We start from the raw sequence: 72,089 nt of genomic DNA on the forward strand, positions 1-72,089 counted from the left end.
GGTTAAGTGTAGTCCTCGGACCACAAACCTTGTGGAAATTGATGTCTTATCATTTGTTAAACAGAACCTTAGTTATGCCGGGTCTTCGGACCTCCTACTTTGGGAAAATTAACATTTGAAGTTACTGTTCTAAAGAATCAAACAGAACATTGGTTAAGTGTAGTCCTCGGACCACAAACCTTGTGGAAATTGATGTCTTATCATTTGTTAAACAGAACCTTAGTTATGCCGGGTCTTCGGACCTCCTACTTTGGGAAAATTAACATTTGAAGTTACTGTTCTAAAGCATCTAACCATCACTTGGTTAAGTGTAGTCCTCGGACCACAAACCTTGTGGAAATTGATGTCTTATCATTTGTTAAACAGAACCTTAGTTATGCCGGGTCTTCGGACCTCCTACTTTGGGAAAATTAACATTTGAAGTTACTGTTCTAAAAAAATCAAACAGAAACTTGGTTAAGTGTAGTCCTCGGACCACAAACCTTGTGGAAATTGATGTTTTATCATTTGTTAAACAGAACCTTAGTTATGCCGGGTCTTCGGACCTCCTACTTTGGGAAAATTAACATTTGAAGTTACTGTTCTAAACAATCAAACAGAAACTTGGTTAAGTGTAGTCCTCGGACCACAAACCTTGTGGAAATTGATGTCTTATCATTTGTTAAACAGAACCTTAGTTATGCTGGGTCTTCGGACCTCCTACTTTGGGAAAATTAACATTTGAAGTTACTGTTCTAAAAAAAATCAAACAGAAACTTGGTTAAGTGTAGTCCTCGGACCACAAACCTTGTGGAAATTGATGTCTTATCATTTGTTAAACAGAACCTTAGTTATGCCGGGTCTTCGGACCTCCTACTTAGGGAAAATTAACATTTGAAGTTATTGTTTTAAAGAATCAAACATAACCTTAGTTATGCCGGGTCTTCGGACCTCCTACTTAGGGAAAATTAACATTTGAAGTTATTGTTTTAAAGAATCAAACATAACCTTAGTTATGCCGGGTCCTCGGACCTCCTACTTTGGGGAAAACTAACATTTGCAGTTAAACGAAAGATTGCTTAAGATTTGTCTTCGGACTATGACTTTGCTTAAAGTTAACTTCTGATTGTGTCTGGATGTTAATACCTTACTGTTTATTAACTCGGATCTTAAGTTTTATATCTTTAAGTATTGAGTGAATTTGTGTAAGGAATGGTCCTCGGATCTTACATCCTACTAGAAACAGTGTTATGCATTATAAGGGCTTAATCGTTATATGAAGTCCTCTTTCCTTTTTTATCAAGGCATTGTTCAAACGTGTTAACTATGTCACCTCGTATTAAATCTTTAGTAATATACGCATGATTATGTGGAAGTTACGATTGTGCAATCCTTGGAGTTAGATTTTTATACTCTGAGAAACTTTTGATATGACTTAATGGGAAAACTTTTGTAATAAGTACATAAAGAATAAAGAAAAAGCAGACACAATCCAAGTGAAAAGCAAACGAAATTGTTCTTCATTAATCAAGTTGAATATACATTACAATATATAATTCAAAAACAAAAAAAAAAAAAAGGAAAAAGAGAAGCCCTAAGCTAAGTCCTAAGCTGTTGGAGGAGGATCTTGCTAAGAGGTACTAGTGCCCTCGGTCTTTCTCAACTCCAGCTCAAAAGGAGTCATAACCTGCTTTCCTTTATCCGCTGTCTTTGTTGGAAGGACGTTGGGTTCCACTATCTGGTTCAAGTCCATCTCTGCATCTACTCCTCCTTCCTTTTCTTTATTGGAACCAAAAGGTTCTGTAGGATCAGGAATCTGCTGTGGGACCATCGGAGGTAGAACAGGAAGAGTTGTCTCAGGGGTAGGAGTAGCAGCAGGAGCCTCTTCAATCTCCTCGTATTTCTAGGGGAAGCCAAACGTACTCGGACTTCCTCAAAGCCGAAGGTGGGAACTCCTGCTACGTTTAAAGCTTCCCCCCATACTTTTTGACGTATTCGCGGCATAAAGCCGCGAATTCCTCTGTCATTGTTCCTCGGTGGTCGCTACCCCTTCGTCAAAACTTGCACCTTGGCGGCTTGAAGAGAGAGTTGGAAGGAGCTGGCTTCTTCCTTCATCGAGCCAGTTGTTTCTTCGGATCCGAGCACTCCCTTTGAGCTTGGGAGAGCTCTTCATTTCTTTCCTTAAGGAGTTTGCGCTGTCCTTCTATCCGGGTCTCCATGGTCTTCAAGTTTGATTCGACCCCATTCTTCTCTCTCCTCGCTCTCGCTACCTCCAAGGTCGGCTTCTCGTTCTCGGCAAGGGCTATACCTAAGGTCTTCTCGGTCTCCACCCTAACTTCGAGCTCAGCCACCGGCTACTTTCCGAGCGTCTTCAATAAACTTTTCAGCTACAAAGACCTCCCGAATAGCCCGTAAAAAAGCATGATGGAGTTAGGAATAACAAAAACTAATTTACTTATAAATATTGTTGAAGGGAGAAACACTTACCGGCGCTAAGTCTCTTTTTAGAGAGAGGAATAGTTGTGGTTGGCCCATCTTTTCCAAGGTCTCCATGTCCTTGGGCGGCGGAAGAGGGCGTTCTAGGACCTCGGCCGGGTGGTGGGCGTGGCCTTGTTGAACCGCCCTTATACCGGACCGGCGGGAGATAGGAGCGCCGTCCGGCCTTAGATCGGGGGACCGGGTGGCCGGTGCTCGGCGCACTACGGCCTCATCCCCGATTTCCCGAGTTCAACCGAACGGGATCTACCCTTGCCCTTATCCGGCTTCCGCGATGGGCCGGGGGAGTTGTTGGCGTGGTATCTTGGGCTATTTATTAGTAGTCCCCTCATCATCCCCCTACCTCTTCCTCTTGGGATCCTCGGCTAGCGGTTGGGCTCGAGTGGAGGAGGAGGAGGAGGTAAAACTGGGAGAACTTGGGACGGCCCCTTTTTCTTCTTCTCTGCAACTTTGGCAGCCCTATTAGTGAGAAGACCCTCCATTCGTCCCATGTCTTCTACGGATTCGTCCTCGGGAAGGGCAACTACAAACCCTGCAATTCCAGAGGCCTCGGTTGCTTCTTCTTCCTCGTCGGAAAGCACTACAAACTGGTTCCCGTGAGGTCTCTCGGTGTCTTCGAGATGGAATTGATCTATCTCGTCGTCAAGGGTGTGTGAAGAAGACACCTGCTCTTCTGGAATGACAGCTGTTTGTGCATGCACGGCAAGGGGGACTGCTGGTATCGCCCGGTTGTACAGAACGGTGTTAGGAGCGTCCGGGAGGTCACGGTCGTCCAAAAAATGGCGCCGGGCTACGTTGATCCTCTTCCGTCTTCGGTCGCCTGCAATAATGGCGTCCTCTATCTCTTGGAAGTCTTTGGAAAGGGGAGTGTATCCGAGAATGAGGTGAGCCGCCCGGAGTTGTAAGTCTTCGCTAACGAATACCTCGGAGCGAAGTACCCGGTTTAAATCGGCAACGTTACAGTGACTCAGGCGAGGACGCACGTGCTGCTTATCTGCAAAAAAGACGTCAAAACAAACAAACCTGATTAGATTCACACAAATATTTAACAAGTTTAAGTAAATACAAATACGCATTTCTGTGTGTGTGTTAGGAGAAGTTGTGTTGTGGGGAGATTAATCCTACGGCGTCGCACCTGGATCCCCCCCGAACCGGGCGGGCGGTGAAAGCCATCGTGCCAGTTCCCGGACACGATCAAGTAGTCGTCCTTCATGCCTTTGTTTGATTTGGGCAGACAGGAGATTAGCCTAACGGTGCTAGACCGAGATTTCATATAATAACCTACTTTAGAAAGTTTGTGGGACTCATATAGAAACACGACATCGTGCCATGTGAGGTTTAAACCCATCTGCTCGTTTAGAGCATCTACACTACCTAGAACTCTAAAAACGTTTGGAAGGCATTGGTCGGGACACAACCTGTGGTTGTGAAGATACTCCCTCATTACGGGTTTCATTGGAAGGGTCATCCCACCCTCTATGAAGGCTATCATAGGGATGATAACCTCTCCCTCTTTCCTAGAACCGGCCACGGCTGTTGCCGGGCAGTATTCTAACCCTACGTCGCTGGGAATATGGTATTTGGCTTTAAAGCCTTCCATCCCAGCGGCGGTATCAACTAGACACTTGAATTTTCCCATTACAGAGAGACGATAGACTAAACTTTAAAAGGGAGAGTGTTTGTATTGGTAGCCGAGGACAAATATGGAGGAGAAAAGGTTTAGAATAGGAGCAAGAACTTACAAGGTTCAAGATGTGCAAATCTCCACGGTTTTCTGCAGAGTAAGGTATGATGGCTGATGTCTTGATGGGATTACCCCCTGAGGAATTAAATGAAGGCGCGGGTTCCCGAAGCGTCACGACGTGCGAAAAGGCGGCCTCGAAATTATGTCTGTCCCGCCTAAAATTTCGTGGAGTAATGAGAACCGTTGGATGCCCATCTCACCGTTGAACGTGGGAGACAAAGAGTAACTTACAGTAATAAATGCGCGCGTTTTCGAAAATAAAACCGCCAAGTGTCATCTTCTGGGACGTAAAACGATTTCCACACGTGCCATCACTTATAAAGTGTGTAGAGCAAGTTCTCGTCGGATCAAAACCCTATTTTTCTCCTCGGACGTTGAAAATTAGAGTTTTGAGGGGCTATTGTGGGGGGTAAAAAGATCCTGATGGGAACATGGGCCTTTTGGGCCGTGTTAAGGAGGGCCGACCTGACCCTGGGTTTGGAAATTGTTAATACTATGGGTCGGCCCCATGCGCCGAGGGTCCGAGGACCCAGCCGAGGGTGAACTTACCCTCGGACTGACACCAGAGAACCCGGGACTTCATGGTACAGGTCAGGGAATGACACGGTCAAGACCAACGGTTAAAAGGGGTGAACCCTTGAATGCCCCAGAAGCACCAGTGTTGAAGAAATGTCAAAGACAAAGGCTGCTACCTCCACATTAAAGACCCTGCACCTACCACCCTGGCCGCATTAATGGGGAGGTGACACTTAAACAGTGGAAGGGAAACTTCTAGTTACTGTTCAAAGGCACTAAGAAAAGAAATATCTATACTAAGGGAGGAGTTGGGGGCAACACGTGTATAAAGTATGAAGAAGAAGAGTATTTAAGAAAAGACCTAGAACAGAAATGGGGACGGAACTTTTTGTAACCTAAAAAGAAAAAAAGACAAAGAGAGAGAGATAATATAAGAACAGCTCTCGGCTTACGTCCGAGGAGTCCTATTTACATTACTCTTTGCTGTTTCCTAATACTGGCAATCTTTAGTTTGTCATTTAATCTTCACTCACTTCTAACCTGGGTTTCAAGCCCACTCTCTACAAATTTTCATTGTTTAAGGCTCATTGGGCCTGAGCCCATAACTGTTCTTGGGTCCAGGTGCAATTGTGCACTTACAGCAGCCGTAGACATTAAAATATTATTAAAAATGCCACATTAGCATCTATTTTAAAAAAAAAAATTTGTAAATTTTAATTAAATAAAAAACAGAAATAAAACCAAAAATCACTAAAATTAAGATAAAAAAGTATTGTGGGGAGTAAAAAGACCTTGATGGGAATATGGGCCGTTGGGTCATGCTAAGGAAGGCCGACCTACTCTTGGGTTTAAGACTTCTTGGTATTACGGGTCGGCCCATACGCCGAGGGTCCGAGGATGATTTTTTCCTTCGGACTGACGCCGAAGAACCCGGGACTTCATGGTAAAGGTTAGGGAAGGACACGGACAAAACCAATGGTTAAAGGGGGTGAACCCTTAAATGTCCTAGAAGCACCGATGTTGGAAAAATGTCAAAGATAAAGGCTGCTACCTCCACATTAAAGACCCTGCACCTACCACCCTGGCCGCATTAATGGGGAAGTGACACTTAAACAGTGGAAAGGAAACTTCTGGTTACTATTCAAAGGCACTAAGAAAAGAAATATCTAGGCTAAGGGGGAGTTGGGGCAACACGTGTACAAAGTATTAAAAAGAGGAGTATTTAAGGAGGAACCTAAAAGAGAAAAGGGGACGGACTTTTTGTAACCTAAAAGGAAAAAGAAACAAAGAGAAAGATATAATATAAGAACAACTCTCGGCTTACATCCGAGGAAGCTGATTTACAATATTCCTTGTTGTTTCCAAGTACTTGCAATCTTTAGTTTGTCATTTAATCCTCACACACTTCTAACCTGGGTCTCAAGCCCACACTCTACAAATTCATATTGTTTAAGGCTCATTGGGCCTGAGCCCATAACTGTTCTTGGGGCCAGGTGCAATTGTGCACTTACAATTGGCGCCGTCTGTGGGAATCTAGTCTAGAAGAGGTAGGGTTATTATGGCAGGCTTAGGCTCTCACCATGCAGAGTCACAAGGATCATAACCGGAAGATCATTTCGAACGTCTCGAACATCGTAGGGATCGTGAGGGAAGCGTCTATACAGAATACCCAGGGGCTAGCCATACTCATGGTGGGGGTAGCACTACCCACGATGAGGGTTCTAAATCCATGCAGAAGGAAATCAATCGTTTGAAGAGGAAGTTACGCCGTGCTAAACGTAAGGTTTCCCCGTCCTCGTCTAGTTCTTCTTCGGAGAAGGATAGGGGAGTTGGCTACAGTTCAAGGTCGTGTTCCCCCACTAGCGCAACATCCTCCGGTGAGGAGGACGACCAGCCAACCCGCAGACGTAAGAAGCTTCGTTCTAGGGGCTTAGGCAACGATACCATGAGTAGGGCGTTGCACCAACTCTCTAAATCTCCGTTTTCACGGAGGATTGAGAGGGGGAGGCTTCCCAGGAGGTTCACCCAGCCCACCTTTACCATCTATAATGGCCGGACTGATCCGGTGGAGCACGTGAGTCACTTCAACCAGAGGATGGCAGTGCACTCTCACAACGAGACTCTGATGTGTAAAGTCTTCCCCTCCAGCTTGGGACCTGTGGCTATGAGATGGTTTAACGGTCTCAAATCGGGGTCTGTAGGCTCATTTGGGGAGCTAACTAGGGCATTTGCTTCGCGGTTCATTACGTGTAGCAGAGTCCCTCGGCCATTGGACTCGTTGCTATCCATGGCCATGAAGGAAGGGGAGACACTGAAAGCATACTCCGACCGATACTGGGAGATGTTTAATGAAATAGATGGCGACTTTGATGAGGTGGCGCTTAATACCTTTAAGGTGGGTCTCCCTACTGATCACGACCTAAGAAAGTCTTTGACGAAAAAGCCCGTCCGCAGCGTACGCCGTCTTATGGATCGTATTGATGAGTACAAAAGGGTAGAGGAAGACCAGCAGCAGGGGAAAGGAAAGGAGAAGGTTATCCCGCAGGAGAGAAGGGATTTCAGGTCGGACAGATATCACAACAACAAGCCGAGGAGGGATTACTTCGGACAATCCGGCTCGGCAGCACCTCGGGCTGTAAGTACTGTGTTCCGAGAACCAGTGCATCAGTTATTAGAAAAAGTTCGTAAAGAGCCTTTCTTCAGATGGCCCGGCAAGATGGCAGGGGACCCTGCGAGAAGAAATCAAAACCTCTTTTGTCAGTACCATCAGGATGTGGGCCACACTACCGAGAACTGTCGGACCCTATGGAACCATCTAGAGCAGCTCGTCGGTGAGGGAAAGTTAAAGCAGCACTTGTGTCAGCCCACGGCGGGTCGATCAAGTTGGTTCAAACAACCAGAGGAACAATTCATCTCGGCCAGCATTGGGAACGATTAATGTTATCTTCGCTGCGCCTGGTAGGACCGGCTCAGGTCCCACTAGGGTGATGACGGTTTCCCATCCTCAGGCCGAGGATGTGGGTAGCAGGTCGAAGAGATTAAAGGGCACTTTACCCGTCTTGGGTTTCTCCGAGGAGGATAAAGTGGGGACTATCCAGCCCCATAACGATGCTCTTGTGGTTACCCTCAGGATAGGGAATTATGATGTGAGAAGGGTGATGATAGATCAGGGCAGCGGTGCAGATATTATGTACCCTGATCTATTTAAAGGGCTAAGGTTGGAGTTGGAAGATCTAACTCCTTACGACTCCCCACTTATAAGCTTTGAAGGGAGAGCCGTTGTGCCGAAGGGACAGATCCGTTTACCCGTACAATCCGGCGCCGAAACGGTTGAGGTGGATTTCATTGTGGTTGACACGTACTCTCCATATACAGCCATCCTCGCCAGGCCATGGCTGCACGCTCTGGGAGCCGTCTCCTCTACCTTGCACGTTAAGGTTAAATTCCCCTCGGGGGAACATGTTGAGGAAATCCTCGGCAGTCAGGTAGTGGCCAGGCAATGCATATCGGCTGCAGTACTTCGTCAGTCAGAAATTGAGTTATCAACTTTGCCTGTCCAGGAGTCATAGCAATTAACAGCTCCGGAGGCACCTGGAGTGATGACAGGAGATGAGGCTGTTTGTGAGGAGTTAGAGAAGTTTGTAATAACAGATGATCCAGAGAGGTTCTTCCAAGTTGGCATACGTTTGCCACACCAAGAGAAGATGGAGTTGTTGAAATTTCTGAAGGATAATTTAGATGTCTTTGCGTGGGACCCCTATGAGGCTCCAGGCGTAGATCCGAACTTCATTTGTCATCGTTTAAACGTGAATCCTGCCATCGTTCCGAGGAGGCAGCCACCTCGGCGATCTTCTCGGGAACATTCTGAGGCTGTGAAGGAAGAGGTTCTTAAACTCAAAAGGGCGGGGGCTATCAAAGAAGTTTTCTACCCTGAATGGTTGGCTCATACTGTTGTTGTTAAAAAGAAGAACGGCAAGTGGAGAGTATGTGTGGACTTTACTGATCTGAACAAGGCCTGCCCTAAAGATTCGTTCCCAATGCCACGGATTGATCAACTGGTAGATGCTACTGTCGGACATCCTTGGATGAGTTTCTTGGACGCCTTCCAGGGTTACCACCAAATTCCCTTGGCGTTAGAGGATCAGGAGAAGACTGCTTTCATTACTCCAACCGGGAACTATCATTATAAGGTCATGCCCTTTGGGTTAAAAAATGCTGGGGCTACTTATCAAAGAATGATAACCCGAATGTTTGAACAGCAACTGGGGAAAACCATAGAAGTATACGTGGATGATATGGTGGTGAAGAGTAAGACAGTACCTTCACACATGACAGATTTGGCCGACACCTTCCAGATACTAAGGAAGTATAAGTTGCGCCTTAACGCCTCCAAATGCTCTTTTGGCGTAGGGTCTGGAAAGTTCTTGGGATATATGATTACTCATAGGGGCATAGAGGTAAACCCAGTGCAGGTTAAGGCTATTCAGAATTTGCAGCCGCCTCGGAACCCAAAAGAGATTCAGAAATTGACCGGAATGATTGCTGCGTTGAATAGATTTATCTCTCGGTCAGCTGACCGATGCCGTCCTTTCTTTCAGTTTTTGAACAAGTGGAAAGGGTTTCAATGGACCGAGGACTGCAAGTTAGCTTTCCAACAGCTTAAGCATTATCTTTCTCGCCCACCCATTTTATCTCGCCCTGAGGTGGACGAGGTTTTGTTCGCTTATCTGGCCGTGGCTGTCCACGCGGTGAGCTTAGTCCTTATAAGGAGTGAAAGCGGAGTGCAAAGACCGATCTATTACGTTAGTAAGTCCTTGAATGAGGCCGAGGTGCGCTATCTGCCCTTGGAAAAAGCGCTTCTGGCTGTAGTCCACGCCACGCGCAAACTTCCTCATTATTTTCAATCTCATACTGTGGTTGTTTTGACCCAGTTGCCTCTCAAGGCTGTGTTGCGTAGTGCTGATTATTCTGGCAGGGTGGCAAAATGGGGAACCATTATTCTGGCTAGGGTGGGTAGGGGTTGGGTTGGGTTTAGGTCAGGCTGGGGTGGGTGGGTTGAGACCGGCTAGGGTGGCTTGAGTCGGGGTGGCTGGGGTTGAGGTTGGGTTGGGGTGGGTGGGTTATTAGTCAGCTGGGGTGGGTAGAGATTAGGGTGGCTGGGGTTGAGACCGAGTTGGGTTTGGTTGTGGCGGCTATGATGGTTTCTCGAATTTTTGGGTTAGTTTCTCGAATTTTTCTGGGTTTGAAATTTATGGGTTTGTTTCTGGGTTTGATGTTTGTATGGAGGGTTTGATTTTTCATGTGACGTTCTAGATTTGCTAGAGATTGAGGGTTGGGTTTGGGTTTGTATTCTTTGTGTTTTGAATCGTTGAAGGTCTTTGTATTTTGTAGATCTGTGCCCTTTGATTTTACATGTTCCATGTTGGCATGTTCTTGATTTTTTTTAATTTCCTCGGCATTTGATTCATGTTCTTGGGTTTGATTTTCTGGGTTTGTGTTCTTGTGTTCATAGGCATTTGATTTTATTGTTTTTTAATTTTTTTTATTTAGTTAAAATTGACAATTAAAAAAAAAAAGATGTTGATATGGCATTTTTAATAATATTTTCATGTCTTCGACTGCCACCTCAACTATTTCCGTCAGTTGACTGACGAAAATGACGAAAATAACACGCGTTAATTGGTTTAGGGACTAAAAGTGGTAAAAATAAAATGTAAGGAATAAAATGAAAAAACATAAAAATGTAAAGACTAAAAGTGCATTTACGCCTAATAATAATAATAATAAATAAAAAAGAAAAAAGAAAGAAATAAGATATGTTTGCTGCAAATCTATTACCATCTCCATCAACATTTTGAAAAAAAAATTAATATTAAATATCTTGATTAAAAAAGAAGAAGAAGAAGCAGCAACAGTGTGAGGGGGCACTCGCAGACACACAAAAGAGAAAAAACTACGATAAAACGAAAATATAAGAGTAACATTGCTTGAAAGACCTTAATATTTTACTTCTTTTTTTACTTTAGTTTTCTATTAATTTGGATTTATTATTATTATAAAATACTTTATGTATTAAAAAAAAAAAAAAAAAAACTGTTCCGGAGGTCCGGAGGGCCTGGATTTATTAGATGGTTATTTCTGGCTATTTCCTTTTTTCTTTCAAAGCCTCTTTGGATTAATTGAATTTTTAGAGGATAAACTTTAAATTGTTAGTATATAAGTATATTTATTAAATTAATTAATTAATTTGGAGGACACGATTAGGGCTAAGGTGGGCCATATCCCTCTTGTCCCAAAGGGAGTTTGTCTTTGCTTATGTTCAAGTTCCACCTAGTTCTTCTCCAAAAAAAAGAAAAAGAAAAGAAAGTTCCACGTAGTTATGTAAATAATGTTAGAGACACAACATTTTTTTATAACTACTTGCATGACCTTGTATTAAAAAAAAAAATTAGCCAAGTATATAATGCCATGTCAAAATTTAGTGAAAAATTTCAAATTTATGTGTCTTTGAATTCATTAAATCAAATGATGACATGTGTCATCTAAGATAATATCACATTGACAAATTAATTAAAATTTAAAATTTGTCATATGTCGTTTGGCCAACAAAATAAAGATAAATTAATGGATAATTACCTTTATTAATGGATAAATATAAAATTTGTCACATGTCGTTTGTACAATTAATGGATAATTACCTTTATTAAAATAAATAAAATAGAAATAATTATTTAATAGCAACAAGTCTTAGTGGGACTCTATGACTTTGGGCAAATCAAAATCCAGTGTACTTATCTTCCAGGAAATCAATTCAAAGTGAAATTAAGCTTAAAAGCCTTCAAAAGCCCGAAATCATTGAAGTTCTATGAATAAAAAATCTAAAGTAAAGCCCTGAAGATTACATCCAAAAGCCTTCAAATTCAAAGGATCTTTGAAGAACTCGACGAATTAACACTCGAAGAATTACAAATTTCTACCAAGCTCAGAGCCAATGATTTGTTGTAAAAACCATTTAATACATCTTCCACCAAAATGAAGAAGACCTTGTGTTCGCACCAAAATTACAAGAAAATAGAATCAAGAGATTACTCTTTTGTAAAAGAATAAAAAACAAAGAATTGTACTCACTTATTTTATAAATACAAATGTATATTTGTGAAACACTTTCAATTGTTTGATTTTCAAACTTGAGAATTTTGTGTTTACAGACCTATTTTGATTGTAGCAAAATCACTATCATTTAGGTTCTTACTAATAACATTTTTATTATACTCCAATCATAATACCAAATCAACAAGTGTGGAAAATATTTTGCACCTATGCTTAATAAATGCTCATAGTCACCACCAACAATTGGTAGAAGGTAGCCGTAACTGCATGATAATCACTGAACAGTGGGTCAATCAAAAACCACATAATTTGTAAGACCTTGATGTGCATTAAAGATAGGACTTGACATTATTTGTTGATTTTTTTGAACAATCCTGAACTTTTTAAGGCAGATTTTGAAAAATATGCAGAGACATTTTAACCTCAAAAAAAGTCAAAACTATATCCACCTACCGTAAGGATTTGTCTCTCAAATTTGTCAATCTCATTAGGATTTCGTTAAATATCATTTTTTTTAAGAAGGAAAATTCTTTTTTTACTAGAAATCTTAATAGAAGGGCATAGACTGCTTATTAACAATAAATTATGAGTCATAAAGAGAAATCATTTTTAATGTTTAAGATTTGGAAATCATTTTTAATGTTTAATATTTATTTCTCATTAGAAATGTTATGTCTACAACATTTTTACAATAAATTTTAAGCGACAGGTTGTTAATTACTAGTTGTTATTGATAGACAAAAAAAAAAAAAAAAAATTTCAAATGGTAGATTCAAATTATAAATAATAATAACTTATTTCTTAAAATTTATTGTGAAAATGTCGTAAATGTAATACTACTCTTAAAAAAAATGTTTAAGATTTAAAAGGACATTGCAATTGTATCATATTTAAGGATTTGGATTAGGTGCCATGCAGTTGTGGGAAGAAAGGTTTGAGAGAAGGTAAAATGGTAAAAAAGTTAAGTTTTGATCTGAGGATTGAGATTAAAAGTAAGTTTGTGAACTTTCATAATCTTAGTCATCACAAGTGCTATTACATGGTGCAGTAGCTCTCAATCCCATATTCATTTAATGGAGGATTAAGGGAAATCTGTCCTAACGGTTGATTTATTGTTTTATTTCAAGCAAAATTTATCTTAAATCTTCATCTCTTTACATGAGCAATGATAAGTTGATAACTGAACGTCTTAACCTTTTGTTAAAATCAAATGTTATACTTGATCACATAAAACTTTTTTGTGGAAGACCGCGTAAATCTTTTTACTTTAAAATTGTCCATCAACAACAAAGTAGAAACTCGAATCCTGATCACAAAGTTAGCTTAACAAATCAAATTCAAAACATATAATTTGTATGAATTTCAATTTAATAATATTTGTTATAACGAGTCTCTGTAGACTGTAGCTTTTCCAAATAAAAGAAAAACATGTTGAAGTTTCTTTCAAAGAAGAATATAATCTTCTCTAATCCATTATATGATTGCTCGCAAAACTATCCATATGTATTTAATCACATGACTCATTAAATCATTTAAATAAGTAAAGTACACGTGGATACTCAATTGAATTAACATTTTAAATCATTTAAATAAATCCCATAATTATTAAATAAGTAATATGATTAACAATACACAAACACTCATTTGAGTTGACACTTAATGAGTTCAAGAATTGGATAAAGGTTTCCTCTATTATTATATATATAAAAAGAGTTTTCCTCTATCCCATTTTCCTAACGCATAAAACCATTAACGTTTATTATTAAAACAAGTCATATAACTCATTTAATATATCATGCGAATAAAAGTACACATTGATGGTTTTATTAATAGCCATGTAGTTGACACAAATCGAAAAGCATGATAGAGTTTAGATCTTGTCCTAACTTAGCAAAACCCTTAAATCCATAAAGGGCCCCTTGAATTCACAAGGAAAACTAAAATCTATCCATAAAAACTAAGAAGAGAAAAGTTCTCTTGAAAATATTATTGATATTTTGAACTTCTTAGAATTTTGTTTTACATATAGCAATATTTATAGGCTTCAAAAGACTTATTTTGCAAGTCAAAATATAATCCTAATTGATGGGCTACTATAATAGGACTTTAATTGGACTTAAAAAAAAAGCCTTAAAAACACCTAAAATCAAGGAAATAAAAACCCTAAAGACTATATATATATATAATGAAAAAGAAGAAGAAGTCCAATTAGGAACAAAGACATGAGTTATTTATATTGCGTTGTCAAAATTTCTAAAAAGGGGATTTGGAATTGTAAAGTTGTGATTTACAACTATGTTTTATGTTAGCCTTATTCCATGACAAAAAGTGTTGTATTTGCTTTAATTTGTTCCTTGTATTTTTGTGGGATTTTATTGTATTGAGTTTAATATTAAGTTGGTGAAGATTCAAGCTAAATTGAAGATCAGTGGTTTTCACGACTATCTCGCTAGTAGCTAACCCATGAAAGAGCCACATGAGAAGCACATGCTGGAAGCTGAAGCGTTGTGCCAGCTTGGAGGATTTCGCTAGTGTCTCGCGAGTAAGGCCTCCCGCGAGACACCCGCGAAACTCTCTGCCTGGAGGTTTTTTAAGTATGACTTTCTTACCCTTTACCCATACTATATATACTTTCATTACCCACAAATGTGTAAGGAGACCCTTCAGAGAGAAAAACCCTAGATAAATTTTCTACAATACACACACCCATCTTTTAGAGAGAGAGCTACTAATCCTTAGTGAGAAATTATTGTAGCCTTTTCTCATTCCCTCTCCCATTGTCTTACCTTGAGAGAAGATTTGTACCCAAACACAACCCATACGTTTTCAGAGTGTAGAGAGTGTTTTGGAGATTGGGAAGGTTTGGAGATTTGCCAAAAGAAGCCAATAAGGCTTGGTGGATGCAATCGGGCATATTGCGGGATCCAGAAAGCTAGAGAAGACATGACTCTGAGAAGTACGTTGGTAGCAGGAGCTTGGAGAGCTCAAGAACATTGGGTAGACTAGGCTTGGAGGGTCTTTTGTTATTCATGTACTCCAACTTCATTTTTTATGGATCGATTTACCGCTTGGAGGGCGGCGGAGAGGTTTTTCGCCGAGTTTTTCGGTTTCCTCTTTGATAACACATCGGTGTGTTATCTTGTGTTTGCATCCTTCTTCCCTTATTCTTGTGCTCTACTTTTATTGTTTGTTGTTTATGTTTATGCACTAGAGTAGTATCGGTTGTTTGCGCTTCTTTTACTCTTGTTCCGCACTTAAATAAGTTAGAGTAAAAGCAATCTAACCGTAATTTTTTTTTTAGTTTGGGGTCTAAACAAACTCTTGTGTTTTAACACAAATCCGAGCTCTTAGGAATGATCTACTCATAGGGTTTTATGTTTGGGAATAGTTGTAAAATGTTTTCCTATTAAATCTACAGTTTATGTTGTGGGTTTTGGGCAAAACGGCTCCGTTTAACGGCTGATATGGCCAAAAAGGAATATATGTGTGTGTGTTAGCATAATGACATGTTACTTAACAGCCAAAACTAACTGAGGGTGTGCTTTTGCTAATGGAACCAAACTTTGGGATGTAAGATCAAATTTGTCAATGTCATTAGAATTTTCATTAAATTTATTGTAAGAAAAGAAAAAAAAAATCATTTTTTAGCGTGAAAGAAATTTGAATCTTCCATAATATTTACTAGAAATCTTAGTAGTAGGGGATAGATTGTTTATTAACAATAAATTATGCAAACATTGTTTAATTTTTAAGATTTTTTTTCTCATAAAAATAAAAAAATAGAAATAAAAAGTTTAAGATATACACAGACATTGCAAGTGTATAATATTTAAGATCCGGATAAGGTGCCAGGGAATTATGAGAGGAAAAAGTTGGGAGAGGGTAAAATGGTAAAAAAGTTAAAAAAAATTTTATTCGAGGATTAAGATTAAAAGTAAATCTTTCAACTTTCAATCATAGCCATCAAAAGTACTCTTGCACTATGCAATAGCTCTCAAACCCATATTTAATGGTGGATTAATAGAAATTTGTCCTAACAACTGACTTATTGTTTTATTTCAAGAAAAAATTTATCTTCATCTCTTTACATGCATGAGCAATGATAAGTTGATAACCTTTCGTTAAAATCAAATGTTATACTTCATATCTCACATAAAATTTTTTGGTGGAAGACCACGTAAATATTTTTACCTTAAAATTGTCCATAAACAACTAAGAATAAACTCAAATCCTAATCACAAAGTTAGCTTAACAAGTCTATAGATTGTAGCTTTTTGTTTCCAAATAAAAGAAAAACATATATGGTTGAAGTTTTCTTCCAAAGAAGAATCTTCTCTATTCCATTATATGATTGTTCTCAAAACCAACAACATGTATTTAATTATATGACTCATTAAACAAGTAAAGTACATGTGAATATTCAATTGAAAATTAACACGTTAAATCATTTTAATAAGTCCCATAATTATTAAATAAGTAATATGATTATATGATTAGGAGTACACATAAATACTCATTTGAGTTGACACTTAATGAGTTCGAGAAATGGATAAAGTTTTTCTCTATCTCATTTTCCTCCAAAGGTCCAATTAATTTTCCTCCAACACATAAAACCATTCAAGTGTATTATTAAAACAAGTTATATAACTCATTAATTATATTATATGAGTAAAAGTACATGACGACAGTTTCATTAATCACCAAGTAGTTGTTACAAAATAAAAAGAGTGATAAGGATTGGTGTAAACTGTAAACCCAAAATTTCTCAAGTTTTAGAGGATAAATCCTACTTTGGATTGATCTCTTTGAAGATAAGTTGTAGATTCTAATTGGCTCAAAGTTAAAGAATCCCACTAGAACTTGTTATTACTTGTAGATAATTATCTCCATTTTTATTTATTTTAATAGAAATAATTATTAACTATTATCATTCCAATTTAATTAGGATATTTATCTCTATTTAATTAGGATAATTATCATCTTAAATGACACATGTCAACATTTGATTTATTTAATTTAATGACATATAAATTTAGAATTTATACTAAATTTTGACATGACACTTTATAATTGGCTTAAAATTTTACCACCTACAATTAGATCTCTTCATAGCTTAACGAAACCCGTAAATTCATAAGGAGATCCTTGACTCCACAAGGAAGACTTGAAATCTATCTGTAAAAACTAAAAACAAAAAGCCTCTTTTGAAATCATTATTGATAGTTTGATCTATCTAATTTTGTTTTACATATTTCAAGCCTATTTATAGGCTTCAAAAGACTTATTTTACAAACCAAAATTTGCCTCTTACAATTAGATCTTGTCATAGCTTAACGAAACCCTTATATTCATAAGGAGATCCTTGACTCCACAAGGAAGACTTGAAATCTATCTGTAAAAACTAAAAACAAAAAGCTTCTTTTGAAATCATTATTGATATTTTGACTTATCTAATTTTCTTTTACATATTGCAAGCCTATTTATAGGCTTCAAAAGACTTATTTTACAAATCAAAATATTATGATCCTAATTGATGTTCCACCATATCTACAGAACGTACTTTAAGCCGATTTTGGCTAATTTGATTCAATGAAAGTTTATGGTCTTTCTTCTATAAAAAAAAGGATATTTAAGATTTTATTTCTTTGAATTTGACTAAAATACCTAAAGTCAAGGAAATAAAATCTTAAATACAAAATTATGAAAATTGACATGAAAATTCAAAAATTAATGAACGATACAAATTATCCCCTATATTATGTCCTTTGGATTGGGAAAATTTTTCTACAAACCAATTAGAAGTTAAACTTTTTTCAAGAAATTTTATTTCCATCTAAAAAGTTTTATCAATTTAAAAAAAAATCAAAATCAAAATAAAAGAAGAATAAGAAGAACTGAAGAAGTAGTCCAATTAGGAACAAGACATGACTTGTTTATCCCATTAAGCCCTCATGCATGGAAAAGAGGCGGCATGCACCCTTGACCCTCCCTAAAAGAGTACTTAGCTTAGCTGGGTTCCGAGAAAACAGAAATCAATGCTGAGTTTACCAAAAAAAAAAAAATGCAATGCTGAAGTCTTAAACACAAACACCAATAAAGGCCAACAGAGGCCAAGCAAAAAAGAAAAAAAAAAAAAGAAAAAAAGAAGAAGACAAAAAAACAAAAACAAAAACAAAACAAAAAAAACAAAAAAACAAAAAACAAAAACAAAAACAGAACAAAAACAAAAACAAAACAAAAACAAAAGCCATGGCCTTCTTCCACACCAACCCCAGCATCAATTTTCTCTTTCTCATTTCTCTCATTCTCTCATCCCACCTCTACAATGTCTCTGCAGATGACTCTGAAGTGGGTATGTTATCTCTTTATCTTCTCTCTATCATGTAGTTTTTATTATTTTTAAGTTATGAGGAATGCAACATATTGCTGTCTCACTTCATCTTCAAGGACTCTAGTAAGGATTTTGCTGGTCTTTTTTATATTATAAGTATTACTATTATTTGAGATTTGAAGGAATGGTTTCTTACTTTCTTTCCATTTTCTGCATGGATACTGGACACATAGAAAGGACAAAAAACAAATCCTACTCCTTTTTTAGTTTTTTTTTTCGGTTTATATATGCTTGAAAATAAAGTAAGTATTAGCTTCTTTCCTTTTTGTTGCATCGGGTTCCAAGGCCAAGGAAACAATGTTATAGTAATAGGTTTGTTTCAGAACTGTCGGAAAGAAAGTCATACTTTTCATCTTTCCAATGTTATTTTACTTGTCCTGTCCTAGGATCACCTACTCTTCTTTTCTTTATGTTTGAGAAATCAGATGTTCTCTCTGGGCTTTTACTTCACTTTCTTGGTATAAATATATTTTGATAGTGCTTTATTTTTAAAGATATTAATGCATTTTGATGTTGGGCATTTGCATGGAAACAGAATATTACATTTGTCATTTGCTTCTCCTAATAATGAAAGGACTATTGAATCCACTATATATATGTTAGCAAATAGGCCTGTTATCAGAATTTATCAATCATCCTATTTATGATATGACAAGATTATAATTGGTGCTACATTCAGATTTTTTTTTTTTTTTTTTGATTTTTTACATTAAAAAAGATATGGAAGATAAAATGGGAAGTTTTAACACACTTCAAACCAATTGAGCTAGAGTGTAAGATCATAAAATATCAGATCATGACTACTTTGAATCATTGTATTTAAATAATCTTTTCATGCCTTGCAGAAGATGAATCTCCATTTACTTACCTTGAAGACACTGGTAAAGGTCCATCGAAATGGGGAACCATAGATCCACTTTGGAAAGCTTGTGGTAATGGAAAATTGCAATCTCCTATTGATCTTCTGAGCAGAAGGGTGCAGGTTTTTCCTCGCTTGGGGCAATTAAAAGGGGTTTACAAACCAGCTCAGGCTGTTGTGAAGAACAGAGGACATGACATTTCGGTGAGCTGCCAGCCTGCTAGTAAAGCTATACTTTGTTATCCTTTTTCATAGTTTTAATTTTTATTAAGTACCAATTTGGTTAATGTTTGTAGGCTTAATCTAATGAATGTTTGAGTTACATACCCACCAACTTGGACCATTTGGAACTTGGACAGGTTAATCATTCAACGATCAACCTATTCTGTTTATAGAAACATACATCACATGGACAATTTATATGATCCTTATAAGCTTTAACTCCTTAAATATGCAATGGGATAATTCTATTGCACACATCTGTGCATTTACACACTACCAAAATATAATTGAAAAAATGATTTTAAGTCGAAAACGAGACTTAAAGTCACGATTTCAGTTGTTTTGGCAATTTGTAAATGCACACAATGGGTGCAACAAATATTACCTAAGATGCAAGTACGTGTGCGCATGGGTATACACACACATATTATCTCATGAGGGTTTTGAAGTAGAAATGGTAAGACATTATCTTACTTATATCGAGTAATAGATGTTCAAAATGAGTTTAAATATATCGATCTTTTTATTATCTATAATGGATGTTTTCGTCAGATTGCTTGGAAAGGAGATGCCGGATATATTAACATAAATGGGACTGACTACAATCTGCAACAGTGTCATTGGCATTCACCATCTGAGCACACAATCAATGGATCAAGGTTTTTGTTTGCCTTCTTTTTTTCATTTGATACATCTACGGGCATTTAATTTTTGTAAAACCACTCCAAATTAACATTGCTTTTGTTTCCATACAAAAATATAATCTTATGTTTTCAGGTTTGACTTGGAGATCCATGTAGTTCATCAAAACCCCAGTACTAACAAGACAGCTGTTGTTGGAGTTCTTTACAAATATGGCCGCCCTGATCCCTTGCTTACAAATGTATTTAGATGGTTTTCTTTTCATTTGCTTCTAGAGATGCATAAATGCATATGCATATGCATATATTTATGTACTATTGACATAAATGCATCACATTGTTTATTAATACTATAGTTAGATGATTCTCTCTCTCGAGCATATATATATATAAAACATTCATGATATGATGCACATAAGTATTATTCAGATAATAAATGCATGCTTTTAAATATTATATGCATGTATACTACCATGCACATACTTAAAAAAAGTACATGCACGCATGATCTTCTTAAGTTGTCATTTATCAATACGTAATGAACATAGAGCTCAATGCAGGAAGGAACCTAACATCACAAACAATGCCAAGAATTTCAATTTGAAAAATTCATTTGTGTTTTGTAATAGCTGTGTGACACATTTATGTCAAATGAGATTTACACTACACAAGAATCATGTTCAAAGAGATATATAATCTGTTACGTTAAAACAGACAAAAAGATAATTGTTTGCATGCTATCTATTTGTTTATATATGTGAACAATCATAATGAGAACCCATTAGTTTATGCTGGATAAGAAAGGCTTGTCTAGCAATTGTGTTGTCTAATATTCATGGTGATTTAACCAAAACACCCTTGTAATGAGTGACAATGTTAGTCCTTGAGTATATTTTACAAATTTACAACTAGTGCAAATATCTCCTATTTGGAGCACCTTGAAGCCACATAGACGTGGAATTCTTCAATCTAACCTTCCACAGGTTCCCCCTCAAAAAAAAAGAAAAAAAAACCTTCCATAGGTTTGCCATGAATACTTGAAGTTATAGTTAAAGTAGTCAATACCAAATAATGCCATTATAACACCCATTAAGGAGTATTCATTCAAGAGCTAAAGTTTTAAGTTCCAGTCATTACATACCCTTCATTTTATCTCTTTGGCAATAAATTATAGAAAATGATTAAGCATCCATAAGGATCCATTTATGGGTTATCTAAAATGGTTTGGAATGCAAAAGTAATAGCGTACTTTTCATATATATGCATTAGAAGAGTATTGTTCATCATGAATGAATCAAAATCGTAGTTTGACATGTGATTATTTCTTCCAATGAATTTTCTTAATTATTGATTTTCTTTATGCCCCCCCCCCCCTCCCCCCCTTTTTTTTTTCTGAAGTTGCTCCACCACATAAAGTCAGTTGGGAAAGAAGAGATAAATTTGGGGATGGTGAACCCAAGAGCTATTAAATTTGAGAACAGAGATTATTACAGATACATTGGTTCTCTTACAGTTCCTCCCTGCACTGAGGGTGTCATCTGGACAATAGTCAAGAAGGTCCTTCGCTAAGCACACAATTTTCTCAAGCAATAAATGAAATATTGGTTCTGTTACCTTTTTCTTTACTCCATATATGCACTTTCCAACATACAACTTCTCTTTTATAGGTGATGACAGTTTCAAGGGAACAAGTGGCAGCATTAAGGGAAGCTGTTCATGATGTAAGTGTTTCTGAACTGGGATGACATCATTTTGATTAAATACTCCACAGAAATTAAGGATGTGCAGGACTAACCCTAAGAATGATGACATAATCATAAGCTTTTGTTATTTATCTAAAAATCTCAATATGATGTGACTTACGAGTTCCAAATCTGACCTAGCATTTCGTCAATTTTTTCAACGAATAGTATAACAGCTAATTGACAAGTTATTTATGATAATCATTCCTAAATCAAAAATATCTATCAGATGCAAGATAATTCTCAATATAGAATATCCTAGTTGATTTTTATCAACATGTCTTTTTTGGCATTGGAATCTCTGAAGTGGATGGCGGTCCTATACAGACATACAGTTATACATCAAATATATCAAAGAAGGCATTTAGTGGTTGCCACCACCTGATTTTTGGAAGATGTCATCATGGTTGTTCTGAGATTTAAAAGATAATTACAAAGATGAAGCTTTATTATTGACCAACATATTTTTACATTTTCACATGAAGCTAGGCTTTTTGGCTTATTTTATTGGAACGCTCTAACCGCTAATATTTGAAGAACTTTTTCCAAAATGAAGAGAAAAATTAATAATTACTTTGCTTTCAAGTTAAAAACTAAAAAAGAAGTGGGAAGCCAATCTATAATGTGTGTTTTTGTTCACTTTGATATATGTATATAATATGTATTAAGGTAGATGGGTTTGAATCTTCTGTAACATCTACTGCTGGTCTCGGGAAAGCTACTGATGGACATGGCACATCATTTGAGATACTTAATGCAGGAATCAGTAAATACATCAGTCATAAAGTAAGGGAAACAATATAAAAAGTATCAAATGATGAAGGAAGCAAAAAATTTTCCTCTAAATTGCCTTTTCACTTTAAGCTAATGTGTATGCTTTTGTCTTGACCAAGAAGAAATTCATTTTCAAAGACATTGTTATTAATTTGACTGCTGGTTTGTTCTTTTTTAGGGATTTGAGTCAAATTCAAGGCCAACTCAGAAAATGGGTGACAGAGATGTTCGGTTTTACACAAGAAAGAAGAATATAGGTTCTAGTTAGGTTTCCATAATTTGAATGTAGAAGTAATACTTGCTGAACCACATAACTGCATTGTCTTCAAATAAGAAATTTGTACACACACCAACTAGAATAGCTTCCCTGTGTGTATTGACAAAGATGTTGTTACAAATTCAGTAGGTAAGTGAAACATTTCTGTTGGTTTCGAAGTTTATGTTACACCATTTGAAATAAGAAATTAGGAACAGTTTACCATGTGTTCATGCATACATTGTTATCATTGATTCCTCACAAGGATATTTTATTTATGACTATTTGGATTCTTGTCTTGTCAAACACAGAAGTGCATAATTAACACTATAGCATTCTGAAAGTTAAGAGGGTATTTCTTTTCCCCAAGAAAGAAAGCTAGTGATAGTAGAAACCTTAAGCGATGAGTAAATGATGAGAGATTGAACAGGATAGCTAATTGGAAAAGGGAACTCTTATAGGGAAGGTTAATTCTTACAGTGGAAGGAGAACCAAAGTGAAGAAGCAAACAACCACAAAATGTTGGTCAGCGTTGTTAAACAGCTAAATGAAAATATAAACGCAGAATAAGGACGTGCAGTGCCCTTTAAAATTTTGTTGAAGAGTTTTGGTCAATCTGTTTGTTATTTCCATAACTTGAATGGAAATAACAAACAGATTGAGAAGCTTGTTAGCAAAACAGCATCCACGTTCTTCCTTCAGGAAAAAATTTTGGTAGTCCCGGAGCACTGCTCCGGCCCTCCGAGCTCTCAAAAAAGGGGGTTTGCCCCGCATGTGGGTCCCATTATGAGGCCCATCCCTCTTGTGAGAACCCAGAGTAGTGCTACAGGACTAACTAAGAATTGCCCCTTACTTCACCAAGCTTTTACACTATAATCAACAAAGAAGAAAAGAACCTGGTTGTAAGTTGCATTTGACCTGAAGAATATGACTCGTGTGCTTATTGTTGGAGGCCAAAATGCACCCACATATGGTAGAAATACATGGAGAGCTAACAGTGCGGCTCTAGAAATTTTTTTGAGGTGATACTTAAGAAACTTAAATTATATAAAATCTAATAAAAAGAGAATTTTATACATTGACAAAAAAAAAAATACACACACACATACACATGTAAATATATAAAATTTTACAATTTTCATCTACAAATTATTTTTATTTTGAAATCGTTACATGATAGTCTCGCAAGTTACATTTCTTCAAAAGTTTAGTTAAATAGATTTTTTCTTGGTTTTTTATTTTTATTTGTAAGGACCTAATATATTGTTAAGGGGATCAAAGTTGAACAAAATTTGACTACAAACTTTGTTGTTGCCACTCTCACTAAATGAATTAATATTGTTAAATATTTTGAAAATCTAATCGATGAATTGCTTGTTTTTTATATTCTTAAAACACGTTAAAATTTTATGCTAATTAGATGTTATTTGTCATTCAATCCATAAAATTATTTTTTATGTATAACTTTAAACTACAAAAATTTAAAATTTAAATATTTGATTGACGACTATTGATCTTTTATCTACTTGAAATGTTGTAGGTATGAAGGATTTAAGAATGAAATGTAATTAAATTTGGATTTGTTAATTTTCAAGTTCAATAAAAAAATATTGAATAGAGTTGTAACCTTAATCTACAACCATGCTTGTTGCCAAATTTTGTCCAGAATTTAATTATATTGGGCCTAAAAAAAAAAATTTAGGGTGATCACAAAGTTTTTTTAAAGATAAAAAAAATCATAAATTTTTAAAATTTATAGAAAATAATAGTATTTTTTTTCCAAGTCAGGGGAGTCTTATGACCACCTTGAACTCTATGTAGAGCCGCCCCTGAGAGCTAAGGATGTTAACCAAACAAATGGAGGATTAAGTCTCAATTAAACTAAAAAATTATACCACTTATTTTTCCCTTTCGAGAAACATAACTTTTTTTTATGAGAATTTATCCTTTTCTCTTTTCAACCTACGTGTAAATAGAATTAATATTAAAATTTTAAAACTATTTTAGATTGAAGGATAATGATAACTAGTCGCAGACCCACATTACGTTGCGCGTGATAATTCTTTAGATAAAATATTATTTTAGTCTCTAAACTTTATAAAGAGTTTAAAAAAAAAAGTTTTATAATATTTTTCATAATCTTGTCTATAATGTTTTTTACCATTATCATATATTTATTGGTTGATGATTTGCATAACATAGACATTAAATAAGAGGTAGAACTATTCATTAAATTTTTTTAAGTCATGATGTATGAAGATTATGATTATATATATATAAAATTTTCTTAGTTAGAGTTTGATTAGTTATAAGTTTAAATTTTGTATTATTATATTTAATTGTTGTTTATTGATTTAATTAAGTGAATGTAATGGTTGATTTTATTGCACTATAAAGTTTTCAATTTTCTCTATATAGCCATCTCTATTTTATTTATTACTCTACTTGACCACCTTTTTATTTTCCAAATAACGGTTATTAATTGACGTTTGATTTTATTTCTTTTTTTCTTCCTTCATTTATTCTTTATTACTTTGTATGTTCCCTTGCTAGTTGTAAATTTTATGGTTATTAATAAGGATTAGATATCATGGATGGCTTAAATAGTTATAGATGTAATTATGTTAGTGGTATGTCAAAGGTTTTTTTTTTTTCCTTCTGAATTTTCAAGGGATTCTCGAAAAAAAAAAAAATTCAAGGAAATATGAAAGGCATTTCTCTAGTTTGGCTTTAATCAATTAAGATATCCATAATATATTAACAGAAGTAATAATGAGCCTTAATTTTTTTTTTTAATGTAAGAAGTGGTTAGATTATTGGTATGTCAAAGGTTTTATATAAAAAATTTAAAAAAAAATTCCAAGGAAATGTAAAAGGCCTTTTTTAGAAAAAAAAGAAATTGTAGAAATATGATTGTTTTAATTACCTTATTTATAGGTTTCATAATTAAGTTATAAACATCTAAATTAAAGTGCTTTAAAAAAACATCTAAATTAAAGTAAATGAATATATAAATGCAAAATTATATGTAAAGTTACAACTGCACAAGAGAAATAAAATATGTATAGATAATTTTTTTTATATATTATTGATGAATCTTTATTTCATTTTTTACTTATAAATATCTAAATTAAAGTTTTTTTTTTTTAAAAAGAAAATTAAAATTAAAATAAATGAATATGTAAAGGTAAAATTATATGAAAAGTTAAAACTACCCAAGATAAACGTTTAACAACCGGTAGACGTGTGTTTTTTGAAAACTAAAAGTATACACAATTGTTTTAGGTGGAACTATATAACTATGCAAATATTGTTGCGAGTGGTTCCATCATTTGCAAATTATCAAGTTTGGTGGCCTTACAAAACAAATATTTCATTTTGCAAAAAACTTTACATGAACTCCTCTTTTGTGACAACCTTTTTTTTTTTTTTTTTGCCGAAACAACTTAAGAATATTAAGATTTAAGTTAACACATGTGGTAGTTGTAGATCACGTCAGTGATATGAAAAATAGAAATATTTAAATATTCAAAAAACATTTTTTGTAGATTGTAATATAAAACAATTTTTTCTCAATATTTATGTAACTTTTCCCATAAGATTAATATTGTTGGCATCTTTTAAAGATGATACATAATATTTTTGAGAAGAAGAAGAAGAAGAAATGGAGATGATGCTAAGACATACTATAAAATTATTAAGTTGCGTGATTTAAATTTGTGACAAAAAAATATTTATGTATGTATGATAAAAGTTTTTATCTAAATGATATATAGTAGTTTATATTTTTTTTTAGACTTGATTCAAAATTTTCATTCTCAATAGCCTTTTAAGTTTACAAATTGCTCAATCTATGGGCCTAGATACATTCAAAGGGTGCTATCTAAATTATAAATTATATGACCCTTTATCACACAAATATTTTGATTCCGCCAATGTATGGTAAAGGGAGGCAAGTTTGTGTCTAGCCATTTTCTTGATTTGTGCTGCATAATTTAATAGTATGAAGGATGTGATTATATTTAAATGTTGAATAAAATAAGATGAGAGGAAAAAAGAGTAAAAATAAAATATATAGCAATAAATATCAAATTATCCAAGTCATTCTAGGTAATATAATAACATTATATTATTATATACTATATGTATAATGCAGTAGGATAATATTTAATCAAAGAGAATATAAAAGATAACAACTTAAAACATAAAACTAAATTGCATCAACCCAAAGTAGAATTCTAATTAACACAAATATTCATCAACCTAAAGAATTGATGCAGTAAAAAAAAATCAAACAAAAAATGAAAAACAAATTGAGAGAGAGAAAGAGAGAGAAGTAACCTTTTTGTGTGAGAAAACTATGCATAGAATGAAAAAGAAAATGTCAAATTCATAGTAAAATGTTGAGAATAAGAAGAGTCAAAATAAATGAAGATAAAAAGGTAGAGAAAGAATGGTATTAAAGTAGAAAGGAGTGGGGAGATGAAGAGGTAAAAGGGAGGGAGAGTTTTGAAAAATTAATAATAAAAATAATGGTTAAAAGATATTTTAATTTTTAAATAATGGAGTTTTTAAGTCACCTTCAATGATAAAATGTTTAAATATATATATATATAAGAAAAATTGAAAAAAAAAAAAAAACGTGGCTGCTGATGTGGCTCAACGTGAGTGTAGCAGCATTAAACATTACGTTTCAACTTCTAGTAATATATAGATTATGATACAAAGATATTTTAGTTTGAACACAAAGATATTATATTTAAAATCTTATGGGGATACAAAACCTTAAAAGAGTTTTCTCAAAAAAAAAAAAAAAAAAAAAAAAACCTTCAAAGGAGTTACACAACTCAAAAGTGCCTCTCGCAACTCAGTCGAATCAATTCTGCCACTCCTATCCCTATCAAATATCTCAAAAATATCCTGAGGAAATTGCAATAGAGTTGTAGACAATTAGAAAAACAAATTTGAATTTGAAGAGAAAAAAAAAATGTATTTTTAATATTAATGATAATTTGAAACCTCTTACTTACCCTCCAATTCTGTAGATTGTAAAATAATGCAGTGAATTCCCTAGCTCCTACATTACAATTACAAATTAAACAAGTCAATAAACCAAGCACAAATTTGAGTAGTTTATTCATTCCAAAACCAAAATGATCAAATACCTGCAACAAATTAATGTTTCTATTATTAATTATGGAAAGAGGAATTATTCATATGCAAAGTCAAAAAATTCAATAAACAATTTTACTATCATGTAAGTACTAATTGTTAGAGTAAATTGTTCCACAATTCTTGAAATCTCAAGGTTTTTTATTTTTTAACAACAAAGTGGGGAATGGGGATTCGTATCCAAGTCAAATTAATTTTGAATGAATATAAAGAATAACGCTCTTGACTTCTAAATAATTCGAGTTAATTTTGACTTCTAAATAACTCGAGTTAATTATAAAGTACAGGAAAAAAAAAGTCATGATGGTTTGGGTTTAATCAAGTCACTCTAGATTTCCTTAGATAAGAACATGTTATATATAATTTTTATATATATATATATAATTCAATAATTGAGGGATGTAGATTTAAATTTTGAATGTCTCCTTAGAAATATTAGAAGTTGTTAACCAGTTGAGCTACAAGACTTTTGACATATCAAAATATCATATATAACTTGAGTCATTTCATTACATCGAAATGGACTTTTTTCACTAAGAAAATTTATTAAAAAGGTAAAATTTAAATACAGTTACACACTATATTAGGTGTTAGAGGGGGGAAGAGAATTTCTCTGTTACCGAAAATAATGGCAAAAAGAGTTCCCTGAGACAATAAAATATCAAAGAGTCAAAAGCCTAGTGTTTTATGTTCAGCATTTTCACCATTCACGGAATTATGACACTTGTTTAGCAAAGAAAATGAATCATGACACTTTTTACGGCACCTGTTTACTGTTTTTTTTTTTTTTTTTGGGGGGGAAAGGTAAGTAAATTTATTGAAGAGTAAAATCGTTTTGGAATACAGCTTCCAAATCTAATGATAGTACTTTCAATAATACATCAAAATCTGCAGATAAAACTGCTCTTTTAGGCAATTACCCTTCCTTTTTACATGCTTAAAGAAACAAAAATCAAAAGAAGACTTAAGATGCCGAACATCCCCAATGATGTGACCAAACATTGTTCTAGCTGGGGAGGTACTATAAACTTTGCGAATAACCTTCAGGCTATCAGACTCGACTTAACAAAAGTAAGCGCCCTACTTGCTCCCATAGCTTCAACCAAATCCACTGAATGAGGAAGACGAATTTTCTGCCTAAGAGTAGCAATGATATGTCCTGAAGAATCACGTATTGTTACCCCAATACCGACAATAGTGAGATCTGTAAACACAGCACCATCAAGATTAACCTTGTATACTCCATCTGAAGGAGGGATCCACCTTATAACTGAGCTGGCCGAAGAAGGAACATTAAGCAACTGAGGAGAAACAGCTCGGTATTCCTAGAGAAGGTCTTCGGCTCGTGGCAAAATTTCATCACTACTCCAGGATGATTGACCAACCCTGATACGATTCCTCCTTTGCCAAAAGCTCCATGCTACTACCGAAAACAGGGCACCAACGTTGGAAGGAAGAGACTCCAAAGCATGATCCACGACATCCCGAAAAGACCGGAATTGTTTGTGAACTAACAAAGAGAAACTAGTTGTTGAGCGCCATACCGGTTTAACATGGTCTCATAGCCACATCGCATGTAGACCATCTTCATCGTGTTCGTTAACAAAAATTGCAGCTTGCACCATTCACCACCATACGTTTTGCCAAATTAACCTTAGTAGGCAAAGAGTTGAAGCTCGCCAAGGAAAATGCTTCACCTTAGGGGAACCTGGAGATACCAAACCTTTTTCCAAAACTTCTAGATTCTAGATCAAAGCTCCAAGGTTGACAATTAAATAACGCAGAAGACAGAAGCTGATGAGCACTTTTGACTGAATACTGACCATCTTGGGTGAAAGGCCATACCAATGAATCATCATGAGTAGTATAGCTAAGTGGGATATTCTTTAGAGAAATGATATGTCCACAACATTTTTACAATATTTTTACAACAAATTTTAAGTGGCAGGTTGTTACTGGTTGTTATTGTTAGGGCAAAAAAGTAATCTTAGTGTTAAGTTCAAATTTGAACCAATAATAACTAACCACCTATGATTTGTTGTAAAAATGTTGTAAAAATGTTGTGGACGTAGCACCTCTCCTTTCTTTATACTCTCAACTTCCCAAGGAGGAAAAGTTTGGGCCACCAACGTAGATTCCCAGGACATTGGCTCAAAACAGAGGAGATCACCAACTATTGACAAGTGTGGATCACGATTCAGCGACACCAATCTACATCCATTTAGCTCAGGAAACCATCGATGATCCCAGATTCAAATATTACGCCCATTCCCTACCCTCCATATCGCCCCTCTTGTGATGACATCTCTAGCCAGCAAAATACTCTTCCACTTTAAAGGAACTTGAAGGGCTCTCTTTAGCATCCAGGATGCTGCCATTTGGGAAATACTTGGCATGAAAAACTCTATACAAAAGAGTACTCTTATCATGAAATAACCTCCACACTTGTTTACCAAGTAGAGCATCGTTAAACAATCTCAAATCTTTAAAACCCATTCCCCCAACAGATTTCAAGGAACAAAGGATGCTCCATTTAACCCAATGCATCTTTCTTCGTCTCCCCTTGATGGCCCCAGCAAAACTTTCTTATCATGGCTTCAATATCCTTACACAACCCTATAGGTAGCCGAAAAACACTCATAGAATAAGTGGGAATAGATTGTAATACCGCTTTAATCATCACCTCTTTTCCGGCTTGGAATTACAACCTCTCCTTCCAACCCTACATTTTGATCCAAATATGCTATTTGATCTAATTGAAACAAGCCTTTTTGTTTCTACCAACAAATTATGGTAGACCCAAATATTTCTCATAATTTTTTATAGCTGGCACATTGAGAGAATTTTTAATAGCCTCCTAAGTATCTTCCAAAGTGTTATGACTAAAGAAAAGAGTGGTCTTATCTTTATTGACTTGTTGTCCCGAAGCTTCCTCATACCAAACAAGTAATTCTTGAATCTTCTCACATTCTACCAAGGTGGATCTACAAAATAGGAGATAGTCATCTGCAAAAAAACAAGTGGGTTAGTTTTAGGCCTTGTCTACAAAGTGAGAAACCACAAATCTCTCCTGCATCTGCTACTTTAGTGATAATAGCATATTTTTATAGAACTGTTAGTCACATCATATTTTCTATCTACCACTTAACAGCAGAGACCTTTATGACACAATACCAAAAGGTTAGAGACTAAATTAATACATTTGAAAGGTTAAGAACTAAATTGACCAATAACATAAAGGTTATGGATCAAATATTTAGTTCACCCTATTGCAAATCCTATCTAGTGTCCTAGTACTGTACTAAAACAATTATAAAAAATGAAAGGTTGAATTCCACATTGATATGTATACAATTTTGCAGGAATATAGTTATACTCTTACTACTTATTTAGTTATTTCTCAATTTAATTTATGGAAAAAAATTAGGTGCCTAAATTTTATGTATTAAGATTAATCTCTTAATTTGATTTTTAGTAACTATGAATTTTTTTTCTTTATTTTAATGATATGAAATATACTTATTGAAACTATAGAGAATCTTGAGCATAATAATGAGAGAGTTTAAATCGAATTCTAAATAAACTCGTATCGAGATAGATTATGGTTTATGTTTATATCAAATTGTATATGACAATTATAGTTGTTTACAATTTATTTTGTTATTGTTAGGTTCTAAATATTTAGGATTAAATATTTAGATTTCTAGATTAAGTGTTAGACATTGCTCAAGATTGTACCATTCAAGATTCAAGAACTGTTTTGCTGCAGAATGAAGAAAGTTTCTATGAAGCTCAACCGATCGAGAATCGGGTTCCACCTATCAAAAATCACAGACTGTAGATTTTAAATCTGACCCAAAGCCCACAAAAACTTTTAGGGTTTAAGTGAAACACTGCTAGGTATAAAAGGAAAACCCTAACTACGTTTTACAAGTTCATGGAAGTCTTGTGAGTTACTCCTATGAGATCAGTGGTGACTCCAGGATTTTTTTCTAGGGGGTTCAATAATAATAGAGCAAGAAATTTGTCATGGGAGTAAATAAAAAATAAAAAAGTTTTTTTTTTCTATACATACAACTTCCATATTATATACAATAATCTAAAATAGTATTCTAAATATAATTCAGTATATAATAGTTTAAAAGATTAGTAAGACAACAAATATAATTAATTATACATTTTTTTAAAATTAATAATAACTTATTATGTATTATCAATTAAATAAAAATATATGATAAAGAAGAATACTAACACACCTAAGAGTAGGACTAAGAGTAATGTGAAACAAAGAAAAAAAATAGTAACTAATATAAGTTTTTGCTTTTGAAATGTATAGTTTTTTTTTTTTTTAAGAATCATGTATGACTTTTTAATCATACATGCGATCGCTCACTTGGAATTTAAGCAAGCACTAAAAAACTTCTTAAACTTGGAAATCTATAGAGTATTTATCAAACAATTTGATCAAATAAAGAGAAAAACTAAGCAAATACAGAAGAGAGAAAGCGAGATAAAGAGCATGGGAAAGAATCACAAATGTAGATAGAGATATATTGGTTGTAACAGTAGTGTAATTTTTTGCTTATGGAGAAAAAAAGTGCATGAAAAAACAGTTACATTTTGCTGTCAACAATAAAATAAGCTAGAGTCTTATAGAAAATATACATATATTTTTAACAAATGAGCAAAAATGAAACTTTTTTTTTAATAATATTCAATACACAATACTTTCACAAAAATTTTATAACAAAATCTAGATGGCAAGTTGTTAATGGTAGGTAAAAAGTGATGTTAATTATGGGTCCAAATAAAAACCAGTTACAACTTGCCATATAACATTTATTGTGAAAATATTGTGAAAGTAGTATTAAGATGATCATATTCAAATTTATTTTAGTTGGGTTTAAATAAAATTTAGGGTCAAGGTGTTCAAATTTTTATTTTAGGGGAGTCAATATTAAATTTTAAAAAAATTTATATATATATAAAAAATTGACAAGTCAGGGGGTTCATTTGAACCCCCTGCCTTGAACATAATGTCGTCCTTGTGTGAGATTTGAGAGGTTTCTGAACCTTCTAACTTAACAAGCATTTATTGGAACGCGATCTACAATCAAGAACTTGTGGAAACAAGTTGCTGCATAAAGATCTATTACTGATGTTGATCTAAAACCTTTGAGTGGGATCTCAAAGTCATAAACGTGTTGGAAGTCTTGTGAGTTACTCTTGTGAGATTTGAGAGGTTTTTGTACCTTCTAACTCAACAAGCATTTGCTGGAATGAGACCTACAATCAAGAACTAGTGGAAACAAGTTGTTGCATAAAGATCTACTACTGATGGTGATTTGAAACCTTTGAATGGGATCTCAAAGTCACAAATGTGGGAGTTTGTATTAAGTAAATCCAAGATAGAAGAGTCCTTGGAGTCGAAGCTGCACATGGTCTTATTAGTAAGTTCTACAAGAGTTAGCTTTAGATTTAGGGTTTAAATCTATTGTAATCTTCCATTCTATCATAATGGATTTGTTTACCTTAAGATAGCTAGCTTAAATCCTCCCCAAGTTTTTACTTTGAAACGGTTGGTTTCATTAGTTTTCCTGGGTTATCATATTACTGTCTTCTTTAATTTTTCGCACTTAGTAATATGATTGCATGTGTTTAACCTAGATCTCATAATTAACCTAAGTAACTACTTTGCTAATTCATTAGGTTAAACCAATATGGTTTTAAGGGGTCTAAACATAAACAAACAGTTATCAATATTGATGATTTTTTTTATCTCTTTTTAATATTGTATTTCAATCTTGGCCCCCTAAACTAAAATCCTAACTCCACCACTGATTGCATATAATTGCCACGATTATCACAACAAAAAGAATAATACTTAAGATCCAAACTATTTTACAAACTGCTGATATGGTAAGTGATTATTGGTAAATGAAAATGTGATATCTGTTTGGGATCTGCTTATTTTGCTGAAACTGAAAACGTTTTGCTGAAAGTACTATAGATAAAGATAAAAGTTAACTGAAATAGTACATTGGAACCCATGAATAGTACTAAAAAGTGCAATGGGGCCCATGAAATAGTAGCAAAAATAAGTCAATAGTAAAATAAGTTGGCTTTTTAATTTGATGCCAAACTCACACTAATTGTGGACCTAGATGAAAACCAATAAAAGGTTGACCAAATTAACATTTTATAAAAATATTGTAAAATAGTTTGTAAATGTAGCATTACTCCAACAAAAAACGTGTGAACATATCAAGGCACATGAAATGTGATTGACTTGCTTAATATTAGCTCACCTCACAACATAATCTATAATCTATAAATACTATATAGCCAAAGTCTTTGACTATTTTTTGACTTCATAAGAGTTTGCCACACAAGCTTTAATTTTCCATTTATAATTATAACCTCTTATAACCATTTATAATTTCAACCTCTTATAATTTCAACCATTTATAATTTCAAACTCTTCTAAAAAAAAGTTATAATTTGAATCATGTAACTGTAATTATTTTTAATTATACTCGTACATATGTATAAAATTACATACTAGTTAACAATAAATTATGCATACATTATTTAATTTTATGTTTTCTCATAAATAAAAAAAAAGGTTCAAGATGTATAAGGACATTGCAACTGTATCGTATTTAAGATCTGGATAAGGTGCCATGCAATTATGAGAGGAAAAAGTTGAAAGATGGTAAAAAAGTTATAATTTCTAATCCAATAATTGAGATTAAAATTAAGTTTTATTAATTTTTAATCTTAACCATAAAAAGTACTTTTGCACTGTGCAATAGCTCTCAATCCCATATTTAACGGTGGATCAATGAAAATTTGTCCTAAAAGCTGACTTATTGTTTTATTTCAGGCAAAATTATCTTCATCTCTTTACATGAGCAATGATAAGTTGATAACTTAAACTATTGTTTAAATCAAATGTTATACTTTGTATCTCACATAAAACTTTTTGGTGGAAGACCACGTAAATCTTTTTATCTTAAAATTGTCCATAAAAAAGTAGAAACTCAAATCCTAATCACAAAGTTAGCTTAACGATTCAAATTTAAAATATATCATTTGTATGAATTACAATTTAACAATATTTTTTAGAACAAGTCTATAGACTGTAGGTTTTTTTTTTTTTTTCCAAATAAGAAAAAAGCATATTGAAGTTTTCTTCCAATGAAGAATCTTTTTTAGTCCATCGTATGATTGTTTGCAAAACCAACCACATGTATTTAATCACATGACTCATTAAATCATTTAAACAAGTAAGGTACATGTGAATATTCAATTGAAAAGTAACACATTAAATCATTTTAATAGGTCCCACAATTATATATTAAATAAGTAATATGATTAAAATTACAAATAAATACTCATTTGAGTTGACACTTAATGAGTTTGAGAAATAGAAAAGTTTTCCTCTATCTCAGTTTCCTCCCACGGTCCAACCCATTTTCCTCCAACACATAAAATTCAAGTGTATTATTAAAATGAGTCATATAACGCATTAAATATATCATGTGAGTAAAACTGTAAAAGTACACGATGATGGTTTTATTAACCACCATGTAGTTATAACAGAATGAAAACTATGACAAGGGAATAGATCTTGTCTTAGCATAACGAAACCTTTAAATTTATAAGGAGATCCTTGAATCAACAAGGAAAGCCTGAAATTTACCTATAAAAACTAAAAAGAGAAAACCTCTCTCTTGAAAACATTAATAGATATTTTGAACTATCAGAATTTCGTTTTACATATTGCAAGCTTATTTATAGGCTCCAAAAGACGTATTTTACAGATCAAAATACTCCGATTCTAATAGATATTCTATTATAATAGGACTTTGATTCGAGTAAAAATCCTTAAAAACACCTAAAATATAGTACTTTGATTTGAATAGAAATTCTTTGAAAAAACCTAAAATATAGTAGTACTATGATTTGACTAAAAATCCTTTAAAAGACCTAAAATCAAGGAAATACAATCCTAAATAAAAAATTCTGAAAATTAACATGAAAGTTCAAAAACTAATTAACGGTGAAAATTATCCCCTTTATTATGTCCTTTGGATTGGGAAAAGTTTCCTATAAACCAATTTGAAGTTAAAAAAATTTCAAAAAATTTTATTTCCATCCAAAAAGTTTTATCAACTTAAGAAAATAATAATAATAATAATAAGAGGTAGAAGAAGAAGTCCAAGAAGAAGGTTGTTTATCCCGTTAAGCCCTCATAACTGTTCTCTGCATGGGAAAGAGTACGCAATGCTAAACTTAGCTTGGCTGGGTTCCGAAAATAGTAGTCAAGGCACTCCGATTCTAATACTATAAAAAGCAAGGGACACGAATACAACATAGGCAATGCTAAAGTTTTAAACACAAACCCCAACAAACAAGGCCAAGCCAAAAAAAAAAAAAAAATCCATGGCCTTCTTCCACACCAACCCCAGTATCATTTTTCTCTTTCTCATTTTTCTCATTCTCTCATCCCACCTCTACAATGTCTCTGCAGATGACTCTGAAGTGGGTATGTTACCTCTTTCTCTTCTCTCTATCATGTAGTTTTTTTTTAGCTTCTTTCCTACTTGTTGCATCAGGTTCCAAGACCAAGAGAAAACAAGGAAACAATCTTTATTTTCTTTATGTTTGAGAAAATAAGATTCTCTCTCCCTCTCTCTCAAAGCTTTTACTTCACTTTCTTGATATAAATATATCTTTTTTTTAGAGAGAGTTCTAAACTTATAGCATTCGCTCCCGAGGATAGATATTTATTAAATTTGCTATATATTCGCAAATGGGCTTATTATCGGTACTTATCAACCGTCCTATTTATGATATGACAAAATAACGATTGGGGCTACATTTAGAAAGAAAAAAATTGATTTTTTTATCTTAAAAAAGATATGGAAGATAAAATGGGAAGTTTTAACACACTTCTAACCAATTGAGCCTTAGTGTAAGATCATAAAATATCAGATCATGACTACTTTGAATAATTGTATTTAAATAATCTTTTCATGCCTTGCAGAGGATGAAACTCCATTTGCTTACCTTGAAGACACTGGTAAAGGTCCAACGAAATGGGGCAACATGAATCCACTTTGGAAAGCTTGTGGTAATGGAAAATTGCAATCTCCTATTGATATTCTGAACAGTGGGGTCCAGGTTTTTCCTAGCTTGGGGAAATTAAAATGGGATTACAAACCAGCTCAGGCTGTTGTGAAGAGCAGAGGACATGATATTTCGGTGAGCTGCCAGCCTGCTACTGAAGCTATACTTTTTTATCCTTTTCCATGGTTATAATTTTTATTAAAGACCAATTTGGTTAATGTTTATAAGTTTAATCTAATGAATGTTTGAGTTACATACCCACCAACTTGGACCATTTGGAACTTGGACAGGTTAATCATTCAATGATCAACCTATTCTGTTTATAGAAACATACATCACATGGACAATTTATACGATCCTTACAGGCTTTTAACTCCTTAAATATGTAATTGGATAATTCTATTGCACACGTGTGCATTTACACTACCAAAATATAATTGAAAAAATGATTTTAAGTTGAAAATGAGACTTAAAGTCACGATTTCAGTTGTTTTGGGCAATGTGTAAATGCACACAATGGGTGCAACAAACATGGCCTAAGATGCAAGTATGTGTGTGCATGGGTATACACACATACATATATATATTATCTCATGAGGGTTTTGAAGTAGTAATGGTAAACATTTCCTTACTTATATTGAGTAATAGACGTACTAAATGAGTATAAATATATCGATCTTTTTATTACCTATAATGGATGTTTCACCAGGTGGTCTGGAAGGGGGATGCCGGATATATTGACATAAATGGGACTCGTTACAATCTGTTACGGGGTCATTGGCATTCGCCATCTGAGCACACATTCAATGGATCAAGGTTTTTGTTTGCCTTCTTTTTTTCATTTGATACATCTACGGGCAAATTGATTTTTGTACAACCCACTCCAAACATTGATTTTGTTTCCGTACAAAAATCTAATCTTATGTTTTCAGGCTTGACTTGGAGCTCCATTTAGTTCATCAAAACCCCAGTACTAACAAGACAGCTGCTATTGGAATTGTTTACAAATATGGCGTCCCTGATCCCTTGCTTACAAACGTATTTAGATGGTTTTCTTTTCATTCTCTTCTAGACTTGCATATGCATATGCATATATTTATGTACAATATATTGAAATAAATGCATCAAATTATTTATTAAAACTATAGTTATGAAATGGATGTTATTGCAACTGTGACAAATTTGGCCCCCTGTCCCCTTCCTTTCAATGGAAATATTCATTCAAGAGCTAAAGTTTTAAGTTCCCCAGAAGTCACATTACACACCCTTCATTTTATCTCTTTGGCAATAAATATTAGAAAATGATTAAGCATCCATAAGGATCAATTTTTAGGTTTTTCAAAATGGTTTGGAATACAAAAGTAATAGCATACGTTTCACATATATGCATTAGAAGAGTATTGTTCATCATGAATGAATCAAAATCTTAGTTTGTCGTGATTATTTCTTCCAATGAATTTTCTTGATTATTGATTTTCTTTATGCCCCCCCCCCCTCCCCCTTTTTTTTCTGAAGTTGCTCCACCACATAAAGTCAGTTGGGAAAGAAGAGATAAATTTGGGGATGATGAACCCAAGAGCTATTAATTTTGATAGCACAGAGTATTACAGATACATTGGTTCTCTTACAACTCCTCCCTGCACTGAGGGTGTCACTTGGACAATACTCAAGAAGGTCCTTGGCTAAGCACACAATTTTCTCAAACAATAAATGAAATATTGGTTCTGTTACCTTTTCCTTTACTCCATATATGCACTTTCCAACATACAACTTTTTTATAGGTGATAACAGTTTCAAGGGAACAAGTGGCAGCATTAAGGGGAGCTGTTCATGCTGTAAGTGTTTCTGAACTGGGTTGACATCATTTTGATTAGATACTCCACAGAAATTAAGGATCTGCAGGACTAACCCTATAAGAATGATGATATAATCATAAGCTTTTGTTATTCAACTAAAAATCTGAATATGATGTGACTTACGAGTTCCAAATCTGACGAATAGTATAACGGCTAAATGCTAATTGACAACTTAGTTATAATAATCATTTCTAAATAAAAAATATCTATCAGATGCAAGATAATTCTCAATATAGAATATTCTAGTTGATTTAATCAACATGTCTTTTTTGGCATTGGAATCTCTGAAGTGGATGGTGGTCCTATACAGACATACAGTGGTTGCCACCACCTGATTTTTGGAAGATGCCATAATGGTTGTTCTCAGATTTAAAAGATAATTACAAAGATGAAGCTTTATTCTTGACCAACATATTTTCACTCATTCACATCACATGAAGCTAGGCTTTTTGGCTTATTTTACTGGAACTCTAACCGCTGATGTTTGAAGAACTTTTTCCAAAATAAAGAGAAAAATTAATAATTACTTTGCTTTCAAGTTAAAAAGTAAAATGGGAAATGGGAAGCCAATCTATTATATTTGTTTTTGTTCACTTTGATATATGTATATAATATGTATTAAGGTAGATGGGTTTGAATCTTCTGTAACATTTACTGCTGGTCTCGGGAAAGCTACTAATGGACAATGGCGCATCATTTGATATAATTAATGCATGAATCAGTAAATACATCAGTCATAAAGTAAAGGAAACAATATAAAAACTAGCAAATGGTGAAGGAAATGTAACAGAAACAATTTTCCTCTAAATTGCCTATTCACTTTAGGCCAATGTGTATGCTTTTGTCTTGATCACTAAGAAGCAAATTCATTTTCAAAGACATCGTTATTAATTTGATTGCTGGTTTGTCTTTTTTAGGGATTTGAGTCAAATTCAAGGCCAACTCAGGAATTGGGTGGAAGAGCAGTTCACTTTTACACAGAAAAGACGAATTGAGGTTCTAATTAGGTTTCCGTAATTTGAATATTGAAGTAATACTTGCTGAACCACATAACTGCATTGTCTCCAAATAAGAGATTTTTACACACACCAACTAGAATACCTTCCCTGTGTATCTTGAGACAAAGATGTCGTTACCTGTTCATCAGGTAAGTGAAATAAAAATATGAAAACTGACATTTCTGTTAAGTTTCTAAGTAAATGTTACACCATATGAAATAAGAATTTAGGAGAAGTTTACCATGTGATTCATGCAAACATTGTTATCATTCATTCCTCATAAGGATTTTTTTTTTTTATGACTATTTGGATTCTTGCCTTGTCAAACACAGAAGTGCATAATTAATACCAGTATTCTGAAAATTAAAGGGTATTTCCTTTCCCCAACAAAGAAAGCGAGTGATAGTAGAAACCTTAAGCGATGAGTAAATGATGACAGATTAAACGGGATAGCTAACTGGAAAAGGGAACTCTTATAGGGAAGGTTAATTCTTACAATGGAAGAACAAGTGAAAAAGGAAAATACGGCTAAATGAAAATATAAACGCAAAATAAGGACTTGCAGTGCCCTTTAAAATTTTGTTGCAGAGTTTTGGTCAGCATGACACTACAGCATATACTTGCATCGATCGAATCTGGTGTTCCATTCTGCTTCTCTTCTTTTTCCTTTTTTTTTTTTTTTTTTTTTGGTATTCAATAATACAATGAGGGGGAGAGTGGGTTTTGAACCATGTTTCCCTCGATAAAAAGAGCATGCTATGCTACCGAGCTATAAGAATCTTGTGATTGTGTCCCAATCTTACGTTGCAGTTCATATCACTTCCTATTTGTAACTATTAATTACACTTAAGTGATTCCTAAGTCTATAGGTTTGATTAGACAATGCTCAAGGTGTTACAAGTCAAAATATAAGAGTATTATAGCTGCAGAAAGGATAATTCAATTTCTAAAGAGTTCGACCAATCAAGAAACAAATTCAACCGATCAAAATTCGCAAACATGAAATTTTTGCAAAATTCTATTTCAACTCAAGCTTTGCTAAAACATTTTGGGTTTCAAGTGAAACACTTATAGTAAATAAAGAAAAACCCTAACTACATTTTTAGAGCTTTTGAGAGACTTTAGAGATGCTCTAGTAATATCTAAAAGGTATTGTGCATTCTTCTTTCAAAGTAACTATCGGAAATCATTCTCATACCGTTAGAACCGATAAATCTGAAGTTGCTGTAATAAGATCAACAACTGTTAATGATCTAAACCTTCAAGGGTGGTCTTGGAGTCATAAACTGGAGAATTTATGTTACTAAACCTTTGAGTGGGATTAGGGGTGTCAATTCAGGTTCGTGTCGTGTCGAGGTAGGGGTATTCGACTAAATAGCTAAACCCTAACTCGACCCATTTAATAATTGTGTCATGATTCTTTAACCCTAACCTATTAATAAAACGAGTTGACTTGACCCAACTCATTTGACACATTTAATAAACGAATCGTGTTGGGTTGACATCAATGTAACACAACTCATTTCAACCTGCATAACATTAAATATAACATTCATCTAGAAATAACTTTTTTTACATCCCGAAAGTAGTACATACACTTCAAGTTTTTAACCCACATTCAAAATAATATAGTTCAATAAAAATATAATATTCATCTAAAAATAAGTTCTTTACACTCCAAAAGAAGTGCATACACGTCAAAGAGAGAGAGAGAGAGAGAGAGAGAGAGAGAGCAATAATTGGTTTAAGAGTTGACACTTTGAGTTTGAGAATTGGACATAAGAAGAGTAGTACGACTAAAATTATAAATAAATAATAATAATAAAAAAAAAAGATATTTATAAGAAGGTTTAGATATTTATGATTTGTAGGGTTTAGAGATCTAGGTTTTGTAAAGTTTCAATTTTCAATTATATCATTTGTAAATTTTTGTAATTACTCACTTTTCTTTTTAAATTTAAAATATATGTTGGATATAAAAGGTATTTGACATATCTAAAATGAATTGAATATTTATTTGTTATACGAGTTAAACGGGTTGTGTTAAATGAGTCATTTCGAGTTGACACAAGTAAATTGGCATGTCAAACGTGTCTATTGCGAGTTACGCGGGTTAACCTACTTATGACACGTTTCTTATCATGTTGCTTTTAAGTCGACCCGATTATGACCCAAACTCATTAAGGCCCAATCCTAACCCGAAAAAACCCGTGTCGTGTTCGCAGGTTGGGTCGAACATTGACACCCCTAAGTGGGATCTCAAAGTCACAAGCGTGGGTGCTTGTGTTACATTAAATCCAAGAAGAGAAGAAGCACATGGTCGTGTCAGTAAATTCCTACTTTAGGTAGCAATAGATTTAGGGTTAAATCTAATTGTAAAAACTTCGATTCTCTTATAGTGGATTTGTTTTACCTTAAGAATGGTTAGGTTAAATCATTCCCAAGTTTTTATTTTGAAACAGTTTGTTTCATTGGTTTTCATGGGTCATCATATTATAGTGTTATTTACTTTTCCACTATTGTACATTATATGATTTATTATTGTTTAATCTAAATCTAAATAATTAAACTAAGTAATCACTTGGCTAATATATTAGATTAAACAATTTGCTTAAAGGGGTCTAAACAAACAACCAATACTAAATAGCACATTGTCTAGTGGCCTCATAACTTAATTGAATGGGAAAAACAAAAGGATTGAGAAGCTTGTCAGCAAAACAGTATCCACGTTCTTTCTTCACCAAGCTTTTGCCCTATAATAATCAACAAAGCAGAAAAGAACCTGGCTGTAAGCTGCATTTGACCTGAAGAATACGACTCATGTGCTTGTTGTTGGAGACCAAAATGCACCCACATATAGTAGAAATACGTGGAAAGCTAAGGATATTAACCAAACAAATGGAGGATCGATGAAGTCTCAACTAAACTAAAAAATTATATCACTTATTTTTCCCTTTAAGAAAAATCATATATGTAACTGTTTTTTATGAGAATTCATCTTTTTATTCTCTTTTCAACCTACCTGTAAATAGAATTGATATTAAAACTATTTCAGATCGAAGGAAAATGATAATTACAATACAAAAGTTTTAGTTTCAACACAAAGATGTTATATATAAAATATTATAGGGATACAAAACCTTAAAAAGAGTTACACAACTCAAAAAAACACATATACGACCATACTCAAATGTGCCTCTGGCAACTCAATTGTGATGATAACATGCCAACAGACCACTGGTGATCAGACAGCAAATCCCAGACTCAAAAGTGCCTCTCGCAACTCAGTCGAGTCAATTCTGCCACTCCTGTCCCTATCAAATCTCTAAAATTATCCGGAGGCATTTGCAATAGAGTAGTAGAAAATTAGAAAAACAAATTTGAATTTGAAGAGAGAAAAAAAAGTGTTTTTAATATCAATTATAATTTGAAACCTCTTACTTACCCTCCAATGCTGTAGACTGTAAAATAATGCAGTGAATTCCTTAGATCCTACACTACAATCACAAATGAAACAAGTCAATAAAACTTTGTAGGAGGAAAACAAATAGATTCAAAGTAAAGCACAAATTTGAGTAGTTTATTCATTCCAAAACCAAAATAATCAAATACCAGCAACAAATTAATGTTTCTATTATTAATTATGGAAAGAGGAGTTATTCATATGCAAAGTCGAAAGATTCAATTAAAATTTTGACTATCATGTAAGCACTAATTGTTAGGGTAAATTGTTCCACAATTCTTGATATCTCAAGGTTTTTTATTTTTTAACAACAAAGTGGGGGATGGGGATTCAAATCCAAGTCAAGTTAATTTCAAAAGAATATAAATAATAACGCTCTTGACTTCTAAATAACTCAAGTTAATTAATTATTAAGTATAGGAAAAAAAAAAACAAAGTCATGATGAGTTGGGTTTAATAAAGTCACTCTAGATTTCCTTAGATAAGAACATGTCAAGTATAATTTTTATGTTTTTTTTTTCTTCTATGGTTCAATAATTGAGGGATGTAAATTAAACTTTAAAGGTCTCCATTGAAAACAATAGAAATTTGTCAACTAGTTGAGCTACAAGGCTTTACATATCAAATATAACTTGGGTCATTTCATTACATCGAAATGGACTTCTTTCACTAAGGAAATTTATTAAAAACGTAAAATTTTAAATACATTTATACACTATATTAGGTGTTAAAGGGGCAAAAAGAGAATTTCCCTGTTAGTGAAAATAGTGGCAAACAAAGAGATTCCTGAGACAAACAGAGTTTAAATCTTCTGTCTCACTTTTCTTACTCCACTCTATACTCTACCAATAAAAACTTGCCACGTATTCACCTAATTAATTAAATATTATCATTATTGACTTATTAATACTGCATTTAATTAACAGTAATATTTAATTAATTAGGTGAATACGTGACAAATTTTTATTAGTAGAATACACAGTGGCGCAAAAAAATTGAAACAGAATATTTCTACAAAGACAATAAAACACCAAAGAGTCAAAGCCTAGTGTTTTATGTTCAGCATTTTCACTATTCACGGATTTATGACACTTGTTTAGCAAAGAAAATGAATCATGACACTTTTTACAGCACCTTTTTACCGATTATTAATTACCGTTTTATTTCAAGGAAAATTATCTTTATCTCTTTGCATGAGCAATGATAAGTTGATAACTTCAACTTTTGTTAAAATCAAATGTTATACTTTGTATCTCCCATAAAACTTTTTGGTGGAAGACCACGTAAATATTTTTTTTCTTAAAATTGTCCATAAACAACTAAGTAGAAACTCAAATCCTAATCACAAAGTTAGAGTCTTTTGGCTAAATATTGCAAAAAATGAAGTTTTTTGTTGTTATAGGCACTGTTCAAAGTTATTTGGTAAAATGAAGAAAGAAATTGAATTTCGGCAACAGCGTTACCAAAATTGCATAAAAAAGTATGAGAGAGAAATAAATTTGCAAGTGATAGTAGGATTTGAATTTCGGTAATCCCATTACCGAAATCCTGCTGCCCAAACCATTGCCTGAGTGAGTGCCCAAATAAAAAAAAATAGGGCAATGCCATTGACAAAAATGGGGGAAAAAAAAAAAAAAAAAAGCCAATTGAGGTGCCATTGCCGAAAATGGGAGAAAAGTATTTTAAAAAAATCAATTGTGGCAATGGCATTGCCGAAAATGGGAGAAAATATTAAATAAATAAAAAAAAAGAATCAATTGTGGCAATGGCATTGCCGAAAATGAGAGGAAAAAAAATTGTGGCAACCAAGTCGCCGAAAATGGAGGAAAAAAAAATGCTACGTCCACAACATTTTTCACAACAAATTAAAAGTGATTAGTTATTATTGGTTTAAATTTAAACCTAATACTAAGATAAATTTTGTGCCCCAATAATAACAATCAGTAACAACCTGCCAGTTAGGATTTGTTGTAAAAATATTGTGAAAATATTGTGGACGTATCATTTTTTTTTAAAAATCATGGTGCCGAAATAGAAGGAAAAAAAATGGCAAATTGTTTTTTTTTTTTTTCCCTCTATTTCGGCAATGCAATTGCCACAAAACAATTTGCCACTTTTTTTTTTCCTTTCTATCTTGACACTATGATTTTTTTTAGAAATGATGCATCCACAACATTTTCACAACAAATCCTAAGTGGCAGGTTGTTACTGATTGTTATTATTGGAGCAAAAAAGTAATTTTAGTATTAGGTTCAAATTTGAACAAAAAACAACTAACCACCTGCAATTTGTTATGAAATGGACGTAACATCTTTTTTTTTTCCCTCCATTTTCGGCAACTTGGTTGCCACAATTCTTCTTCTTCTTTTTTTTTTTCTTTTTTTCCCTCCCATTTTCGGCAATGCCATTGCCACAATTGGTTTCCATTTCAGCATTTTGGGCACTTCACAGTCAGGTCTGGCAGTATGGGCAGGACAAGAATTTCAATAATCTCATTACCGAAATTCAATTTTCTCTCTCCCCTTATGGATTCTACTTTTTCTTGCAATTTTGGCAACCCCTGATGCATTCTACTTTTTCTTGCAATTTCGGCAACACCGTTGCCGAAATTCAGTCTCTCTCCTTATTTTTCCAAATAACTTTGAACAGTACCTATCACTACAATAAACTCCGTTTTTTGCAATTTTTAGCCAAAAGACTCCACAAAGTTAGCCTAACAAATCAAATTTAATATAATTTGTGTGAATTTCAATTTAATAATATTTGTTAGAACAAGTCTATAGGCTGTAGATTTTTGTTTCCAAATAAAAGAAAAACATATTGAAGTTTTCTTCCACAATCCATTATATGATTGTTTGCAAAAGCAACAACAGGTATTTAATTATATGACTCCTTAAATCATTTAAACAAGTAAAGTACATGTGAACATTCAATTAAAAATTAACACGCTAAATCATTTTAATAGGTCCCATAATTATTAACTAAGAAATATGATTAAATTGCACATAAATACTCATTTGAGTTGACACTTAATGAATTTGAGAAATAGAAAAGTTTTCCACTATCCCATTTTCTTCCCACGGTCCAACCCATTTTCTTCCAACACATAAATCCATTCAAATGTATTATTAAAACAAATTCTATAACTCATTAAATATTTCATGTGAGTAGAAGTACACAATGATGGTTTTATTAATCACCATGTAGTTGTCACGGAATGAAAACTGTGATAAGGGTTAGATCTCATCTTAGCATAACAATACGGAGATCCTTGAATCAACAAGGAAAACCTGAAATCTACTTGTAAAAACTAAAATGATAACTTATCAAAAAAAAAAAAACTAAAATGATAAAACCTCTCTCTTGAAAACATTTATAGATATTTTGAACTATCATAATTTCGTTTTACATATTGCAAGCTTATTTATAGGCTCCAAAAGACTTATTTTTCCTCTCAAAATATTCTTATTCTAATTGATATATTAATTCTACTATAATAGGACTTTGATTTGACTAAAAATCCTTTAAAACACCTAAAATCAAGGAAATACAATCCTAAATACAAAAAAAAATTGAAAATTGACGTGAAAATGCAAAAATGAATTCACTATGTAAATTATCCCCTATATTATGTCCTTTGGATTGGGAAAATTTTCCTACAAACCAATTTGAAGTTAAAATTTTTTCAAGAAATTTTATTTCCATCCAAAAAGTTTTATCAATTTAAAAAAAATTATAATAAAAAGAAAAGAAGAACAAGTAGATCAAGAAAAAGTCCAAGTCTCTAAGAAAAATGTTTTATCCCGTTAAGCCCTCATAACCATTCCCTGCATGGGAAAGAGTGAGCATCCTAAAAGGGTACTTAGCTTAGCTGGGTTCCGAAAATAGAAATCAATGCACTCCTACTCCAACACTATAAAGAGCAAGAGACACAAAGACAACATAGGCAATGCAGAAGTTTTAAACACAAACACCAACAATTGCCATGTAAAAAACAAAAACAAAAAACCATGACCTCCTTCCACACCAGCCCCAGTATCATTTTTCTCTTTCTCGTTTCTCTCATTCTCTCATCCCAACTCTACAATGTCTCTGCAGATGATGACGATGAAGTGGGTATGTTATCTCTTTCTCTTCTCTCTATCATGTAGTTTTTTTTTTTTTTTTTAAGTTATGAGGAATGCAAACATATTGTTGTCTCACTTCATCTTCAAGGACTCTAATAACGATTTTGCTGGTCTTTTTATATTATTATTATTATTTGAGATTTGAAGGAATTGTTTCTTACTTTCTTTCCATGTTCTGCATGGACTCATAAAAAATACAACAAAAACAAAATCCAACTCCTTTTTTTCGGTTAATGTTTAAGAATAAAGTATGTATTAGCTTCTTTCTTAATTGTTGCATCAGGTTCCAAGGTCATGACCTTGGAAACAATCTTATTTTATGTTTGAGAAAATAAGATTCTCTCTCTCTCTCTCTCTCTCTCTCTTCATTTACTTTACTTTATTATTATTATTATTATTATTATTATTATTTGAGATTTGAAGGAATTGTTTCTTACTTTCTTTCCATGGTCTGCATGGACTCATAAAAAATACAACAAAAACAAAATCCAACTCCTTTTTCTCTCTGCATAGAGAAAAAAAATCCAAATAGGTATCCATATAGTACTAACAAAATATTAATCAAGATAAATATACAAAGTCATTGTTTCTTAATATGTTAAGATGTAATTCTCTACTAACAAAGACAAAATAATACAAAATAATATCATTTCTTAAGAGCATCGGCTATTAAAAAAAAAATTTATTTTCATAAACAAAAACTTACTATTGCTACTATTTGAAATGTTTCGTACAGTAGTTTTTTTGGTACTTAGTATTCTAAATACTAAATATTTATCATTTAGAACACTTGATGTTTGTACCTTAATATTTGACTAACTAGGATTTTTTTTTTTAATTTATTTTAAAGTTTTGTTATTGTTAAATTTTTTAGTTTGATAGTTGCTAGTTAGGTTAGGCTAATTAAAAGATACGGGTCTAAGTTTTTTAAAGAGAAAGTGAAGCTTTAGAAATAAAAAAACATATAAAAAATTTCTCTTTTTTTCTTTGAGCCAGGGGGCCCAAAAAAAAATTTCCCTTCTTTTTCTTTGGGGGGGGGGGGGCTTGGCCCCATGGGTATGTTGGCAAATGGGCTCGTTATCGGTACTTATCAACCATCCTATTTATGATACGACAAAAATAACAATTGGTGCTACATTTAGAAAGAAAAATTTTGATTTTTTATCTTAAATAAGATATGGAAGATAAAAATGGGAAGTTTTAACACACTTCTAACCAATTGAGCCAGAGTATAAGATCATAAAATATCAAATCATGACTACTTTGAATCATTGTATTTAAATAATCTTTTCATGCCTTGCAGAGGATGAATCTCCATTTACTTACCTTGAAGACACTGGTAAAGGTCCAACGAAATGGGGCAGCCTGGATCCACGTTGGAAAGCTTGTGGTAATGGAAAATTGCAATCTCCTATTGATCTTCTGAACAGAAGGGTGCAAGTTGCTCATAACCTCAACAAATTAAAAAGGAATTACAAACCAGCTCAGGCTTTTGTGAAGAACAGAGGACATGACATTACGGTGAGCTTCCTGCCACTGAGGCTATATACCTTGTTATTCTTCTTCATAGTTACGATTTTTATTATGTACCAATTCAGTTTATGTTTGCAAGCTTAATCTAGTGAATGCTTGAGTTGCATACCCGCCAACTTGGACCATTCAGTGATCAACTTATTTTGTTTATAGAAACACGCATCACATGGACAAGTTTTATGATCCTTCTAAGCTTTAATTCCTTAAAGATGCAATGGGAAAATTTTGTTGCACTCGTGCATTTACACACTACCAAAATATAATTGAAAACGTGATTTATGTTGTTTGGGCGGTGTGTAAATGCACACAAACATTGCCCGAGATGGAAAACACACATTCAAGTATGTGTGTGCGCGGTGGATTCTAATTAGCTCAACTGGTAAAGTCTATAATAATTAAATAAGAGATTTGGAATTCAATTTCCGCTTGCACCAAAAACTGATAGGTGTTTTGGTCTAATGATAAAGAGTAATTATAAGGAACGAACATCATAGATTGTGTAAAAAAAAAAAAGTTTGTGTGCGCAGCTATATACATATAATAGATTTACCAAATGAGTTTAAATATATTGACCATGTTATTATCTATAATGGATGTTTCATCAGGTGATCTGGAGGGGGGATGCCGGATATATTGAAATAAATGGGACTCGTTACAATCTGTTACAGGGTCATTGGCATTCACCGTCTGAGCACACATTCAATGGAAGAAGGTTTTTTTTTTTTTTGCCTTCCTTTTGTCATTTGATGCATCAACGGGCAAATTGATTTTTGAACAACCCACTCCAAACATTGCTTTTGTTTCTGTACAAAAATCTAATCTTCTGCTTTCAGGTATCCCTTGGAGTTCCATATAGTTCATATAAACCCCATTACTAACAAGATAGCTGCTATTGGAATTGTTTACAAATATGGCCGCCCTGATCCCTTGCTTACGAAGGTATTTAGATGGTTTTCTTTTCATCTGCTTCTAGAGATGCATAAATGCATATGCATATATTTATGTACTATTGAAATAAATGCATCACATTATTTATTAAAACTATAGTTATGAGATGGATGTTATTGCAGCTGTGACAAATTTTGCACCTGGCCCTTCCCTTCAATAGAATTTAGATGATTCTCTCTCTCATGCATATATACATAAGACATTCATAATATGATGCACATAAGTATTATTTATATAAATGCATGCTTTTATATATTATTGCATGTATACTACCATGCACATACTTAAAAAAGTACATGTATCCATGATCTTCTTAATTTGTCAATACAGTAATGAATATAGAGCTCAATGTAGAAAGGGACCTTACATCACAAACAATGCCAAGAATTTCAATTTGAAAAATTCATTTGTGTTTTATAATAGCTGTGTGACACATTTATGTCAAATGAGATTTACACTACACAAGAATTATGTTCAAAGAGATCTACAATCTATTACATAAGATAATTGTATGCCTGCTATCTGCAGTTTGTTTATATATGTGAACAATCATAATGAGAACCCTTTAGTTTATGCTGGACAAGAAAGGCTAGTCTAGCAATTGTGTTGTCTTAACCAAAACGCCCTTGTCATGAGTGACAATGTTAGGCCTTGAGTATATTTTACAAATGTACAACTATTGCAAATATCTCCTTTTTGGAGCACCTTGAAGCCACAGATGTGGAGTTCTTCAATCTAACCTTCCATAGGTTTTTTTATGAATACTTGAAGTTATCGTTATAGTTGTCCATACCAAATAATTCCATTATGACACCCATTAAAGAGTATTCATTCAAGAGCTAAGGTTTTAAGTTCCCCAGAAGTCATTACATACCCTTCATTTTATCTCTTTGGCAATAAAATATAGAAAATGAAATCATCCATAAGGATCCATATATAGATTATTTAAAATGGTTTGGAATGCAAAAGTAATGGCATACTTTTGACACACATGCGTTAGAAGGGTATTGTTCTTCATGAATGAATCAAAATCTAAGGTTGACATGTGATTATTTCTTCCCATGAATTTTCTTGATTATTGATTTTCTTTATGCCCCCTCCCTTTTTTTTCCAAAGCTGTTCCACCACATAAAGTCAGCTGGGAAAGAAGAGAAACCTTTGGGGATCATTGACCCAGGATTGATTAGGTTTGGGAGCAGAAAGTATTACAGATACATTGGTTCTCTTACAGTTCCTCCCTGCACTGAGGGTGTCACTTGGACAATACTCAAGAAGGTCCTTCACTAAGCACACAATTTTCTCGAACAATAAATGCAATATCGGTTCTGTTACCCTTTTCTTACTCCACATTTGCACTTTCCAACATGCCTCTCTTTTATAGGTGAGGACAGTTTCAAGGGAGCAAGTGAGAGAATTAAGGGAAGCTGTTCATGATGTAAGTGTTTCTGAACTGGGATGACATCATTTTGATTAAGTACTCCACAGAAATTAAGGATGTGCAGGACTAACCCTAAGGAATGATGATACAATCATAAGATTTTGTTATTTAACAAAAAATCTGATTATGATATGACTTATGAGTTCCAAATCTGACCTAGCATTTTGTCAATTTTTTCAACAAATAGTATATTTATTAATTGACAAGTTATTATGGTAACCTTGCCTCTCTCTCTCTCTCTCTCTCTCTCTCCACCATCTCTAAATCAAAAATATCTCTCAGATGCAAGATAATTTTCATTATACAATATTCTAGTTGATTTAATCAACATGACCATTTAGACATTGGAATCTTTGAAGTGGATGGTAGTCCTATACAGTTACACATCCTATATATCAAAGAAAGCATTTCAAAGTTGAAGTGGTTGCTATCACCTGCTTTTTGGAAGAAGTCATAATGGTTGTTCTGGGATTTAAAAGATAATTGCAAAGATTAAGCTTTATATTGACCAACATATTTTCACATGAAGCCAGGCTTCTTGGCTTATTTTAATGGAACTCTTAACTGCTGATGTTTGAATAACTTTTTCCAAAATAAAGAGAAAAATTAATAATTACTTTGCTTTCAGGTTAAAAACTAAAAAGAGAAGTGGGAAGCCAATCCATAATGTGCGTTTTTGTTCAATAATATAAATTAAGGTAGATAGGTTTGAATCTTCAGTAACATTTACTGCTGGTCTCGGGAAAGCTACTGATGGCACATCATTCGAGATACTTAATGCAAGAACAAGTAAATACATCAGTCATAAAGTAAGGGAAACAATATAAAAACTAGCAAATGATGAAGGAAATGTAACAGAAACAATTTTCCTCTAAAGTGCCTGTTCACTTTAAGCTCATGTGTTTGCTTTTGTCTTCAGCAAGAAGCAAATTCGTTTTCAAAGACATTGGTATCATGGTATGAATTTGATTGTTGGTTTGTACTATTTTTCAGGGATTTGAGTCAAATGCAAGGCCAACTCAGAATTCAAAAATAGCAGTTCAGTTTTACATACCAAAAGAAAGTGAAGCTTCTTCTTAGGTTTCCAGAATTTTAATTTAGGAGTAATACTTGCTGAACCACATAACTGCATTGTCTCTGTTGGTGCAAACACAATGATAATGGAAATAACACGAAGAGAAACTGAATAATACTTTTGAATTTTTATTAGTTTAAAGAAAGAGATTACACAACACTATTTGGACTGAGGCGCGGCACTCGCTCTCTTTAAGGAGATTCAAGCCCTTGGTTGGCTAAACTTTGTAACCGATGCAGACCGTCTCTGACTTGTCTCTCCCAGGATACAACAGCCCAACAAGTGTCGTATGGCTAGAACAACCTCTGCACAAAGTGTTCAAGCCCAAAGCTCCACCAGAAAGAACACCCTTCCTTGCCAAGAATCTCTCTATTTATTTTTTTAGTGTATATTGCAGTAACTTGGATTGTGTCTGAATGAGTCTATTTATAGGCTCAATGGACCTCACGAAATTACTACCCAAATTAATATGATTAATTAGATCCATTATTCTGATATAGTGGGTGTTACAAGATTAAATGTTGGATATTATTCTGAATGGGCTGTCAAGTAGGAGGATTCAAGGTGCTAATTCATTTCCAAATTTGACACCTCCACTCTTCACCTCCCCCTTGCGCACGTATCTGGCCCAATATTTGAGATAATTCATGTTAGCCCATTAATCACCACAATTAAAAAGAACCAAATAGTCTCTCTCCTTTTCAATGTGGGATTAAACATTTTCACTAACTCCTCATCTTCCACATTCACTCCCACATCTTTACATTTATGTTACAAAATTTATTCATTTTAATTCTTTAATATTAAAATGCTCCAACAATCCCTCACTCATTTTAATATTAAATTTTTAGTTAAAGAGAGATTACCAGGCAAAGATGAGTCACTATGTATCATGAAGGTGTGCTCTGCATTGAACCTTCACTTAGTAAAACAGCGATCTCAACTCCAGAGTCGTAGTGGTCTCCGACTTGAACTAGGACTGCTTTAGGGAAATTAAGCGTCACTGCTTACACATAATAACCCAGGTGTTGACATGAGCTTTTATAGCTATCACTTTACGGCCATGTGCTGATCCCGGTTTCATGAGTGTATTTGAAATTAAGTCCAAATCTCATAGGGAGCGGCCCCACCCCCACACTCACATAGGTGAAATTTTGTCAAGGGTGCTCCTGTAATTCTGACACCCCACTCATACGAGCTACAAATTTCATTAAGAGTTTTTTACTCAACCTCTCCACATTACAGGATAAATGCACTTACATTATAGGGATGAACAATTAAAAAATTATTTACAAAATAAATTGTGCATTTCTTACGACCATCGTATAATTCGTTTTTCCCATTGAACCCAATTCTCAAGGTCTCTGGTCTTTGGGTTGGGTATCCTCATACATGGCTCATGATTCTATGGACTTTAGTCCCATCCCCCTCGATGTATTTCAGACTCTATCTTTTGCCAAGGCCTTGGTAAATGGATCTGCAAGATTATCATTAGATTTAATATAATCTACAGTTATGATGCCACTACTCAAATAAGATCGCACGATACTATGCTTTCTTCTTATAGGTCTGGATTTACCATTGTAATAACGGTTTTTAACTCTACCAATTGCAGCAGTGCTATCACAATGAATTAATATAGGTGGAATTGGCTTTTCCCAAAGTGGAATTTCATATAACAAATCTCTAAGCCAATTTGCCTCTTCATTAGCTGAAGCTAATGCGATTAATTCAGCTTCCATTGTTGAATTAGCAATTATTGTTTGCTTTTTAGATTTCTAACAAATAGCACCACTACCTAAGGTAAAAATATAACCAGTGGTAGAGAGAGAATCATCTAACAAAGTATTCCAATCGGCATCACTAAAACCTTCAATCACAGCAGTGTATTTTTTATAAAATAAGCCATAACTTTTGGTACCAATTAAATATCTCATGACTCGCTCAATAGCTAGTCAATGATCTTTACTAGGCTTGCTAGTAAACCTGCTTAGCACTCTTACTGCATATGCAATGTCAGGTCTAGTACAATCAGTAGCATAACGCAAACTACCAATGATGCTAGCATAATTCTTTTGATTAAAAATCTCATCATCATTATTCATAGGAAATAGATGAACACTAGAATCAAAAGGAGTAGCTACACTTTTGTGATCATGAAAATTATATTTTCTCAATATTTTATCAACCTAATGTGATTGATCAAGATATATTCCATCACATGTTTTTGTAATTTTCATGCTCAAAATAAAACTAGCCTCACCAAGATCTTTCATATCAAAATGGCTTTTAAGCATATTTTTTGTCTCATTTATAACATGCATATTTGAGCCAAAAATCAACATATCATCCACATAGAGGCTAATAATAACATGTAAATTATTCCATGATTTAGAATAAATACATTTATCACATTCATTTGATTTATAACCATTCTCAATCATGCAGGAATCAAACTTTTCATGCCACTGTTTAGGTGCTTGTTTTAAGCCATATAGGGATTTAGTTAGCTTACATACCTTACTTTCTTGTCCAAGCTCTACAAAGCCTTCGAGTTGATCCATATAAATCTCTTTCTCTAGGTCTCTATTTAGAAAAGCAGTTTTTACATCCATTTGATGAATTTTTAAATCAAAAATTGCAGCAATAGCAATTAACAATCTAATAGATGTAATTCTCGTTACCGGAGAAAAAGTATCAAAGAAATCAAGATCAGCTTTTTGTTTAAAGCTTTTTGCAACAAGTCTAGCTTTAAATTTATCTATTGATCCATCCGGTTTCAACTTTTTTAAGGACCCATTTACAACCTATGGTCTTACAACTCGGTGGAAGATCTACTAATTTCCAAATTTTATTAGAAATTAGAGATTTCATCTCATCATTTACAGCCTCTTTCCAAAATATAGCATCAGGTGATGTTAAGGCCTCTTTTAAATTTTGGGGATTTTCCTCAATGTTAAAAACATAATAATCAGGACCAAAATCCTTTTCAACTCTAGCTCTTTTACTCCTTCTAGGTTCCATTTCAAAATTTTCTTGATTTTGTAAATGTGAAGTAGAAGAACTAGGTTGTGACAAAATATTTTCTTTACCCCCACTATTTTTCAATTTAAAAGGAAATTTTTCTTTATGAAAAATTGCATCACCAGATTCAAAAATTATTTTGTTTTCAAGATCAAAAAATCTATAGACTGCACTATTAAATGCATAACCAAGAAAAGCACAGGTATTAGCTCTTATACCTAATTTAGGTATTTTAGGGTCAATAAGCCTTACATAAGCAAGACAACCCCATACTCTCAAATATCCCAAATTTGACTTATGTCCTTTCCACATCTCAAAAGGTGTGGTGTGTGACTTTTTATGTGGCACCCTATTTAAAACATGACATGTAGTTAAAATAGCTTCACCCCAAAAATGTAAAGATGTACCAGATTCAATTAACATGGCATTTGTTAACTCAATTAAAGTTCTATTTTTTCTTTCAGCCACACCATTAGAAGCAGGTGAATATGGTGCAATAGTTTCATGGATAATTCCCAAAGACTGAACAAATGAGTTGAATGCACTTGATTCATACTCACAGCCTCTATCACTTCTTATTCTCTTTATTTTTCTACCAAATTGATTTTCAACTTCTTTTAAAAAATCTTGAAATTTTTCAAAAGTATCACTTTTATTTTTCAACAAATAAATAGTTGTATATTTTGAGAAATCATCAATAAAAGTGATAATATATCTATTTCCTCCACGAGTTAAAATTCCCTCAAATTTACATAAATCGGAGTGAATTAACTCAAGCAATTCGGTATTTCTTACAACACTTTTATGAGGCCTTGTTGTAATCTTAGCTTGACTACAAGTTTCACATTTTTCAAAATCTTTTGACAGTCTTGGAATTAATCCTAAACTACTCATGATTCCCACATATCTACTATTTATATGACACAAATGAGCATGCCAAAAATTAACAAAAGAAAGCATATAAACTGAACTGGTAGATGCTTTATTATTCTCAACATTTAATTTAAACATTCAATCACAAGCATAACCCTTTCCCACAAATAATCCCTTTTTAGTGATTACATAATTATCAGATTCCATAGTTTGCTTGAAGCCAGCCTTGTTAAGCAAAAAACTTGACATCAAATTCTTCCTCATGGACGGAATGTAAAGTACATCTTTCAATGTTAGCACACGTCTAGAAGTGAATTTCAATTCAACCTCACCACTCCCAAGAACCTTGGTTTTGCTAGAGTCACCAAGCATAACAGTTTTTTCTTCTTCAAAAGGAGTGTACAATTTGAACCAATTTTTGTCATAGCAGACGTGCCTATTAGCACTAGAATCTGCCCACCACCCTTCAACATATTGCACCATATTGATGTCTGTAATCATAGCCACTAAAGGCTCTTCGGTTACGTTAGCCTGCGGACAGATTCACGTTTCCGAAATTTGCAAAATCGAGCAATATGCCCACTCTTGCCACAAACAAAACAGGATCTATTAAATTGATCTTGTGAAGGGGGTCCTTGGTTCTTATTGTAATTTTTATTTGGGTTTCCCCTTCCTTGAGGTGATCTATTATTGTTTTTAAAGGCTTTCTTTTTTGGCTTCAATTGACCATTTCTAGGAAAATGATTTTTGGGCATATTATTATTGGATGAAATAAGGATTACCTTTGTGGTGGAATTACCATTGCTCTCTTGTGTCATGAGTGCATCTTGTCCTCTAACCTCCTTCTCCACACGGATGCGTGTGATCAAAGTCTCCAAGAATGTCTCATTTTGTTTGTGCCGCAAAGTCTTTTGGAACTCCCTCCAAGACTGTGGTAGTTTGTCAATTATGCCAGCTACCACCAAATTGTCTCCAATCTTTATGCCTTCAGATCTCAATTCTGCTACAATCATTTGGAAGTCTTGTACTTGATTTACCACCGATTTTACATCCACCATTTGGTAACGGAAAAATCTACTAGCAGCATACTTCTTTGCACCTGCCTCCTCGGTATCATACTTGCTTTGTAAAACTTTCCAAATTTTTTTAGTAGACTTGTAAGTTGTATCATAATAATCATAGAAATGATCAGCAAGACAATTCAATAGATAAGAGCGACAATTATATTCATCTTTTGTATACTTATCTATTTTTTCTTGATGAAGAATATATTCTTCGTCACTCATCTCATCGGTAAGAACCTTTGACGGATTCTTCTCAGTGAGGATGTAGGCAACTTTGAGAAGGCTCAAGTAGAAGAGGACATTTCCTTTCCACCTCTTGAAGTGGGCTCCCTTAAAGCGAAAGGGCTTGTTGAGATCTCCAACAGTGGCTCATTTGGTTTCTCTTGTGTAGGCTCGATGTAATGAATCTCCTTAAAATTGTTGGTGCAAACACAATAATAATGGAAATAACACGAAAAGAAACTGAATAATACTTTTGAATTTTTATTAGTTTAAAGAAAGAGATTACACAACACTATTTGGATTGAGGCGCGGCACTCGCTCTCTTTAAGGAGATTCAAGCCCTTGGTTGGCTAAACTTTGTAACCAGTGCAGACCGTCTCTGACTTGTCTCCCCCAAGATACAACAGCCCAACAAGTGTTGTATGGCTAGAACAACCTCTGCACAAAGTGTTCAAGCCCAAAACTCCACCAGAAAGAACACCCTTCCTTGCCAAGAATCTCTCTATTTATTTTTTTAGTGTATATTGCAGTAACTTGGATTCATTTCCAAATTTGACACCTCCACTCTGCACCTCCCCCTTGCGCACGTATCTGGCCCAATATTTGAAACAATTCATGTTAGCCCATTAATCACCACAATTAAAAAGAACCAAATAGTATCTCTCCTTTTCAATGTGGGATTAAACATTTTCACTAACTCCTCATCTTCCACATTCACTCTCACATCTTTACATTTATGTTATAAAATTTATTCATTTTAATTCTTTAATATTAAAATGCTCCAACAGTCTCCAAATAAAAGACTTTTACACACACCAACTAGAATACCTTCCCTGTGTCTCTTGAAACAAAGATGCTGTTACATGTTCAGCAGGCAAATGAAATAAAAATATGAAAATTGACATTTCTGTTAAGTTTCAAAGTTAATGTTACACTTATTTCTCCAAAAAAAAAAAATAATAATGTTACACCATTTGAATCAAGAAATTAAGAGCAGTTCACTGTGTGATTCATGCATACATTGTTATCATTCATTCCTCACAAGGATTTCTATTCATGGCTATTTGGATGCTTAATGCTTGCCTTGTCAAACAAAGCAGAGCATAATTAACACTAGTATGTATTTCTTTTCCCAAGAAAGAAAGCGAGTGATAGTAGAAACATTAAGCAATGAGTGAATGATGCAAATTAAACAGGATAGCTAATTGGAAAAGGGAACTCTTAGAGAAGGTTAATTCTTTCAATGGAAGGAGAACCAAAGTGAAAAAGAAAAATAACCACAATATGTTTGTCAGAGTTGTTATACAGTAAATCAGTAAATGAAAAAATAAATGCAGAATAAGGACGTCGAAAATTTGTTGCAGAGTTTTGGTTAGCATCTACAATATGCAAAAGGATCGATCGAGTCTGGTATTCCACTCTTTTCTTTTTTATTCAATAATACAATGGGGTAGAGGGAGTTGAACCATGTTTTCCTTAATAAAATAGAGCATGCTATGTTTCCGAGCTATAAGACTCTTGGTGATTGTGTCCAAGCCTTACGTTGCAGCTCATATCACTTCCTGTTTGTAACTGCTAATTACACATAAGTGAGGCAATAACGAAACTGTTTGACAACAAAAGGGCATTCATATGGGATTAAGCACAAAAGAATGCACTTTATTGACGTTTGGATCATCAATTTACCATTAGCACTTAGCAGTTCCAATAAATTCAACTGGAAATTTTTTTTTTTTTTTTTTACCTTGAAACTAACAAAAAAAAAAGTTGTACCAAGCAGGGGCGGAGCTACATGGGCCCCCCAAAAATTTTAAAAATATTTTAATACTATATATAAATATTTAACATTTTAATGGTTAGCCTAAAAAAATGGGACTTGGCCCCCCCAAATATTTGAGCTACTCCAATGATATTCTTAAAAAAATATTTGAGCTAGTCCCATGATGCATGATTATGAAAGTTTGTATAAACTAATAAATTAGTATCATAAGTTGGCCTCCTAAACAAAAATTTATGACTACGCCCCTGGTACCAAGGCAGCCAGCAGTATTGCTTTCCAGATATCGCTCATCAAAACTACTCTTGATAAACACAAATACATTAAATTGGCTGACAAACAAGAAACTCACAGCTGAACACATGCTTAAGGTGGTCCAATTTGCATAGAGGTACAAGAAAGTCTCTCATTTATTATCATCCTCCCATATGAACCCAAGCCAAGACTCGGCTACACCTCTTCGAATTTTCCCTCCAAGCACATTGCTTGCTCTACTTCGACTGAGCATAGCTGCACTACAAACTAATCTCCATGCTTTGAGATTATCGGACTTCAACATGAGCTTTAGCTCTAATAACAATAATGGATGAACCTCTTGAATGTTAAAAGTACGTGGTTTAAAGATTAAATTTATCATATTTTAATAGTTCAAGCTTTTGGAACAATATAATAACTTGTCACCACATCACCCTCCTACATCAAAGCCCTGCTCCTCACTGATGAAGGTTCATTCCTCTTCGCCAACGGCATAGCCAAAATCAGTGTGAACAAGTATCACAAAGCATCTAAAGGTTGCCAACAAACCACGCTTGGAGATGCAACTTTAGCCTTACACCATGCGAATCTGCTCAATGTGCTCATGGTGATAGAAAAGATGATGGAACCACCACAGTTGATAATCCTGCGTGTGTGTGTGTGTGTGAGAGATGTGCCTACAGAAAGTGGTACTAAATAAATTTTTGTATTCAATTTCTTTTAACATCTTTTTTTCAATTAATAATATAGCTAATTTACTTAATCTTTCTTGAGATATTTTCGATCTTAGATATGATTTTATTAATTTTAATTTTGAAAAACTTCTTTCTACAGAAATAACTTCATAAATAAAGACATATTTATTATATTATTTAATGAATTAACACTAAAAAAAAAAATTTTTTTTTGGAGAAGCAATTATATATGTTTATTCTAAGTTATAACTTACAATTTTTTGTTTTTTGGATTGAATTTTTTTTTTTTTTTTTTGCTTGCTTTATGTGACACTAGAATATATAGTACAGTACTACTATTCTACTAATACACAGTAACAAAACATAATCTGATAATAAAAAAAGCTAAAAACGCAAGATTAAAAAAAAAATTAAACACCAAAACTTCACAAGCCCATAAGTAAAGTAAGCCCACAGCACAGCCACAACCCACAAAAGTCCACCACGATTATAAATAAAAAAAACGTATGAAGATTCACAATACACTGAGGAAAACTGAAAAATCAGATTTTAACGGCATTTGTTACCCAATGCATTTCTGCACGGTGAAGGATTCCTTCTGCCTAAACATTATTTTTTGGAAGATGACTACTCTCCCCAAGCTTTGGTAGTTATGGCTTAGATCTGTGTCATCAATGACTGGGAGTACAAAAGGTTCAGTTTGTTATCCAAAAGGCAAAAGGGGTTTTCCATAGTTGTTCCAGTGTTATTTGGGGCTTGGAGTTCAGCTATGCACCATGAATACCCCTTTTGTCTTTTGGATAACAAACTAGATAGTTGTAAAGGGAAAGAGTGAAACAAACTATACCTCAGATCAAGTTGAGACAGAGAGAGGCAGAGAGCAAGAGTGAGAGAGAGAGCAACAGTGGGTAAATTTTAAGAATTTGAGATTTTTGATTTGTTTTGATTTGTGATTAATTTGTGTGTAATATTTTTAGATAGGATTTGTATTTTATCTAGTTGAATTTTGGTTTGTCTAGAAGTTAATGAAATTATTTTTGGAACAATTGATTTTGTCTAGAAGAAAATTCTGTGGTCAAAAGGATGTAGTAGTTTTTTGGAGTTTCATTTGCAAGCCAAAATTTTTAATTCTTTTTCCTGCGGGTCTTCTTTTCCAAATTTGTTTTTCCTACTTGCCCATTCTTTTCCAAAATTTTGGGCGTCCCCTTCCACTTGGGGCCCTAAACAATGGCCTAATTGGCCCAGTGGAAGGGCTAGCCCTGAGATAAGTTTATATTGGGCAATTTCTTTTACTATTTAGTTTATTTTTACTACTATTCATGGGTTCTATTGCACTTTTTAGTACTATTCATAAGTCTCACTGTACTCTTACAGCTAACTTTTAGTTTTATCTATGGTACTTTCAGCAAAAAAATTTCAGTTCCAGCTAAATAAGTTGTTCTCAAAGGAACAAGTCTAAGAAAGTGTATTAAAAAATTTAAATTATTTCCATGGCGGCACTATGAATTTTTTTCCAAGGTGATCATTAAAAAAACTTAAATTTAATAAAAATAAAAGTTGAATATATCAACATCACAAACAAATAAAAACACACAAATACATAAAAAAAAATTTAAAATTTCTTTCGGCTTCCATATTTTGAAATCATTGTATGATAGCTTCATTATCAATGCTATCAATTACATGTTTTTCAATGTACACAACCAAGTAAGTAACTATATAAACAACATGCATCATCATTTTTTATGATCTGTTCCAACCAGTTTTTGTATTTTTTTTAAATTAATGGGTAATTACAGTAAACTCACATGTAGTTTGGCCCGAAATCACTTTGTCTACTTATGGTTTAAAAAATGTCATTTTACATACCTGAGATAAGCTCTGTTTTTTTTTTTTTTAGAGAGTTTCAACCTACGGTATCCGCTCCTGATAATTGCTCTTTATTATCAGACCAAGACACCAATCAGTTTTTGGTGTAGGTGGAGATTGAACTCCAAATCTCTTATACAACCATCAGAGACTTTACTAGTTGAGTTAACTGAAACCCACGATAAGCTCTGTTAGTACTACATAACCCACCTCTGTTAAAAATGAGGGTAAACATGTATTTTTGCTCTTATTTTATGTCTTTCTCCTCTCCAAACAAATAAATAAATAAACATATAAAACTAAGGGTCCGTTTAGGATCCACTTATTTTGCTAAAATTGAAAACTTTATGCTGAAAGTATTGTAGTTAAATATAAAAGTTAGCTAAAATAGTAAAATAAGTTGGCAAAAATAATCTTTGCCAAACGTACACTAGGAGAAAATAATATCAAAAAGTTATTTTTGTAAATTTAAAAAAAATATGAAGAGGAAAGAAGAAAAAATTCATCCAAAATTCCTATTAAAATAGGAAATTTCTCAAACACATTCAACCAAATATACAAAAAATTCTAACTACATATTCTTTCTGGTAAATCAAAAATCCAAATCAAAACACAAATGCTTTCAACAAATACATTCAAACAAATGAATCTACAAAACTTCATACCCACTTTCATTTTCAAACCCAACCCAAAATCAACAAGCTTTTAAGATCAACCCACAGCCACCGCAACTACCATTGAAACCCACAAGCACCACTAAAATCAAATCAATCCATGACCCAAAAGTATTAATAATAATAATAATAACAACAACAAAAAACGAAACCCATGAAGCAAAAACAGGGAGAGAGAAAAGATGCAGTTCGATCTGAACCTTCAGCATGAATTCCTCGCAAAACGATATGTCCATAATATTTTTAAAACAAATTTTAAGTGGCAAGTTGTTACTGGTTGTTATTGTTGGAGCAAAAAAGTAATCTTATTCAAATTTAAACCAATAACAATTAATCACCTATAATTTGTTGTGAAAATGTTGTAGACATAGCACTTTTCTTTCACTTTAGTGGCAGATCGGCTTCCTTAATGCCACCTCCGGAGAGAGAGAGAGAGAGAGAGAGAGAGCAAAGATGAGTGAGGAGAGAGAATGGGTGAAAGGAAAGAGAGACATTGTATGCATTTTTGGGAGCCATGTTGATGGGCTTTTGTTTTTGTTTCATTGAAATTAATGTCTTCTATTGGATTAATGAATAATGATAGCAACATGTTTTTGTCTTCTATTGTACTTTTATTTTTGCATTGATAATTATGTAAAATTGTAAATTTAAGATTTGTGAAGGTCGATTTCAGTTTGATGTTTTTGGGATGTATGTTCTTCATGTACAAGATTTGTGTGAACGAAGAGAAACCAATAGAAGTTTTTGATCTTGTTTCTCTTGCAACTGTGTGTGTGTGTGTGCGCGCGCTTTTTTTTTTTTATGAGAGACTTAAAAATGGAGCAAAAATACATATTTACCCTTAATTTTAACAGAAGTAGATTACGGAGTCCTAATAGAGTTTATATCAAGTGGGTAAAGTGACATTTTTTAAATCACAAGTAGGCAAAGTGATGGATGTATGTTCTTCATGTTCAAGATTTGTGTGAATAGAAAGAGAGGCCAATACAAGTTTTTGATCTTGTTTCTCTTGCATTTTTGCGTGTTTTTTTGTTTTGGTATGAGAAAGACATAAAATGGGAGCAAAAGTACATATATACCCTTATTTTTAAGGGAGGTGGATTACGGAGTCCTAACGGTGCTTATTTCAAGTGGGTAAAGTGACATTTTTTTAAATTACGGTAGGCAAAATGATTTTAGGCCAAACCACATGTAGATTTACTATAACTTCCCCTTAAATTAATTAAAATTAAATAGACGCAATGCTCCACTAATTTCTTTTTTAGAGAAATCATGGCTAAGAGTTGACAAGAATCTCTTTATAAATATATGAGACTTTTTCTCACAGCTTACGATTTAAAAGAATATTATTCAAGTCAATACAAATTTACTTAAAAGATCTTGCAATACAAGTAATTTCCTTATAAGAAATATGGTCATAGTGCAAGCAAAAAGAGAAAAGTGTAAACTATAAGTTCATTCAATATATTCAATTTAAGCATTCAACTGTTACATTAATCATATTCAATAAAATACTCAGGTCATTAGTGCATATATGTTTATACAAAATGTTCTCACATAAATTCAACTAAATAAACAAGCACCAACAACCTAACTATTTGAAAATGTGTGTTTTTTTAGAAGAAAAAAAAAGTAGCAATTTAAAAATATGCCTTATGAAAATACAATTTTAAAAAATCACAATTAACCATTTTATTTGGGCTAATTTGTATTTGTTTGGGCAATTTTGAGAAATCATATGTTCACAAACATTTTCAATTTTTCATAACATTTTTACAACAAATTTTAAAAAGTAAATTTTTATTAATTTTAATTTGAACCTACTACTAAAATTATCTTTTTGTCCACTAGTAACAGTCAATAACAACATGCCACTTAAGATTTACTTATAAAAGTATTATAAAAATATTGTAAATATAACATGTTTCACAATTTTTTGGTTCAATCTTCAATGAACCAAAATTTTGGAAAGATCAAGTTTTATTTTTAATTGACTCAAATTTTTAGAGTGTTCAAGCTTTTTATAGGATGGTCAATTTTTTTTTTCTAAGGTATATACAACAATCTATATTAATTTAAAATTTAATTTTTTAAGATACATATAAAAAAAAAAAATTCAACCATAAATGCAAATTAGATAGAAGGACAATGATAATTATAATACAAAGATCTTTTAGTTTCAGCACAAAGATGTTATATTTAAAATTCTTATAGGTAGATACAAATCCTTAAAAAGAGTTACACAACCCAAAAAAACAAATACAAATCCTCCATACCATTTTGTGTACCACTTTACATTCCACCAATCACAACTTATCATATAGTGATTTTTTTTCTTCCATTTTTAAACTTTAGTAAAATCAACACATGGTAAGTTATGATTGAAGGAACATAGAGTGATATACAACAAATACAGATACAAATAGTACAGAGGATATGCATTCCCAAAAAACACACTAAAGTTGTAAAGTAGAGCTACATCAATTCTGCAGAAAACATGCTAACAGACCTGGCAATTACATCAAAATATAAAGCCAAATCCAAGCCATTAACATCCTATGCAATAATAAACGGCAGAACAGTCAGCATGAACTCCTCATAATTGAAAGTTGCGGAACCTGAGTACGTTCTATCCTTCTCCTTGAATTTCTCAGTTAGTCCCTGCAAGACACATGATTAACAACAATCTTAAAAACCATGTAAAGGAAGTGGAAATCTCCTGGTCCATGACCAAAAAGAGCAACCCTAGGTTGCCCAGCCAAACACCAGCGATTTAACATTCCAATAGGCAAACAGTTCAATTTATTCAAGTGAGGGAAAACTCAGATTTAAAGATTTAATAAAAACTTACAAGATACAAAATCGAAGGTTTGAAAAAATATAAAAAAAAAAAAAAAAATCTTCTGCTACTCTCTTGGTAATGAAATCATATTGCAAAGAAATGTTCTTGGCATTCCACAATTGGGTGCTATTGTCAATAGGAGAACTTTCAGTGGTGTTGGAGATATTCAAGTTAATAAAAATTCAAGGAGATAAGGCAACTACTTCTGATGTATAGGGCGTTTGGCCACTGCAATTTCAGTGTAAACATGATTTTAAATGAAATACAGATTTAGATGTCTGGCTCTGCACTCTCAACATTTAAAACTGCCAAAAAATCTCGAGTTAATTTTGCAGCTATCCAGCTGCTTTTTCAAAAATGGAGTTTTAGACATTTGAATAGAAGTCAGAAAAGGAAAAAAAAAAGGGGGGGGGGGTGGAATTCCCTCTTCTGCTAGTGTTGAAATCAAGTAAAACAGCAGAAAGGTCCCACTAGATCCAACCTAATTAGTGCATTAGTAAGAGTGGAGACATTATTTTTATCACAATGATGATGATGATAATGTTAAATAAAAGATATGAGCTCACCTTAACTGTTAGACAGCACCTGCATAAAAATTGAAAAAAACAATGAAGTTTGTCAATGATAAACATAAAATATATTAAATTTTACGACTTCAAATTGAATGAATTAAATGAAATAAAAGAGCATCAGATTCTCCAACCAACCAACAAAAAAGTGAAACAAAAAACAGAACGTACTCAATGAAATTATCATATTCAATGGCCTTGCTTTTGCCTCCAGTTTTGTCAAACTTAGAAACAAGTAAATCCAAAACCACCGGTGAGACAGCAAATCCAAGACTCAAAAGTGCCTCTCGCAACTCAGTTGAATCAATTCTGCCACTCCTGTCCCTATCGAATCTCTCAAAAATATCCTGAGGCAATTGCAAAAGAGTAGTTGACAATTAGAAAAACGAAATTAAATTTGAAGAGGAAAAAAAATGTAATTGTTAATTCCAATGATAATTTAACACCTCCTACTTACCCTCCAACTCTGTAGACTGTAAAATAGTGAAGTGAATTCCTTAGGTCCTGCATTAACATTACAAATTAAACAAGTCAATAAACCTTTTGTAGGAGGAAAACCAATGGAATCAAAGGAAGTAAAGCTTAGATTTAAGTAGTTTAGCCACTTCAATCCCAAAATGATCAAATACCTACAAAGTATGGAAAGAAGAATTCTTCATATGCAAAGTCGAAAAATTCAATACAATTTTTACTAATTGTTTTGGAAAAGTATAAATTGTTCCACAATTCTCAATATCCCTTTTTTTTTTCTTTCTTTTAACAACAAAGTGGGGGAGTGGATTCAAACCCAAGAATTCATGCAGCCATAGAAGAATTCATGTTGCCAATCCAGATCGTTTGCCTTGTTCTCAGATTTGGAGAGCCATTAAAAAGGGCAGGGAGATTTTTAATAAAGGTAGCATGTGGGTGATTGATAGGGGCAGCAATCTTAGCTTTTGGCAGGGTAATTGGAATCGCAAAGGCCCTTTACGCCAGATGATCCACGGCCCTCTAACCCAAGAAGCAAGTCAATGGGAGGTTAAAGACGTTCTGACAGATGCAGGTTGGGATTGGAACCAGATGCCCTTTGATTTTCCTACTGAAATTAAATCACTCATTCAAGCTATTCCTGTGTCTATAGATGGTGGAGGAAGGGATAGGCTAGCTTGGGTAGGTAATCCTAGAGGCATATTTGATCTTAAGAGTGCTTATTCTCTTACTAGGGAGGCTGATAATATGCACCCCATTAACGCTAGCTGGATTTGGAAATCTGAGACTATACCTAAGATTAAAACTTTCTTATCGAGGTGTGTTCATAATAGCATAGGTGTCAAGACTTGCCTTGCAAGAAGGGGAATGGTGGTTGATGAGGGGTGTCCCAAAGGGAACCGGAAACCATCTTGCATGCTCTTAGAGATTGTCATAGAGCCAAACAAGTATGGATTCAGTTGGGAGTTAAGGAAACAAATGGAGATTTTTGGATGAGTAATATGCAGGATTGGCTTCAGTCCAATGGGAGAGTAAACAGCAGCTACATTCAAGGGAAACCACCGTGGAGAAGCAGAAATTTGTATGTTTTCAAGAGGAAAAGTCCAAATCTGAATCTGCCTTCGGAAATATATAACCAATCGCTGGAATTTCTGTATTATGTGTGCTCACCGAGGAATCCGGTCCAAAAAATTAATAGAAGAATCAGGTGGGAGAAACCTCCAGCAGGGTGGAAGAAGTTGAATACGGATGGGTCGTCTATGAGCTGTATGGAGCGGGCTGGCTGTGGGGGCATCATCAGAGATGAACATGGCAGCTGGGTTGCGGTCTTTACCAGGCACATTGGATCAACAAATAGCTTTGTTGCTGAACTCTGGGGGCTGAGGGATGGTCTGATGCTTTGTTGTAACATGAATATACCCAGCCTTATTGTGGAGCTTGATGCAAAAATGGTTGTGGATGTGTTTAAAAATTCTGACCATGTAAACTATATTATTTCCCCCATATTAGATAATTGCAGTCGTTTGGCGTCCAGATTCCAACATATTCAATTCAGCCACTGCTTCCGTCAGGCCAACCGGTGTGCTGATATGTTAGCTAGAATGGGTGCTGACCAAGAGGCTGGTTTCACCTTGATTTCTAGTACACCTGTGGACTTGCGTAAAGCCTTAGAGGATGATTGTAATGGAGTTTACTCCAACAGACTTTGTTCTGGTTTTGTTGTTTAGGTTTTTCTAATGTTATCGTCTGTTTAACCAAAAAAAAGGATTCAAACCCAAGATATCCTTTATGAAAAAATAACATGTCAATATGACTTGGGCTCAACCAAGTCAATTTGGAATTTCCTTGATAATAACATGTCAGATTTAAATTAAGTGCAGTTATCTAGGTGTAATACATTAGGTAATTAAATTCAAACACACAACTATTAAACAAACAAAACAAACAAACAAAAACGTGTGAAGATATCAAAGCAAATGAAAGCTGATTTGAATTCTTTAATGTTACCTCACAGGCTCACCTAACAACATAATCAATATAATAAAAGGCAATGTAGTCATTCACTATCTAACATTAGTACTAAACATACAAATATACACTCCTACACATGAAAAAGTGATGAATTCCATATCAATACACCACATGCATGAAGCACGTGGAAAGATTTTCCACATCCTACTAGGCAACTAAACATGATAAAAAGTCTTAAAAAGGGTCCAACATATTCCACAACCAACATAGAAAGTTGTTGAAATAATGATAATTCTTCTAAAGACACAACCAATCAAACATCAAATTTTACAACTTCGATAACTTGTGCGACTTTAACGGTCCATTTGAATTAAGGGAGAGGGAGAGAGAGTTGAGTAGAGTAAAGTAGATTTGACTCAAAATTAGTCTATTTTTAGCCAGTTTTACTCTACTCTCCTCCCCTCCACTCTCCCTCCTTCCCCTACATCCAAACGAGTCTTAAGTGACGAATATTTTCTACCTTTTGCAACCCACCACCATACATCACCCACATGCTCACAGTTACACAAGTTGTGAAATTGGGTACTTAAAATGGGTTATGGGCCCATATAAAAACCAATAATAATAGGGAGTCTCTAAACATTATCATTATTGGATGTGAAAAGGCACAAAAGCGGTGGCCCTCACAAATGATCATTGCCACGTTAAATGACGGATATGCCCTCCAAACCAATCAAATCGCTCAGATTTCGAAACTTCAAAGAAACCTAACGCGCAAAACGCGTTTCTTTATTTATTATTTTATTTTTGTTCCAAATGCAAAGCAAAGCGCGTGAGTATATTCGGCAACAAAGTCCAACACATTTTATCCACGAAAAAACAAGGGCATTATCGAGATTTCAACGCATGCCTTTGTTTATAACCTCGTCCTTGTAATCGCCCCACGCGTCAAGACTCAAAACTTCAGGTCTCAGATACCAATGTGAGAAAAATAATAATTCTACAAAATTGTATTTTAGACCCTATGACTTTAGTGAATTGCTTTTTAGTCCCAAAATTTTATAATAATAAAAAATTCATTTTAACGTTTACTACATTTGTCATTTGAAAAAAAAAAAATTGCTATATAACTATTAGGTCCTAAACTTACCAAAAAGTTTGATTTTCATCTTCCTGGAAAATGTTTTACTTTTTGCCCTTAAATTTAAATTTAATGGACTAAAATAGGTTCTAATTGCAAATTTGTTTTGAACTCTGTGATTTCGCTTGGAAATTATTCATCAGCTAGACCTAATTTTGTAAGATTTTCAATTTATTTTCCCCCAAACTGAATTTTTAACCGATCAAATTTCAGTTACACCGTTGAAAAAACAAAATTCAGTTACAATAATAAATTTTCCACAAATGGAAACACTAACCGATTTTCTTGACGTTGGAATTGGTGAAGTGATGCATGAGAAGATGAACGGTCCTCAAGCTGAAGCTCTGATCGTACGAAGACAGCGCGCGTTGCAACTCCTTGTCGTCGATCAAGCCACTCCCGTCCTGATCGGCGATCTTGAAGCAAGCGACGACGTTCGGATCGGTTCCGGGAGGAAACGCCGACGGTACCAGAGACGCGAACGGGCTACCGTAACCCGGACCGGAGGGAGGGTAGCCGGAGCCGGAGCCAGAGGAGTAGTCTTTAGGTGGCTTGTTTTCCTTCGGAGGCTTGTGAGGGTCGTAGGGAGGAGCGGACGGTGGCGCTGATCCGTAGGGGGCGGCGACGGGAGCGTAAGGGGAGTGGGAGTGGGGTTGTTGCGGCGGAGCGCCGTAGGGAGCGGCGTAGCCTTGGGGTTGTTGGGACGGCGGAGCGCCGTAGGGAGTGGCGGAGCCGTAAGGGTTTGGTGGTGGTGGCTGGCCGTAACCGTAGCCGGAGGGCTGGTGTGGATAGCCTGACATGGATTTTTGGTTTCTTTGTGTTTTGGATTGAAATTTTTTGTGATTGTTTTTGTGAGTCGTTGGGTCTGAGGTTTTATAGAGGTGTAAATGAGGTTTGACCTCTAGAAAGGGAATTATTTACACAACTGCCACGATCCATTTTTTGGCCAAAATTTACCGAAGTTGAAATATTTTGTCTCACTTTTTCTGCTCCACTTTATACTCTACCAATAAAAACTTCTTACGTATTCATCTAATTAATTAAATATTACTATTAATTAATAACAGTATAATTAATAACTCAATAATAATAGTATTTAATTAGGTAGGTGAACATATGAGAAGTTTTTATTGGTAGAATATAAAGTAGAGTAAAAAAAGTGGGATAGAAAATTTGGACTCAATTTATAGTCCGAGATAAAAAAAATTTAAAAATTAGTATACTATTGTTTGCCTTAAGACGCGTTAGTAAAATTCTTATAAATTTACATTGTCAGGATAATTTTTTTTACACAATATTCAAAACATTATTTTTTAGTTGCAATTGTGTTTTTTTTTTTTTTTTTGGTAAATTCCACTAAAATGCTCAGAGATTTGAGTAAACGTCAATTATGTCCAACATTTTTCTAAAATAATTAATTTAATCCCTTTCCATAAAAATTTAAAAAAAAAAACTAATTTAATTCCTAAAACCAATTTAGGTTGCGTTTGGAGTAGCTTATATTGGGTATTTTTTTTACTATTTAGTTTATTTTTGTTACTATTTATAGGTTTCATTGCACTTTTTCATACTATTTATGGATCTCGTTGTACTATTTCAACTAACATTTAACTGAAACTTTTAGTTTTATTTATAGTACTTTCAACAAAAAGTTCTCAGTTTCAACTAAACAAACTGTACTCAAACAAACTCTTAATCTTTAAAACAGTTAAGAAAAAATAACTAATTTTTAAAATTATTGAACTTGGTTGGTATTATTCAAAATCTAAAGATATGTTAGTAAAATTTACCATTTTTTTTATAATTTAAATAACAAAAATATTAAGCTGTGCCAAATCAAGCTCAAAGCCTAAGGGGATTAGTTGGGTTTTAAATTTCTAGGTCTCTAAGACTCATTGATTGTGTTAATTGTGTCCTATGAACACATGCTAAATAATATTAAATATATAATTATCAGCTATAATGGAAATTTTTTAAAAGAAAAGGTTCATTGTCCTATACTCCTATCCTATGTGTAAATTCAATACGGCTGTAGCTCATTTTCTGTAAGGATTAAGGATAATTATTTGATAATAAGATATTAAATGCATTTTAATCAATATCTTATTAATTTAAGGAAATTTTATTTAAGGGGAAGATTTTGCTTGGCCTAGCTATTGCATAAGGAGAG

General features: G+C 33.8%; 3 protein-coding genes and 1 pseudogene across 3 annotated transcripts; 3 read left to right on the plus strand and 1 right to left on the minus strand.

Annotated features, from left to right (window-relative positions):
* Nucleotides 1–18,094: 18,094 nt before the first annotated feature.
* Nucleotides 18,095–22,742, plus strand: LOC142608640 (alpha carbonic anhydrase 4-like). Its single transcript, XM_075780340.1, has 7 exons — nt 18,095–18,197; nt 19,082–19,299; nt 19,870–19,976; nt 20,095–20,200; nt 21,357–21,515; nt 21,626–21,679; nt 22,653–22,742. Exons 1-7 carry the CDS (start codon nt 18,095–18,097, stop codon nt 22,740–22,742), a joined length of 837 nt encoding a protein of 278 aa, XP_075636455.1.
* A 13,608-nt stretch (nt 22,743–36,350) lies between these two features.
* On the plus strand, nt 36,351–40,048 carry LOC142609253 (alpha carbonic anhydrase 4-like; annotated as a pseudogene).
* A 7,316-nt stretch (nt 40,049–47,364) lies between these two features.
* On the plus strand, nt 47,365–52,480 carry LOC142609368 (alpha carbonic anhydrase 4-like). Its single transcript, XM_075780938.1, has 7 exons — nt 47,365–47,470; nt 48,785–49,002; nt 49,620–49,726; nt 49,848–49,953; nt 51,079–51,237; nt 51,344–51,397; nt 52,394–52,480. Exons 1-7 carry the CDS (start codon nt 47,365–47,367, stop codon nt 52,478–52,480), a joined length of 837 nt encoding a protein of 278 aa, XP_075637053.1.
* A 12,581-nt stretch (nt 52,481–65,061) lies between these two features.
* On the minus strand, nt 65,062–70,773 carry LOC142609460 (putative calcium-binding protein CML49). The gene is made up of 5 exons (XM_075781041.1): nt 70,197–70,773; nt 66,797–66,843; nt 66,511–66,686; nt 66,337–66,355; nt 65,062–65,589 (listed from the first exon to the last, which is right to left on the minus strand). The coding sequence occupies exons 1-5, from the start codon at nt 70,717–70,719 to the stop codon at nt 65,485–65,487; spliced, it is 870 nt and encodes a 289-aa protein (XP_075637156.1). The 5' UTR covers nt 70,720–70,773; the 3' UTR covers nt 65,062–65,484.
* Nucleotides 70,774–72,089: the final 1,316 nt, after the last annotated feature.

This window comes from Castanea sativa, chromosome 9 (assembly GCF_040712315.1).
Source record: "Castanea sativa cultivar Marrone di Chiusa Pesio chromosome 9, ASM4071231v1".
In the NCBI taxonomy this organism is placed as follows: domain Eukaryota; kingdom Viridiplantae; phylum Streptophyta; class Magnoliopsida; order Fagales; family Fagaceae; genus Castanea; species Castanea sativa.

Bases quoted from the DNA above. Each gene is read 5' to 3' on its own strand.
- LOC142608640 (XM_075780340.1), top strand. From the start codon at position 18,095: ATGGCCTTCTTCCACACCAACCCCAGCATCAATTTTCTCTTTCTCATT. The intron at 18,198-19,081 runs GTATGTTATCTC...CATGCCTTGCAG, and splicing joins TGCAGATGACTCTGAAGTGG to AAGATGAATCTCCATTTACT. The intron at 19,300-19,869 runs GTGAGCTGCCAG...TGTTTTCGTCAG, and splicing joins ACAGAGGACATGACATTTCG to ATTGCTTGGAAAGGAGATGC.
- LOC142609368 (XM_075780938.1), top strand. From the start codon at position 47,365: ATGACCTCCTTCCACACCAGCCCCAGTATCATTTTTCTCTTTCTCGTT. The intron at 51,238-51,343 runs GTCCTTCACTAA...TCTCTTTTATAG, and splicing joins CTTGGACAATACTCAAGAAG to GTGAGGACAGTTTCAAGGGA. The intron at 51,398-52,393 runs GTAAGTGTTTCT...ACTATTTTTCAG, and splicing joins TAAGGGAAGCTGTTCATGAT to GGATTTGAGTCAAATGCAAG.
- LOC142609460 (XM_075781041.1), bottom strand. From the start codon at position 70,719: ATGTCAGGCTATCCACACCAGCCCTCCGGCTACGGTTACGGCCAGCCA. The intron at 66,844-70,196 runs GTTAGTGTTTCC...ATGTTAATGCAG, and splicing joins TTCCAACGTCAAGAAAATCG to GACCTAAGGAATTCACTTCA. The intron at 66,687-66,796 runs GTAAGTAGGAGG...CAATTGCCTCAG, and splicing joins ACAGTCTACAGAGTTGGAGG to GATATTTTTGAGAGATTCGA.